The sequence below is a fragment of the Microtus pennsylvanicus genome, chromosome 18, assembly GCF_037038515.1.
Source record: "Microtus pennsylvanicus isolate mMicPen1 chromosome 18, mMicPen1.hap1, whole genome shotgun sequence".
In the NCBI taxonomy this organism is placed as follows: Eukaryota; Metazoa; Chordata; class Mammalia; order Rodentia; family Cricetidae; genus Microtus; species Microtus pennsylvanicus.
The window spans coordinates 33,610,310-33,671,257 of NC_134596.1; the positions used below are offsets into that span (position 1 = coordinate 33,610,310).

Genomic DNA, 60,948 nt, shown 5'->3' on the forward strand with positions numbered 1-60,948 from the left:
CTGTCTTCAATCTGTTAATGTCCTATGTGAGAAGCTAATAATCTGAGATGCTCAGAATGTATTGTAAAGAGAATGACAAAGAGTATACCTGTCAGTGTCACAGGTTCATATTTATAGAAGTTAATGCTCATTGAAATTCTAACCTGTTTTAACTCCTTTATACATAGTCCTGGATCTCAGATAAATAAATATCTATCCTGTATTAGTATAGCATTCATGTTACTAGTTAAATAATGCTCCTCTGTATGCATATAGCTTATTTTATCTTCTCATAATCTTGTTGATTGAGCCTGTGGGTAACTTCACCCTCAAGTTTCATAAAAAATGATGTTACAAACATTACGCAAACATTTCCACATGAACATGTTTTTCTTTCAGTTAAATATATGTATGTAGAAGTGGAGTATCTGATAGCTATGGTAAATATGTTTAATGATAATATTTTAACAAAACTTGCCACTGTGTGTTCTATTCGTCATGATTCCAGTCATGCAAGGTAAATAGTATGGAAATATGTGGCGGTTAAAGTATGACTATATATGAGGAAGATGATAGAGAAAAGATACGCCTGCTTTGGAAGGTAGAAATATTAGCTGTGCAAACAAATTTCATGCACATGGAAAACTACTGAATAGAGATTGTATGAGAAATTTGCATATGTGAATCAGATCTCTATTAAACTATTAAAAGAAATGAGAAAACACATTATCATTGCTTGTAATCTAAAATATATAAAATAAGCAAACCTCAAGGGATCATTTGTCATTTTCACAACCTTTGCTTAGTCCTGTTATTTCTCCAACAGTTTCCTTGATTCTCTGGGCTGTGATTAATAGGGCAGCTCCATGATTGGAGCTTTATTTGCTTCTTTTATGTGCACTGAAATTATAGATTACATGTCTGTCTTCACATTATATTGTTATCCCTTTGGGATCAAATGTAATATAACATTCATAATTATTTTCATAGGGCCAACCTGAGTCTGGAACATAGTAAATAAATAAAATCAATATGTCAAATGGACTAAAATTTGAAAACAATTGCACCAAGACAGTTAAATAATTTTAATGAGGGGACAAGAAGTATATTTAATTTAAAAATATCAGTCCTATGAAATGACACCTTAAGATTGCTTTTGCTTGAAGTAGCACTAGCCTAATTTCCAAACACACATGGTCTCCATTTATCATAAGTATAATTAAAGATGTGGATCACACAAATTGTGCACTATTTTCTCAAGTAGATACTAACATTTTAAAAGAGTCAAAGATACCCACAAACGATATCATACGAGTCACAGATACGTTTAAAATAAGTAGGAGTGAAGAAGTACCTGAGCAGATTTATGATCAAGAACTACTTTTGACCTGAATATCAATGCATACGAAAGTAGTTACAGTGATGACTTCTCTCTTTTCATTCCTCTGGAATTGTCTTTAGAGGTATACCATTTTTTTCAAAACAGGAAATGGACTCTGTGAGTAGCCATATCTTTGTGGCTCTGTTAAAGATTAAAGTTTTCCCTTCCATGATTAAACCTAAATACGAAAGTTTACACAATGATATTGTGATTCTAAGGAAACGTTAAGGGAATTGTCAGTGCTTAGTTATGGGTGTCTTCCAAGTGTAGCTGGGTCAGTGTTTGGACAATCCTTCAGAATGAAAGAATTATATTCAATTTAAAAAGTAGATTATCTCTACTAAATTTAATATTGAGGATAAAACCAAGAGAACATTAAATGAAGGCTTCACAATAGTCCTATTGTGATCAGAATGCTATCATTCACTATTTTTCTTTTTTTTAAAAAAAATTAAGCTTAATTATATAACTTCCCCCGTACTTGTCTTCCTCCAGCTCCTCTCATATACTCTCCTCCCCTGCTGCTCCTTAAAGGAAAAAATAATTAACAAAACAGAAAATAGAGACTGAAGAAATGGCTTAGCTGTTGGGAACACTTGTTACTCCTGCAGAGGGTCCAACATGCACTCCTATCACCCATACTGCAGGTCGTAACTGTCTGCAACTCCAGTTCCTGAGCATCTATTACCTTCCTCTTGCTTCTTCAATTGTTGCACACATATGGCATACACAGAGACAGTCAGGCCAATGCCCACATAAATACAATTTAAAAAGAAACAAAATGTCATTGATATTGTTCATATCTGGAAAACTGAATCATAGTGGCGACAGACCTTTTCTTACAGACTTTATTGGAAGAATGAGCCATCACTACTTCTGCCTGGGCCACTGGATATCCATCAACCAGAGTTCACACTCACCCTCATTTCTTTGCCTTCTCTCCTTCCTATTACAAACTACACCCAATATTCAGTGGTTTTACTCATACTTGAATTTGAATATCTGGAACACTTACTGGGAAACATGGAAAGCAGGAAAGATCTCTAGGAGGCTGTTGCTTCAGTCATGGGAAATCTGAAGGGATTGCTGCATTTTTAACTACACTGATGTTTACTAGGGATGCTCAGATTTCTTGAAGAGGACATTTTGCTTCCTAAAGGGGAAAGAAAGGAAGCAAGGAAGGACGAAGGGAAGAGGGGATGAAGGAAAAAGGCAGGAAGAAAAGAAAGAAGGAAGGAAGGAAGGAAGGAAGGAAGGAGGGAGGGAGGGAGGGAGGGAGGGAGGGAGGGAGGGAGGAAGGAAGGAAGGAAGGAAGGAAGGAAGGAAGGAAGGAAGGAAGGAAGGAAGGAAGGAAAGGTGGGAGAAATAAAGGAACGAAGAAAATCTGCTAGCAAGCCAGAAACAAAGTTTGAGCTGAAGCTTGGGATTTGGGGCTGATCGTGTCATGAGAAGAACTTTCTATAACCTCTCTGAAGAGTTATAATATTCACACCCTCAACTTTGCTTTGTGTCACTCAATGCATGAACTCAAAGAATATGTTCCTGTGCTCTGGAGCCAGAATCTAAAATCAAATTCTATCTTGGTGAGACATTCACTTTTTTTTTCAGTTTTTCTTCCAAACTGACTTTTAGAGCTCTTTCCTTTCAATTCCTTTCCTCATTTCTGAGTTATTAAAATTATCTGTGCATCTGAGTGGTGTCTTCTTGCCTGAGAGTCTATGTGGTCTCCACTGTTGCTGGGACTTCCCATCCCTGTGCCCTCTGCCAGATCCATAGAGTCATCTCTCTTTTTAGTTATGTGCTTGGGTATGTATTGATTTAAAGAGTTCTTTTATTACTCTGTTGAATTTTAGAAAGAAGTTAAGCCACAGTTACTCAAACTAAATTCTAATAATAGATTTTCCAATATTTTTTTCTACTTACTCTGATAAATCTTTTTATCTGTTATTTTTAATTCCTTCAGCTAAAATTTATTGAGACTTTTAATGTTGTACTCACAAGTTTTGTTTTCTATTGCTTTTATATCTTGTACTTGTTTGGTTTCATTCTTAAAAAAGTAAACTGTATGCTTAAATTGTAAACATCTGATATGATACCCATCAACACCCCAGTACTACGCGTGGTTCATTTTGTCCATTTATCTCTTCTCTACCTTCTGAATTCCTGCTCTCTTCCTATTTCTCCCTTTCTTTCCTCCTCCTCTTCCTTCCTTTTCCCTTTCGTTATGGGAAAAAGCATTTTCCTCAACATATAATATTGCAATGAGAACTCGTCTGTGGTTCAGTAGTCCATTTTGGGGTTATATCCGAAGAATATTGAAACCATGCTTTTTTTAAAGAAGAGTTTAATTTTGCTTATACATAAGGACTGAGTCCACTGTAGTGAGAAGGTAGTGGGGTTAAGAGCTTGAGGAGCTAATCCAATCTTATTTGCTGTCAGGAAGGAGAAGGAGGTGAAGGCTGTGTTCATTTCCCTCTTGTTTTCTCTTTTCAGTCCAGGATCCCAGTCTGTAGGATTATGTCAACTGCATTTAGGATGCATCTTTCTTTGTGTAGGCAGATACATCTCCAGAGGTCTGTCTCTATGGTGATTCTCACAACCATTAAATTGGAATAGATGATTAACTATCACAATTCTATAATTGCCCATAATATTTAAAGGCATTACATTAAAACATAATATTCTACCTTTGGTCCCTAACATCTAGTTTTTCTCTAATAATGAAAAATTCAATCAGCCCGTCTCTAAAAGGTCTTAAATTTTTAACAGTCTCAGCACTGTTTAAAGCCAATTTCAAAGTCTCTTCAGAATCCCAAGGCTCATGACTGTGAGCACTTATAAAATCAAAACATGTTTTAAAATCCCATTACATGGTGACAAAAGTAAATATTCCTACCCCAAATTGAGAAATGAGAAATAAGAAGGAATAATACAACCAATGCAAGACAAAACCCCAGCAGAGCCAAGTCCTGCAACTCCATATTTTGCACACTGGACACATGTTCCATCATCTGGGATACTAAGGGCTTGGGTCCTTTGGTCATCTCACCTCTGACACTTGTAGCACCCGCAATCTCTCTTGTGGTCTTGTGGTCTTGTGGTCCACTCTATGCATGCAACACTCCTTTGTGAAATTTCTACAACTCCAGTGTCCCCAGAATCTGATGGGGCTCTTTACAATAAAGCATCACGTTCACACTTTAGTGCAGTGTCCTTTTAGGGACTCTTTGTAGAAATGCTGATATTGCTACACATTCCCTGGCTCTTTCAGTTCTCTACAAACTCAATGCCAAACACAACTTCCATCTTGGATCATTAACTCATGAAAAACCAAATTCCAGATGAATGATGCTGCCAAGATCTGCTGTCATTTGGTCCTTTTGGACCAAAGCTATCAGTCTCTATTTTTCTAGGCATTATTGAAAACACTATTTTGAAGAGAAATCTGTCCTTTCCTGTTTTCAGTGATAACCAAGGATTGAAAACAGACCAAATATTCTTTGGCAGATGAGTCAATAAACACAATGTTACACATATATTTAGGGAATATTCTAAAACCTTTGAAAGAAATCTTTCCATTTGTTACAGAAGAGGTCCCAGAAAACTGTATCATTTTTGTTTTCTTTTATTTCTTTACAATAACCTAGACAGTTTAGCTTTCCTTTCACTGAAAATCTTGAATAGTAAATATCTGCACCTTCTTCACAAAATGTTTTTGTTTAATTTTATTCTTCAAGTGTGAAGCTCTTAATTGTGACAGGATGCTCTCATTGTAATTTGGACACACCCTTATATCACCTATATCTGTGTTTTCTGAGGAGCACCACCCTCTTTTCTATATAGTTCTATTTTAAGGTTAATATTTTCCTTTGAGCTTCTTGTTTATCATAATATGTTTAGAATTCCATTCTATTTATTCTATTTTGAGCTCATGTGTTTCTTAAATTGAGAACATAGGCTATTTCAAATTTTGAAACTTCACTCATTTAGGCAGGACCAACTCTGTAAATTTATGTGCTTGTGAAATTGTTCCTTCTGTCTATAATCTTTCTTTGAAGGGCAACATTAACACATTCAGATTCAGAAGAGGGGTTCCTGTTAGCTTATCATTTTTTACTAAATATAGGACAAATACTCATTGTCCATTATAATGAACTCTCAGTTATTATCGCTGTGTTTATTAATGTGCATCAGATTGAAAAACTACTAAAATAGCTTTATGCTTTCTATTATTTCCTAGAATCCAGAAAAGGGCATGTCTGCCTTTTTCTTTCTTTCTTTCTTTCTTTCCTTCTTTCTTTACTTGATATAAATCTACTAAATGTTTTAAACTGTAGTTTTAGGATCTAAATATACTTTCAATAATGTATTTATCATGTGTTCCTAATTTTAGTCTTTTTCACGGTTAGTGATTTTATTTTATAAACTTCATGTAGAATATCTTATATTTGCATATGTAATTATTAACCTAAAGATCATTTTATGTCTTCTTTTTAGAAATATCTGTCTTGATCCTTTGATTACTTTTTTGAGTAATATACCTTCTGTTGTTCACATGAACTATTCAAGTGTTTTGTTTTTATTATCTCTTCAAACATATTTTATCAATATTTCCTCCCTTTTTGTAGGTAGTCTCATTATTCTTTTCATTATTTCTTTTGTTGTAAAGAAATTAGTTTGACATTTCATTACCTTACTGCTGATATGTATCAAAATGAAATTTATTCAGTATGTTGATGAGACATCTGTACTTCTGTGTTATTATTCACAATACCCAAGATGTAAATGAATCCATTATTCATAAACAAGTAAGTGGTTAGAGGAAAGTTTGATATATATACACACAAGGAAATTCTATTCAGCCATTAAAATAAGGAAATAAATGTTGTTCACTGGAGTGGAATGGTGATATGTTGAGGATATTTTAGTCAAAAAATAAAATATTTTACTTGTACTGGAAAAATAAATTCAAAAGGTGTTATTGCACAACATTCTGATCACTTTCTGTATATTATATTTTTAGAAAAAAGTGCTGAAAGAGTGGACATAAAGTTTGATTGATTTTTGATTTGTGCTTATTTTTGGAAATTTTGTATATGTGTTACCGTGGGATATGATCATATCCACCCATCATTTCCTGTCTTCAACTCCTTTATGTTTCTCCAATACATCAACTTCCCAAACTCATGTCTTTTGGGAGAAAATACCCTACCTTGTCCAGTTAGTGCTATCCATTGTGCATGGATATAGGGCCATTCATTCAAGCACAGAAACTGTATTAATAACAATATTCTCAATAGATAATGATTCTTGCCCTACTCTATGTCCATAAACTATCTATTACCATTAGAGTCTCAGTGAGGGATATAGCCTGGAGATCCTTTCCATAATCTATGCTAATAATTTAGCTGACCTGATCTTGTGTAGATCTTCTGCACATAATCATAGACAGTGTGAATTTATGATTACCATAACCAAGCTGTGTCCAGGAGACAACATCTCATAGCATTTCATCCCGTCCTTCATGTATTAGTTATTTGTTTCTTGCTGTGACAAAAATACCATGAACAGAAGTAATTTAGAAAGTTTTTATTTTAGCTTATAGTGACAGAAAGAGTCGATACTAGTATGGAAACTGTGACGAGAAATGACAGACACAGGAAGCTGGCTCATTACATTGTTATCCATGAACACGAGATGTAGAAAAAGAACAAGAAGGAGAGTGTGTGTTGTTGTTTGTGCTATAACAAATAAAGTTTGCCTGAAGATTAGAGTGTATAGCTAGCCACACTAGTTAGCCATAGAGGCCAAGAAGTGGCGACACACACCTTTAATCCCACCACACTGAAGAAATAGTCAAACAGATCTCTCTGATTGAAGCAGTCTAAAAGGGAAACAGAGCTCACATCTTTGATTCCCGCACTAGGAAGGTGAAAACTGGAGTAATACGGCTGGACAGAGAGAGGAATATAAGGCGGGAGGAGTCAGAAGACGGGAACATTCAGTCTATGGACTTGTAGATAGAGCATACCCCATTAGGTTTAAGGATTTCATAAAAGTGAGAATTTGTGGCTGGCTGCTTTGCTTCTCCGATATTTCACTTTCATCCCTAATATCTGACTCCAGATTTTTATTAGTAAGACAAATTAGACTTTGTGCTACAAGAATGAGATGATAAACTTTCAAAGCACTCTTTACAGTGAGGCGATAAATACTTTAAATGATGCAGATATCTCAGCAAGATTCCACAATCCCAATGGTTGTATTACCTCTCCATCAATACCACTTATTGGGTACCAAGTGTTCAAGTACATAAGCTTATGAATGGCATATCTCATCCACACCCCACACTCTTGGTGTGTCTTTCTCCCTCTTCTTCTGTCATGTTCCCTGAGCCTTGGTGGATATGTGGCATGGGACATACTTTGAGTTGAACAGTCATTATCTTGTTCTCAGCATTTTGACAATTTAGGTATCTTTCCACTGACTGTTATCTACTACAAAATAAAACTCCAACCAATGTTGGGAGTGATGTTCAGTAGCAACAATTAGGATTTAATAATGTGTAATCACATTGTGTGTCTGAATGATCTAAGCATTCCATGTCAGATTGCTCATAAAGCATTCATGTTCATTGGATTACATGAACCATCAAACCTAAAAATCATGAACTATAAAGTATGTGATCTTTAACCGATCTGTAACTGCCCACAGTATTATTTTTCTCATTGCTTTTGTCCTCTGTTTCAAATTTAGTCAGTTACTTTAAATCCTTGGCAGTAGGTTATAATCTATGTACATATTTTTCTGTTCCCTATACTTGGCAACATTTTCCCTTTTTTCACCTTCCTCTATTAATGCTTCTCTTCTTTCATGATGAAGAATGCTTCTACAGACAGTCTTTCCTAACAATCTTGTCTCTTAGGTCCATTAATAGAGGGTGTGAACTATGTGTCCATGAGGCACCAGTATTTCCATTAATATAAATCTCAACCTATAGACCTGGTGATAAACCAGAGGTTTCTTGTTCCACTAGGGTATATTCACTTCAATTACTATTACATACAACTTCACACTTCCTGACCCTCGTTTATTTTTAAAATTCAAGATTGGAAAAAATATTTAATTGAGGTTATTTTTTAAAAATTTAATCACATTATATAACAAGTAGCATTGTGTTCAGTATCATTTCTTAGGTCCCCCTAAGTCTCTCCATCCTCTTCTGAACTGTTTGGATCCCTTGATCTTGGCCATTAATAAAGGCATTAATAGAAACATTCATCCTCTGACTTGAGTTTGACTTTATTAACTACAAGAAGATTAGGGGAACAAGGAGAGTGATGTCAAAGGTCCCCAACTTCCTCTCTGACACATGGGCCGAAAGTTGCTCGCATCCTCCTCTAAGGTCCTGGCTTCTGGCAGCTGACTCCGTGAAGACAGTGTTGCCTGTGTTCCAGCAGTTATTCTCTGACTATTCCTTCCATGCACCACACTATCCTCTGCCTTTTTCCTTAAACTCCACCCCCAGCATTGTCAATAGCTTCTTTCTTAAACTCCGTTCAAAGAATCAGCTTGAGTGTGTCAGCTGCTTCCTTTTAGGGTCCTAGCTGATACCACAATATTAACAATATCTATCTAATAAACTGTCCTGAAATGAGCCCCCACCCTTTTTGGTCTCTAGACTGTGAACAAAGCCAGGATGTGGCTGGTACCCCCACCCCCGTTATCCTCTGCTGTCATGCTCACTGCTCAGTGAAATAAAATTACAAGTCAAGCATTTCTCTAGCCTACTGAAGGAAGAGAGAATGCATATTATTCTGACTCCTTAACATTGGATGATGATTCATATTCGTCTTAAGCCTTGAGCACAATAATTCAGGATGGGTAGTATAAATGAGAGTCTGCAGTAAGGATGTGAATTTGTTCAAAGAAAAATATAATATGATTAAATAGATGGATTCAGGGAAAAATTAAACTTGTGAGAAAGACATCAAGGTAAGTATCATCTAACATAAGCTTAGAATAGACATGGTGAGCTAAGATTCTCAGGAAGTTAAGCAGTTATTACTTGGGGAATGTGTTCATAAACTCATGTTTTGTTTGGGCATCTGTGTACAGTGAGTACTTAGAAAAAAGTGAATCAAGAAAGAAGGACTGTACAGATTTATTCCGGCAAACATTTTATTCCAAAACCTATCCTCATACAACATTTTTGGATTATCTCTTTGAAGAGGAATTGATTGTTTTATTATCACTGAGAGTCATATCTTCTTGTTCACATAAAAGTTTTTTATTATTGCTGTTTTTCATATTATCTGATGTTGGATATTATAATCTCTCCTCCAACCTAGGCATCACTGAGAACCACGAAGCAAGAGGAATTATTAGGAAGAGATGATGTATTTTCAATGGCCCATCAGAAATCATAGATTATGATGAAAGTATAAGTTTGTAAAGAGATAAGAATAATGAGACTAATGCGAACTACAGCTAAAAGTTCTAGCTATCAAACTTGGTGGCTTTAGTTCAGGACCTGATATCCTTATAGGAAAAGAAAAACATTCTGCAAGTTGTCCTCTGACCTCTATACATATACAATGACTTGTGCATTTACATGCATGCAGACACACACATTTTCATGCAAAATAAATAAAAATGCAATGTAATAAAAAAAATTTTCTAAAGCAAAGATGAAAAGAATATGTGGAACCATAGGACTGACTTGGCCTAGCTACCTTGAGAGGCATGCATCTCAAGTTGTTCAGATTAGACCCCACACTCCTATGCTCCTGGGGCATAGTGTGCCTCCCAGGTCCTGAGAGACTAATGCACTCTCTCAGGCACTGAAGCATTCAGGCTGTTTTGCCTCTCTCTGTATAATCCCTTAGGAGTCAAGGAAGCATGAAGGCTTGACAGGACAATTGGTCTTAAATATTCATCTTATGTACCCTACAGGACTTGCAAACTTCACTGAATCCTGGCAACTGCAACTCTATTGATCCTGGCAATTACCATTATAGGTTATGATCTGTTTCTGATAAAGGCATAAAAATGACAGATTGTTCTCAATGAAAATGTCACAGCCTCAATTATTCTGTGAACCTTCCAACCTGCCCTGATTTCTTTCCTCCAGGACATATCAAGTGACTTTGTCAGGTAAGCAAACATAGGCACTTACAGGAGTGAAGTTTATGAAGGTATTTTATTTTCTTTTTGTTTTTTTTGTTTGTTTATTTATTAAAGATTTCTGCCTCCTCCCTGCCACCGCCTTTCAATTCCCCCCTCCCCCGATCAACTCCCCCTCCTTCATCAGCCTGAAGAGCAGTCAGGGTTCCCTGCCCTGTGGGAAGTCCAAGGACCTCCCACCTCCTTCCAGGTCTAGTAAGGTGAGCATCCAAACAGCCTAGGCTCCCACAAAGCCAGTGCATGTAGTAGGATCGAAACCCAGCTATGAAGATACAACATCATTTTTAAAATGGACAAAGCAAGAATAATCACTTCCATTTCACAGATGTGGAAAGTTACAGTTTCACTAGCTATTTTCAGAAAGTCACACACGGCAGAATAGTGCCCAAAACAATTTGAACTAATGTAAGAGCTATCAAGACAACTATTCTGAACGGTGGTGGCACATGCCATCAGCACTCAGGAGGCAGAGTCAGGCTGATCTCTGTGAGTTTCAGGACAGCATGTCTACAGAGTGAGTTCTAGGAGAGCCTGGGCTACAAGGGGAAGCCCTATCTGCAGAACAAACAAACAAACAAACAAAATCTAAATCAGAACAGCCATGTTTTATTATAGGTCCATTTTCTGAAGCCAGCCTGCCTGTTTCTCTCTCTCTCTCTCTCTCTCTCTCTCTCTCTCTCTCTCTCTCTCTCTCTCCTTTCTCTCCTCCCTCCCCTACTCCCTTCCTTCTTTCTTTTTGTTTTTTCTTCCTTCCCTTCCTCCCTTCCTGTCTTTCTTTCTTTCTCCCTTCTTTTCTTTGCCTAGAATTTATTGAGGAAAAATATCTAGCAATATACAACTCTAGAAAAGATCCAAAGGAGAACATTGGTTTTCACTTTAACTGCATGAGCCCACTGCCACCATGTTTTGGGCTCCTGTAGAAGGTTTTCCAGGAGAATATAGTGACTTCAAAACAGAAGAAAAACCCAGGCCTCTCTTACTTTAAAAAAATCATCCATTAATTTTACAATACAATGAATGAAACTCAATTATACTGCTTTTAACATTTCGTTATGCCCTTGTTGGAAATAAAATTTTGATGAACATTCCAATTAAAGTTTTAGATAAAAAAAAGTAGATAAAAAAGTTTCCATGGTCCCCTTTTTTAAGTAGAATAAAGAAACAGAGAAACACGAAAGAGTTAAAGAGGCCCTCCCAGATCCCTTTTCTTCAAATAATAATAAAAATCTGCAAACAATTAGTATGGGTTATCATGCTTTGAGCTCAAACAAGAAGACTGTTATATTGCTAAACAATAATAACACTGAAAATTATGTACCGTCTCTCTTAGGATCTACACAATTTACTGATATTAAGTGGAATCTTTCTTTCTGCTAGCTTTTATGGACTAGAAAATTCAATATAGGCTGCTCTTAGAAAAGGCATTGATGGTGTTACACAGCTGACAACCTGCCAGGCAAAATATGCTCCCTGGTACAACAGGGGCACAACTCATAGAGGGAAAATCAAGTTCTTTCTGCTTGGTTTAAGACTCGTCCAAAAGAAGTAATTTGTGCTTTTTACTGTGAACACAGTTAAAAATCCATAACTAAGGAGGAGTTGACCTTACGGGGAGTCTACTACTCTTGGTCTGTTAAATACAGCACAAAGCTGTCTTTTAAATACTTAGGTTTATGCCCAAAGATGTATGCTAATCTCATTCTCAGAGAACCCTGAAATTGTCAAAAAAAATAATAAAAGATTTTACAAATTTCTTTACACTCCATATATTTTACAGTATAGGTCTGAATGTCTATTTATTATCTAAGTTTCTCTAAAATCCTGAGATGTTTTGGTGACTTATTGCACCCATCCTCCAGTGCTATATCTCTTTACCTTTTCCTAGATAGTTTCTCTATGGTGTGTCTTAAATTACAGCTTTTGTTCTTGTAATGTGATTTTACTTTTTGGTACTGCTATTGGAATATATAATATAGATGTAACTATAATGTTTGCCTTAAGCAGGTAAGACAATTTGTGTTCATGCAGTAGTATCAACTATGCTATCAAGAATTTGATTCACAGAAAATTAATGATCTATGCCTTCTGTATAATGTATAGATAGTTCAACTAAGACATACATAATATAATTCATTTGGAATTGTGCTGAATACATTGTTGTAGTCCTCCAATAGCCTATGAAGGTAAAATTTTAATGAAACTTTAGTGTATAATGCAACTGAGATATTTCATAATAAACTACCTCCAAACTGAAGCAAGGGATGGTGAATATTCATTTTTTTCTAGATATTAACTCAGAACATAATAAAATACTAAAAGATGGCCTTCAAAATCATTATGAAAACATTTTGTACAAGGTCAAGTATAAAACAGAAAAATTAAACAAAATGCAATGAAATACAACTGGCAAATGAAACTATCATCATTGTGAAAGATAATATAATAAAAATGAAATATCTAACTATTTGTAGTTACACAGGAAGATACAGGCTTCCCAACTTCCTATTAAGTTGCTCTTAAACTTTAACATCCAATGTCTTGAAAAGAGTGAGATATAATATGTACCATACACGATTACTTTGAGCATTAAAATTTTAAAATTTTGTTCAGCCTTGACCAAAGAAGTCATCAACCCTCTCAATAGTATTGTATAAAATGATTGCTGATTAAAATTCAGGCAAATACTAGTCCATTTCCTCTCCTGTGTAAGTTTCTATGAAGGAACATCTATAGCTGTTCTCACTCCCTGTCTGTCTCTGCCTCTTTGTCTCTGATGTGGGATTCCATTGGTTAATAAAAGAACTGCTTTGGCCCTATAGCAGAGCTATAGGAGAACAGAGCTAGCTGGAGAAAACTAAACTGAATGCTGGAAGAATCACTGGTTATTAAAAAAGCTGTCTTGGGCCTGCACAGGAAATAGAGGTAGGCAGGGAAAAGTAAACTGAATCCTGGGAGAATGTAAGAATACTAGGAGAAGCCATGGAGCCGCTGCCAGAGACAGACATGCTGAAACTTTGCTGGTAGACCACGACTTCATGGTGATGCACAGATTAATGAAGATGGGTTAAATTAAGATGTAAGAGTTAGCAAATAAGAAGATAGATCTAATGGGTCAAGCAGTAATTTAAATAATATAGTTTCTGTGTGATTATTTCAGGGCTGAGCAGCTGGGAACCAATAAGCGACCTTCTTCAACATGTCTCCGTCTCTCAGCCTTCAGCTCCTCATTACTACACTCTTGCCCCTGCCTCAAGCATGCTTTTCACTCTGTCCTCAATGCCTGTAATAAGTCTTTTTCATGATTCTGTTGTATGTTGTGATTTTTGTGGTAGTCCTTGGATTGATGGCCAAGGTATTCTTTCTGCCTCAAAACCCTAACAAACATTCCACAGCCTGTAGATCAGTACAAGTCCTCCTGCAGCATGCCATCGGATGTGATCAGGTGAATAGAAATCACACAAGTGAATAAGGAAGAATTCATTTTGAGAAGGAAAAAGAAAGTGAGTTAATCCCTGAGCCTTAGAAAGCATGACATGTCCGTGCAATTGCAAAATCTTCTGTCTCAGAAAGCAATATTTTAATTGGAGACAGAGCTATAAAGATTGCTGGGCAGAGAAGGGACTAAATATAGTATTTAAGTATATATAATAAAATACTTATCATCTAGCATTGTGCACAGAAAAGGGCTTTTCAGTAGTTAGAATTCAGTAATGATGAACATCACAAGCACCCAGACTCAGTCATTAATAAAAACACTGAATGTACATGGAATAATTAAATGTATGTCAGAATTTATATTAAGTTTCTGGCATGTATTGGGTCGTTTAAAGTGATGAAGAACCTCATTTCAGAATGGGCATACTCAGGTTGTGATAAATGGAACAGTTTTTTAAAAAATCTTAATTATTACTCTCCTCCCCATTTTTTATCCCTAAAAATTAGTAACTAGGAAATCTTATCCAAAAATTTAGAATGTTTGTCCAAAACATCAAATTCAGGGCCAGTTACTTCACATTTTGCCACCTGAAATCTTTAATGTTTTCGGAATTGTAGAAGTTCAATATGTCGGCACTATTTTGTGTGACCAAAGCCCAACCATAACTGAGAATCACAGAGAATAAATCACTGTTAACTCTCCCCTTTATCTGTAACTATGCATACAAGTACACACAACTGTAGCAATCATCAACACATGGTCCAGGAACTGCTAGATGGCTCAGCAAGCACAGGCCCTTGCTGCCAGTCCTGAAGATTTTAATCCCCAAATCCCCAGGAGCCAAACCATGACTCTCAAAAGTTTTCTTTTGATTACCACTGAGCATTTGGAAGTCATTGGTTCATGAAGAAACACACACACACACACACACACACACACAGAGAGAGACAGAGAGAGAGAGAGAGAGAGAGAGAGAGAGAGAGACTAGTTATAATGAAAAAAATACATATCATACCCAATAAAAATTCACTTCAATGTAAAAAATCACATGGAATCATCAATAAATGTGAGATAGTGATAAAATTAGGAAGGTAGTCATTTTTTAAATCTTTAGCAATATAATGTGTATAAAAAGTAATTCTTGAAACTAACAAAACATAAAATTTTGCTAGAAAATTATATGATAGAATAGTCTGACATTACTTCAAGTCAAAGATCTATTTTAAAAACCAATAAGGAAAACCCAAACCTACAGTACTCGCATTCTGGAAATGAATACTCCCTTACTTTTGTTTCCTGTGACTATAAGAAAATACTGTCACAAAACAACTTATAGAGGGACAGTTTATCCTGGCTCACAGTTCAAGACTACAGCCCATCGTTGTGGCAAATTAAGGCAGGAGGAGATTGAAGCACCTACCCCACCTCAACAATTAGAACATACAGAGGAAGGAAGGAATGCATACTCAGCTTGCTTTCTCTAGTTTCTCTAGAATCCCATGTCTAGGAAATGGTTTCACAATTAAGATGGGATTACATTCAAAATGCCCCAACCCTTTTGCATGTTTATGTGTATGCCTTACATTTCATCTCTATTGTTTTGTGACTGCAAGGCACCTTAACAGTCCATAGAATTCTTGAGAGTGTCATGCCACTTTTACTTGAAGCTTTAATTCAAGAACCCCTTCTATAAAAGTTTATTCTCCTGGTAGTCTGCTCTCACTTCTGTGAATCATCAGGTGCCTTTTGAAATAGGTTTTCTCCCAGAGAAGTCTCCTCAACTCTGTAGTGGTAGATCCACCTATATTTTTCCTTATAGACATTCTTTTGTAGAAATGTCAAAAAGTTATTTAATTCATAAAAATGTTTAAATATACATAGCTATAAATATTAAAATTAAATCACAATTTTTAAAAACAGACAGTCTTGACTGTTATAAAAACTGCCCTATTATACTTGCTATAACATTTCTATTCCCTACTCAGCTAATGCCCAAGAGACGATCAATGAAATTCTTGAAGTGTATTTAATATGTTATTAGTTATAGCTAATGTGATATTGTATTAAGTCTTTCTTAGGATATCCAATATTTAAACCAGGATGGATAGGGCATCATCAAATTCAGTAACTTGAAGATACCTACAGAATGTACATCTAGAGACAAGGCAAAACCTGTGTAAATGGATTCTGACAGAGAGAAACTGGAAATAGTGGTAGGATTATCACATAAGTTAGAGGAAACAGTGGACTATATCGAGGAAGAGCAAAGAGAACTGTTAATTTAAATCTCACACCCTCTGAAGGAAATAAAGACTGCAAACTACAGTTTTAGTTAGTCTTCTAAGCATGCTTCACAAACTTTGCAATTAGACTTGGGAAAGCAATGTAGAATCCCTAGAAAGCATGGTGGGGACTTTCTAAGCAATTTTGTTGAGATGCCTGGTAGGGAAGCAAGTGAAAGAAAGAGTTGTTAATTAAATTAAACAGAAAAAGCTGAATTCCACCTGCAACTAGATGAAAAAAATTAGAAAAGGCCGCATGTGGCTACAAGTTAATACATAACAAAAACTCCCCAAGGTAAAGGAGTCCTGTGTTAATCTCTTTTCAGCTCTATGCGAAGAAAAAAAAAAAAAAAGAACTTAGGCCCCTGAATGGGATCATGTGGAGCTTACAGATCCCAGCCAGAGACAGAGTCTCCATGGAAACTTCCCTTCCCCGCACCCACACTAGCTCCCTGTACCTGCAAAGGCTGCCTTGACTCTTAAGAGAATACTGTGAAGTAGTCAACACTTTTTAAATACCTAGGCAAACCCTAGGGTAGAAGCAAAGATGAAGAGCAGACTGACATTCCAGCATCAGCAGGAAAGTGATGGTTTTCTCCAGATCTCCTCCGTTCCAAGGTTCAGACAAAAGAGTTTCCTTCACTTCTTTCCCCCCTGCTCTCTAAATTCTGATAACCGCCCAGCTTTTAGTGTGAGGCACATCCGGAAAGGGATTCTTAAAGGGACATGTGTTACTTGGCCATTCTCTTTCTTCTTCAGCTCCTGTAACAGTGCCCACTATTTAGTTCAAAACATGCAGCAACTCATTACTAACTTCCAGAGTTTCTGGATGAAAGAATAGAAGAGAGAGAGAGAGAGAGAGAGAGAGAGAGAGAGAGAGAGAGAGAGAGAGAGAGAGAGAGAAGAGAGTTTGTGTGGTCTTTTTGAGCTAGAAAACTTCCCACACTGAAACAATTCATTAAAGTCACAAAGTAAGCTACCTTTGTAATAGTCAGAAAATGAATCAAAATCAATAAGGAAAAGCAAGAGGTAACTATTTTAGTCTGATAATTTTTTATCAAATAATAAACTCAGCAGGAGACAGATATAAGCATTAATTCATGAGTTCTGAAGAGTTCTATGAATGCTACACACTTACAGTCCCTGAAAACAACAGCCTTGTGTTCAGAAGTTTCTTGATTTTTTTATTCACAGGAAATAATCTGGTCTTGGTATAATTGTCATTTGAAAATCTGAATCATTGCTAGTTTCGTATCAATTAACAAAATATCTTCCTTAGACGTCAGTCTACCTCATAGTAGGCTGTGTGCAAACTCCAAGGGAAAGTTAGTCATGTGCTTTCCAGAAGATAAAAGCTTAGAGTAAAGACTGAGAGTATTTGATGTAGGAAGGGGGAGTGGTTATATAGGTCTTAGCCAAGACATGTGATAGTCACCGTAGGGGGTTGCTGTAAAAAGAAGTCTGTGACTCTCCTTAACCCATTTAAGCAGATCCTGTATCATCTAAAGGGAAAAATGTTCCTGGCTGTTTTGTTTTGCCTTTGCTGGAGTTTCCAGATCTCTTCTGGCCACTTCCCTAGAGCTTGTGCCTCCTCAAGAAACTTGATGGCAAAAGAATGCTGTCCGCCATGGACGGGTGATGGGAGTCCCTGCGGTCAGCTTTCAGGCAGAGGTTCCTGCCAGGATGTCGTTCTGTCCAATGCACCCTCTGGACCTCAATTCCCCTTCAAAGGGGTGGATGACCGTGAGTCCTGGCCCTCTGTCTTTTATAATAGGACCTGCCAGTGCTCTGACAACTTCATGGGATTCAACTGCGGAAACTGTAAGTTTGGGTTTGGGGGCCCAAATTGCACAGAGAAGCGACTCTTAATCAGAAGAAACATCTATGATCTGAGTGTCCCAGAAAAGAATAAGTTCCTTGCTTACTTAACTTTAGCAAAGCATACTATCAGCCCAGCCTATGTCATCCCCACAGGCACGTATGAGCAAATGAACAATGGCTCAACACCCATGTTTAGTGATATCAACATCTATGACCTCTTTGTATGGATGCATTACTATGTGTCAAGAGACACCCTGCTAGGAGGCTCTGAAGTCTGGAGGGACATTGATTTTGCCCACGAAGCACCAGGTTTTCTGCCTTGGCACAGACTTTTCTTGCTACGGTGGGAACGAGAAATACAGGAGCTAACAGGGGATGAGAACTTCACCATTCCATACTGGGACTGGCGCGATGCAGAAAACTGTAACATTTGCACTGATGAGTTCTTGGGAGGTCGCCACCCTGAAAACCCTAATCTACTCAGCCCAGCATCGTTCTTCTCCTCCTGGCAGGTAAGATGCTCTTTACATGCAGAGGGAGAGAGGAGTGGTACTTCAGCAGCCACATCTGCATGCAAGTCTCTGTGCACATCTCTGCGGATCTCTCAGTGGAGAAAAGCCTAACTAGGAGATTCTTATGCTTCTTGACTTTTTCTTGAGAACACTTCGAAATCATAACTAATGCTTATTCACCTAATATCTAATAGCTTAATTGGGTTTCTAATCTGTCATAAACAAAGACTTTTTGGCTTACCACTGTTTTCCTAGTACCTAGGGTGGTATCTGGCATAAACAGTAGCTCAGAGTTATTTAGGAATAGATGGAGTAAGCAGATTATCTTAGTCCATGCTTCTGAATAACAAAATTAACATTACCAATAAAATTTATAGGCTATAGTACTTAAAAATAAAATTCCTGTCCCTAACCCAGACCAATTAAGTAGAATCTTCAAGGGACAGTGCTGGAATACTTCACTAAGTATCAATGATGAACTTTATTACATGAATGCTTAATAAACACTGATTGGACACAAAATCTTCAGTTGTTTTAGCTTAAAATAACCTAAAATCTGTTGAATGAATATTTAGAATATGTGAATCACTGTTGAAAGTATTTATATACATTAACTGATTCAATGTACATTTAATATCAACATATCCCTATTTTAAAGCCTTAAGATATATATAATTTGTTAAAATTACATGACAGCCCTTTTGGTAAATAGCAAAGATGGTATTTGTTAACAGCTAAAATGATTGTCTGACTAACCCCTTTAGGGACAAGACTGGCCTTTTGAAAGGATCTGCATCTGAAAAATTTTTTTATTAGGATGAAGAAAACAAATTAGCCTTTTTCCTAATTTACAAATGATAGAAACAAGATTAAGTAATTTCTATTTTGAGATTAGAGTTTCATTTCTCTTATTATTTTTCTTTATTCTGCATTAGAGGCAAAAAATAAAAAAGAAGTGTTAAAATGTTTTTCCTTTAAATAAACACACATCTGAGAGATTTTTTTTTTCTGTCTTACCTTCTAAAATTCCCTAATGCTCCTATTCTGAAGACCAAGTCAAACACAACGAAAAGAACAACGCACAGGCTGCCCCACTCTTGAGAGTTCTGAAATTCAAATTCACTTTATTCCTCATGCTCATACACTTTCAAAATGGGGCCTCTTAAAACGCCACTGTAAAATACAGCTGCTATTTCCTGGTGTCAATGGTGTCAACTGTTTACTAAACTTAGTAATTATTGTATATAGAGGAGTTTTGCTGGAAAATTATTTTGCTGTACGTTTTCAGTTATTCTACCTTAATTGACAAACTTCAATCCCCTCACCTATCTCTCTCCTCCTCTGGCTATTGCTCTAAATTATGTCAGCCTTGGATGTGGGATTCTCCTTGCTATACAATACTTTGATTTGCTTCATAGCTTCACTTGATGCAGTAAGGTTGAAGGATCATCTAAATTATCAAAGGTTAAAATATATATACTGAGTTCAGTAAGAAGGTATAAATTAATATTTAATTACATGGCGTTTACTTCCATATGATACCCATATTTAACGTTTCTAGTCATGTTTTGAGTGCTGAATTCATCTTATGATTATGGTCAACTGTATAACTTTAAAAAAAAAGCAAATGAAATAAAATAAAATTTAAAACCACAATAGATTTATCTGGCTTAGTAAACCATGAACTATAATTGCTATAACCGTAGGCTAAAATTGCCTGCAAACTTGTACTGCAATTACAGTGCCATGGAGGAGGTTTTTTTGTTTTTGTTTTTGTTTTTTTTTACACAACATTAGCAAAGTGAAAGAAATAAAAGCACTGAGGAAAAACAAGCAAAATTTTAAAAAAAATAGAATTAGCAAAACAAAACAACAAAAACCTTTGCAAGCAAACAACATTTTCAAAAATAAGGTTGTGTGGTGGTGCACACTTTTAATCCCAGCAATCTGAGTTCGAGGACAGCCTGGTCTACAAAGTGAGTGTCAGGACGCCTAATCTGTGCCCTGTCCAGGGATAAATGGTTGCAAACAAGACAGATAAACTAATTGACATTGTCTATTTTCTTTATTCATACAATCATCTATTTTGTTAAAGCACTTCAAAAATGGATATTTTTCTCTCACTGCCCGTTCCCATTAGGAGAGGGTTAGAAGGCTTGGGAAGAGGGATATGGTCAAAACATATTCGCCTCCATGGAAATGTCCTTTTGAAATCCCTCTTCAGTTAATATGCTCCGAAGAAAAATGAAAATTACTTCAAAAGTAAACCAAAGGTTTAGACAGAAGGAAAAGAATTAGGGTTTTTTTTTAATCAAAGCAAATTAGGATTGTTTGAGTCTGAAAAAATGAAAAAAAAAATAATGTTGGTTATTCTCTTAGACAACTGAGTTCAATTCCCAGCACCAGGATGGCATGTTACAACCATCTGTAACTCTATTTATAGGTCTCTGACATCCTTTTCTGATTTCCCTGGGCACCACGCCCATACAGGATGCACAAACATACATGCAGACAAGACACCTACTGACTTAAATTATAAAAATTTAAGTGTTTGTATTGTTTAATCCTATAACTGTCTGTATTACAACCATCTCAGTTTGTGATTGCTCTGCAGTTGCTTAAATATCAGTGATCTATCTACTTGCTGGAAACACAGAATCCATTGGTCTATTATAAAGTTCCAGTGTGCATTTTTTTGTGTATATGGGGAAAAGGTCCTACACTGTAGCCTTAGGCTGCCCTGGGACTCACTTTACAGCTCAGCCGGCCTCTAAAGCATAGCAATCCTCCTGCCTCAGCCTCCCAGGGGTACTTGTACTCTTAAACCTCTTTGTGTGGCTCCAATTTGCAGCCAGCACTAAGATTCACGGGTTTAATTAATATGGAGATTGTTTGGTTATCTCTTTGCTTTCCTTTATGAAAACACAGCTTCTGTAATGAACACACCATTAATTTGAATGCTTTTGTCTAAATTAAACATTCAAATTAAAAACTACGCTGTTTTGTGTTAGATGAGATCAAATAGCTTCCAAGTTAAAATGAGCTCATTAATACCTTCCAAATTAACTAGGCCGATAGCCCATTTCATATGGGCTTCTGCTCATTGCTTGACTTAAGATACGCTTTTACTTTACAAAAGGAAATGTTAGAGATTTGATAGTATTTATCCATCCCAAAATCAGAGGTCTTTTGTGGTACTTCATGGGGTGCTCACATTGTAATGATAGGCCTGAAACAGTAGAAGGATTTGCATACAGAAAACTCCATAGAACAGAACCCCAAAGACTATGTATCCCATTTCTATGAAAGTAAACTGTTTTGACTTACGCTTAAAGCGGGTTTAAAAACAAACTAATTTATGGATGTATAATTTGAGAGGTGGGTGCACCCCTCGCGGTCCTGAGTTCCTTGCTCGTGCTGTTCTATCGGGAACTCACCAAGGCCAGCTGGCCTGGGTCTGAAAAAGCATGGGATAAATCCGGACTAGCTGAACATAGAGGACAATGAGGAATACTGAGAACTCAAGAACAATCGCAGTGGGTTTTTGATCCTACTGCACGTACTGGCTTTGGGGGAGCCTAGGCAGTTTGGATGCTCACCTTAGGAGACCTGGATAGAGGTGGGCGGTCCTTGGGCTTCCCACAGGTCAGGGAACCCTGATTGCTCTTTGAGCAGATGAGGGAGGGTGACTTGATCGGGGGAGGGGGAGGGAAATGGGAGGCGGTTGCGGGGAGGAGGCAGAAATCCTTAATAAATAAATAAATTAAAAAAAAAAGAAAAAAAATAATTTGAGAAGTGGCTACTTTTTCTATCTTAAGTTCTCTTCCAGTTGACGCAGCCTTGATTCCTAGCACCCATAAGATGGCTTGCAACTATCTGTAGCTCCAATCCCCACCCCAAGGGATCTGACATCTATTTCTGGCTGCTATGGGCACCAAGAACACACATGATCCATGGACATGCATTAAGGAAAACACCCATACACATAAAATGTTAAAAAAAAATGAATTCACGTACATCAAACACTGAGGAAGACAGATGCATTGATTTATGTCTGATAGAACTGATTTCCTTCCCTTTGTTCCACACTTTGTGCAGATTTATCGTACCACTTCTGTAATATTTCAGAACATGTGAATGGTTTTTTTTTTGTTTTTTTCGACTGTCAGATTCCCCAAGGTAGGAACTATTCATAAATAAACTTATATCCATATATATATAGGGGCCATGGCATACAGACAGAATGTGCTCCATAAGTACATGCTGAATTGAACAAAAATGAAAATCAGAGAAATTTAAATCTTGTCCTAGATGAATTTCTGAGATGTCAGCCCATATTTTCAGAGCCCAGAATTCTCAACGTGAAAGACACAAAGATGCCAACAGACAGCACTTAGTTAACAACTAGGTTGGAGGCAATTTGTACAGTGTTTATTGGTCTACATGAGTGTGAATGCGTGTGTGTGTGTGTGTGTGTGTGTGTGTGTAAATGTGTACATGAAAATATATGGTATAGGTCATAATACATCTAAGCATTATTTGAAATGAAATGATTTTCTGACAAGCTTTCTCTGACAGGAGATACTACATAAAGTCAAATAATTAAGGTTAATTTTCTTAGAAGAAATAGGGTTTAATGGACATTCTGTCTTTTCCTAGCTTGTTATTTACTTTTTGTTTGATTATTCTCAAAAATATTTTCAGGTAGAAGCATAAATGTTTCCCTGAAAATAGTCCATAATTTTTAGTAAAAAAGAAGGTACTCAGTGACATTTATGTACAAAATATCTGTGCTAAACACAATTAGATATAATGTTATGTAAACAAGAGAAGCCAAGCTTAGCAGAAAAGGTGTGTCGAACAGAGCTGTCTCGGCGGATCACAATGGAGAGAAACACAGTTCCTATGATGGACGGGAGCGAACAGCAGCCAGAGAATTCACTCATCAGGTGGAAAGCATATCACATGGAAGCCACAGGGGGATGAAAAACAAAGTCACTTTTCAGCAGAAAGTCATGGGTTTAGGTAACCATGACAACAGCTCCGGGAAATCACAGCTTCTCTTTTTTCTTTATGAAAGATTTCATGGAATGTCATATGGTTTAGTCTTTTACTTTCTTTCTTTTTTTTTTCAGGAAAAACTTAAATACCGTAATAAAAATCTTTGTTCCTGAAGGCTTTTAAGAGCTGGTAGTTTATTGCTACTTCCTATAATTTAAGAGAACACTATCATGTTTCCCCTTCCATTCGATTACACCTGTTCCTTTGGTTTCTCTTTCTTTACTTCTTTAGACTTGGATATTTGAATATGCTCCCCCTTGCATATGCACACCTCATATGTGCTTGGAAGGAGAAAGAACCAAATTTTCACCAGAAGACCTAGGCTCAGTCCAAGTTCTGCCATTTGCCAAACTCTACTAAACAAGCCATTTAGAATTCACTACTTTAATGTTTCCCAACAAGAAAAAGAAGTGCTATCTCATATATGCTTATTCTCTATGCTAATGAAACAACTGAATGAATGAGAAACCAATGGACTACACTGTGAAAGCCACTGTCCTTTTATACACATAAACATAAATTTGTAGACTTCTCTAACTTACCTATGCGACTCCCCAGGAAATTACTTAGTTACTTTGGTGACAATTTTGTTACTAAAAAAATAGACTAGCTGAATATGTTACTATAAAACAATTTAAAGTAATGAGTTCGTGTAAAATTACTTGTTAAGTCTTTGCCATATTGTTTTCATTTGAATGTGTGGGAAATACTGTATTTTAAGTGATGCAACAGGATCAGTTATCATAATAATGAACATTCAACACTCATATACCTAGTGATAAACACAACTTAGATATTGAAGTAATGGCTTTATGTTAAAAGTAATTATAATTTTTGGCACTATTAGGGGTGAAACATTTTGAGGGTAGAACCTAGGGACTTATAAATGCTAGGCAAGTTGACTAGAACTGAGCTACAAGCCAGCCATAATTGTTGGATCCTTTACACATGTGCCAAAGGATGCGGCAACATGAACTTTAAGTATATTGGACGACTTGATCCTGAATAAAGAATCTTTACGCTCTCCATTTAAAAATGAAAAGCCTTGACAGAGAGTCTGGGTGAGCAGCCTGAGGGCCTGGGGTTAATAGAATTAATATTAGACACTATATTTCAGAATACAGCTTCCAAGACAGGTAATGCCAATGCCCTGCCTCTGAATCAAACATAAATAATCTGGAGCCAAGTTTTCTACCCCATTTCTGTAACCAGGGTTTCTTTTCTCTGCATTACTAATGCCTCCATCACCTAAGCACTTAGTCACATGGAAGTTGGCATTTCAGCAAGAATAGTTCCATCCAACCTCTCTAATTTAACCGAGTCTGCTGCAAAAGTCTTTTCTGCAATAAGACCTTCTGGAAGTATCTTGAGGATTATTAGTCAAAGAGAACTGAAAATGACTTCCTCTCTGTGCCTGCAATAGTGTCTAGTCAATCAACTTCTAAACTGTTACATTCAGGTCAGAAATTGAACTACTTTTCTGAAACTATTCATGACTCATTAATGTGAAAAAATAAATGAAGTAGATAAAGCTTTAGGATCAGCAATGCTGTATTTACAGATTTTCAAATATTTCATTAGTAAAGAAATGGATACTTTAAAGATGAGACTTAAGTCTAAATAGAAAATTCATTTATGTTTCTTATATTCCTTACACTTACAGCTCAAAGGTAATTTTATGCAGTGTTAGCACACTTAACACTATCCCTGCTTCTGTCATATAGAGTTTCAACATTCTGGATTTTGAATTTTTTGGGGTTGGGATTTCTAGGCTGCATAAGCAACCTGATTTGAATGGATATCTACAACCATTTCCCTTCTTTGTCAGATCCTTTTGAGACAGTCATTGGTAATCATTTTTACTAAGTCTTTTTCTTGGTCCTGAAGAACAGGTAGGATCTTGGACCCATGTGAAGATATCTCTGTTTAGTCATGGGTAAAAATGTGGAGTGCAAAAAAAAACACGAGCAGAGTCCAAAGCAGGGGAGGCACTGTGGTCTCAGTAGCAGGATCACATAGGATAGAAAGACCTGGGTTTTTTTTGTTGTTGTTATTGTTGGGTTTTGTGTGGGTTTTTTTTTGGTTTTTTTTTTTTGATTTTTCGAGACGGGGTTTCTCTGTGGCCTTGGAGCCTGTCCTGGAACTAGCCCCGTAGACAAGGCTGGCCTTGAACTCACAGAGATCTGCCAGCCTCTGCCTCCAGAGATTAAAGGCAAGCGCCACCACCGCGTGGATAAAGATCTGTTTTCATGGGGAAGCTCAGCCAATCACATTCTGTTTTGGGGGTGTGTCCCCCTAAGGCCAAGAAATACAGATAAATCTTGCAGGTATGGCTCCTTCTTCCTCTTTGTTTTTCCTGTGCTCCTGATCGCTAGAACCCAGGTTTTGTAAATTGCCCTTCTTCCCTTTATTAAAGCTGAATGTTTTATATTAGAGCTAGTCTGGTTAATTCTAACTGCCGATCGATCAGTCCCCATTACTGTTTTGGAGGGAGAATTGAAAATAATGTTTGACAGAGTCAATATGAACGAAAATGGAGAGCAACATACAAAGTGAAATACATTGCTTCCTGGCTTTAACTGCAGGCTTGTTGGTGTAAAAAAAGTACAGAGAAATAAATTTGATGTAAATAAAATACTTGCAATTTATGAAAACTATGTTTAAATTTGAAGTCATAAACAGATGTATATGCTCAGAATATGAGAATTTTCATTAATGTAATTGGTAGGTAAGTCATGAAACTCACCATACATAGAGGTCAGGCAATGATGTTACCTGCCTTTAACCCCAGCACATGGGAGGCTGCAGGAGGCAGATCTCTGTGAGTTCGAGGCCAGCCTGGTCTACAGAGTTCCAGGACATCTGGGAATGTTAAACAGAGAGACCCTATCTCAAAAGTCCAAAATATAAATAAATAAAAATAAAAAAGATTATAAATAGAAAGAATACATGGAACTGAGTTCTACATCAAGAACAGGTTTATGGGTGAAATGACTATTTTTGTCAATGCTACACCAATTCGACCTACCTGGGAAGAGGGGTCTCATTTAAGAATTTACTTCCAACAGATTAACATGTTGGCTTCCTAATGGACTTTCTTGACTGCTGATTGATGTGGGAAGAGTCAGACTACCCTGGGTAGTCCCATTTTTGGGTGAATGGGCCTGGACTGTAGAGGAAGCATAACTGAGCAGTTCACACCCAGTCAAGGGAAGCAAGCCAGGAAGCAGCACTCCTCCGTTGTCTCTGCTACATTCCCTGCCTTCAGGTTTCTACTACGGCCTTTCCCTAGGACAGACTTTATCCTATGATTCAAGTAAAACCTTTTCTGTCTAAGATTGTTCTGGTCAGTCTTTGATCACAGCGAAAAATGCACACTAGAACAGTGAGCAGTGTACAATGCTCAAAATCCACTGTAGTGCACCATGCTCAGAAGTAGACCTAAGCTTTGAGGTTTAATCATCTTGCAATTCTTATCTTGAAATTCTGAATAATTTTTGCTGTGAATTTGTGTTTCACGGTGAAGCCATAGTGTCAGAAAGCATACCATAGGTGCTCAATGTGATTTTACTCCTGTGCTATCCCATTCTCTTTGGGGAAACACCCTTACCTATCTGGAATGTTGGAAGTCTCTCCCTATGTTGTAGCACTACCCTCAGCTAGTCTCCAGTCTTTGGGAACCACTGACAGGAATGGCAAGAACCAACTACCATTGTCTTTCAGGATCAGGAGAGTTTCAGAAGATGAAGCTCCCTACATGTGTTGGTATAAGTTGGAACAGATGTGTTTCATCAGCCCTGGCTGATGGAGTGAAAGCTAAATGGGTAGATTAGTTAACACAGATTAATTCTCACCAACATCACTCCATGAACTCAATGTGTGTCCTTCAAATTGACTTGCTGAAACTTGAATTCCCAATGTAACTGACTGTATTTTCAGATAGGGCTTTCAAGAAAGTCTTTAGAGTTAAGTGAAGGAAGAACTTAGACCACCATTTTAAACATTGATCTTTGTTGTGACTGGCATTTGATAGTCTAATTTGTGTCTGGAAAGTTCCCAACTATTCCTTGAGCTATCAACAGTTGGAATTCATAAAATGGAGCCAAATTTCTTTCTTTGACCTTGGGTAGCTTGTTGGTACTGTGTCTGGCTCCCTGAAGTATTCCAAAGAAATCTGCTAGTCCAGTCTTCATTCTTTTTTCTTCATTTCTTCCCTCTGAGTACAATAATTAATCTTTTTAAAATAATTTATTTTGTGTGTATCGGTATGAAGGTGTCAGATCCCCTGGAACTGGAGTTACAGACAATTATGAGCTGCGATGTGGGTGCTGGGAATTGAACCTGGATTTTCTGGAAAAGCAGACAGTGCTCTTAGCCACTGAAATATCTCTCCAGTCCACAATTATTAATCTGATAAGGGTTCCTGTGCTCAAATAAACAAGTTCCATCTGACAGTGCTGCATCCTGCTTGCCAAAATCATATGCAAGCTATATGAAGACCCGGAGCTCTGGGGTTTATTTTGACATAAATGTGCTATAAAAATCTTTGGCTGTTGAACTCCTCTGCGTGAGTTACAAATGTATAAAGAGGGAAGGTGCAATGGCTTGGTGAGTTAAGGACTCACTTGAGATCATAGAACCAGGACCTCTTAAATCCTAAGTAGAAGTAATAGCTTCCTGTTAGCATTGATTGCTTGAAAAAATGGAAATGGGAAATTTCCAGAGAAATCTTCCTAGCCAAACTAGACAAATGAATGAGTGCTGTTCCAGGGAGAGACCTTGTCTTAATGTACATCATAGTGAATGACTGAGAAAGATACTCAGCATCATCCTCTGGCCTCCACAGGCGTACACAAACATGTTTGTGCATGCACACCAGCACACACACACACATGCATACCTACACATGTGCAAGCACACACACATGTGCGTGCCACATACGCATATGCACACAAAAATGCAAGTAAATGAACAAATAGCAGCTCTGAACACATTAAAGACTGAGCTGAAGCACTTGGTTTGTGATGGAAACACTATTCATTTTGAATTTGTCCTCTCGTCTGTCCTCAGTTTCTTTATTAATATGGGAAGCATTGCCACATGACTTAAATAAAATAGTTTATGCAGCATGGAACCCTAACACTTCTCCTATAAAACTGTGAAGAATTATGATTGTTTTAATAATCATTGGCTGCTAGGGAGGAACCTAGGAACTTGGAGAAAGGCTAAGCATCGAAAGTTCCTGTGAGTAAGACTATGTTATATATCAAGCCAGACATTAAAAATGGATGTTATGAGTAAAACAAAAACCGGGAATAGAATGTTTACCAGTACTTGGTATTACTAATTATTTTTGATAAATATTTCTGTTGGGTATTTGTTATTGGTCATGTGATGGGATTTTGACTTTACACGGAGCATAGCTGCCTTTCCTGTCATAACGAGACTTAGAACCTCACATGGTGATTAATATATGATAGAGGTTTTGCAAATTAATTGTATCTCAAATATTTATAGAAGGTACTCAATTTGACCACAATTTAGTGCATAAGACTTAGGAAACCAAAGCCACTGTGTTACTTGCTGGAAGTAGTTACTACTAGACGTAGGACGACAACTCTTCCCTGGCTGTGACATTCCTTTGCTTGTCCTGCCAGCTCTACTGCATCCATTGACATTGTCACTTAATTGTCAGGAAGCTGAATGAAGATAGTGGTGAGTAATATCAACATTTCTCCCTGCTCTACTTGACTCAGACATAAGTCATTTAACATAAAGTGCTTTTCCCAGATCATCTGTAGCAGACCAGAAGAGTATAATAGCCAACAGGCTTTATGTGACGGGACACCTGAGGGACCACTGCTACGCAACCCTGGAAACCATGACCAAGCCAAAACCCCGAGACTTCCGTCTTCAGCAGATGTGGAATTTTGTCTGAGTTTGACCCAGTATGAAACTGGCTCCATGGATAAAACTGCCAATTTCAGCTTTAGAAACACACTGGAAGGTAATATCCTTGTTTTTACTAACTGTGATTTTTTTTTCTCCTTGTTTACCATCTCTTTCCAGAGAATGGGCTCATATATATTTAGAATTTATAATTCTATCAGTTGTATAATGCTATGCTTTGCCCTTACTCATAATGACAGTAAACCTAGCCAGCTCAGAACATCGTACCATATTCCAGCAGTTTAGTGATACAAAAGCAAGTTGTATATTCTACTCACCATGTGAAAAAGTGGGCCTAACAGGCAGTTTTCCATAAAACAAACAGCTCTTATTTCAAATTAACAAAAGACAAAAAAGATAGGTTCTCTGAAGCCAGAAGTTAGTGACCATGACGTGAGAACATGGAATCAGGTTTCACCAATACTCTTTTCTAACATGGTAAGAGTTCTATGAAGCTTTATAGCAATGGAACAAAGAGAATCATTGGACAAGACAGTTTGCAGATACATCAGGGGAAATATCAATTAAGTGATATACAGAAGAGCAGAGATATCCAACCTAGAGACACCAGATGGTGTCTGACCCTATTCTTAGCCTTTTTTTTTTTTGGTCAAAAGTGGGAGTCTGCATTTCACAAACCTTTTACCCAATGATCATAAAGATGTTAGGTTACATACAGAAGAAAGCAATGATGGTTGTTAGTTATTAAAAATATCCCAAGAGAGTTCGATTCTAAATTTGCGATATTTCAACTTGTTCTGTTAACTAGACTTTGCAGTCCCATAGTCTATCTAGGAAATTTCTTTCACAGAGCCAATAGTGAATAGAGGGAAGGTGTTTTAACAAAGGTAATGTTAGAACAAAGTAAAACAGGATGGAAATTTTGTAAATAATAGTAGTCACATGAAATTCTCAAAAAACTAAATTTAAATTAGAAATGTTTCTTATTAATGACTGTACTATAGAGATGCCATTCGGAGTTCTCAGGATTTAAAGCAGTGAATAGCAGCAGCAAAGGGGTGGCTCTCGAAATGCTCTACCTACTGATCTCAAACACAGGGCTACCAAGCTCCAGTGCTATTTACTTGGTGAATGAAATTAGCTTCTAGCCACTCAGGCTGGGGTTATTCAGTTCACTGCCTGATCTGAGCTTCCTGCAGACTGAAGTTTCAGCATCTCATTAACATCTAATGTTTCTGTGCCCTGCAACTGCCTTCCAAGGCGCTACCTCACTCTGATCTTGTCGTAGGTTAAATCCAGCTCTCCGATTTGTGTTTGCTCCCTGTTCTAAGGTCTCTAGACAACTTGGTTTAAAACATTATATTCCCTCTTGGGATAATAGCTGGTCACTGTTATTTAAGCCATATAGAGGGATAAAATGAGATTCCTCTCTGTAATTGACTTGTCCACCAGATGAATCATCACGTCATCAAAACTGGATCTCCTGTTACATACTCAAGGCTTATGAAGGTCCTGGGCTTTTCCCGAGGCTGAGACTGTCTCTTTTGAGCAGACACTAAGAAGCTCATGAGCCATCTGCCTAACACACCCAGCAACAAACAATATATCCTGTCTCAAACAAGTTGTAGAGTGGAACCCAACACACCAGGGTCCTCTTGCTGGACCCTGAAGTCCAGTCACCAAGAAGGAGTCACCCTAAGAGACCACTCTCACATTGCAGTTGATGTAAAAGCATGAGGAGTTTAATTAATTTTAATTAATTAACAACAGGGTCTTTTGGCTAGGATCTTTCGGCATTCGAGAAGCCAAAAGACCCGGAAAAGCTGGTACAGGCTACTTTTGAAGTGAAAAGACACAGAAACAAGGGAGGAGTCTGGGGGTTGTTTTTCCAACAATTGGGATTGGCTGATTCAAAGGGCTACTAGACTGGCCAGGGCGGGAGAGTGGTTGCCAGATCAGGCAGAGTAAGGGGGAACATCTGTGAGTCATTCTAACCGTGTCTGAGTAACTGAGTCAATATCCCCTGACCAAGGCGGAGGAACTGAGTTAACATCGAAGGGTTGTCTTGCCCCAATTTCAATAGCTGAGTTTTATTTGGAGAACATCCACAAGGACACAGGGAGATGTAAAGTTGTTAGGTCCTTGGTTCACAGGGGAGGAGGGAGCACTGCAGCTGAGAGGTCTCAGAAATGGCCTCAGAGTCGTCAGAAATGGCTTCAGAGTTATCCCAGAGTTTTACACTCTGACCTCTACTGGGGCACCCATACTCACACAACACACATACACAAATATAATAATTTATAAAAGGAAATTCTAATAAAAAGTGTGATAACTAATTCCATTTATGGTGTATGATCATATCTTCTTTGAGAAAAATTGAAGTTAGATTACGTTAAAATATCTAAACACTTACTTAAAATTTTTCTCTCTTTATTTTATTTTATATATCTGATATGAATTGTATTAGTTATGACTCCTTTAGAAGTACCTAGCCATGCTGGGTGGTAGTGGCACACATCTTTAATCCCAGTACAGAGGCAGGTAGATCTCAGTGAGTACAAGGACAGCCTGGTATACAAAGCGAGTTCCAGGACAGGGTCCAAAGCTACTCATAAAAACCCTGTCTCAAAAACAAAACAAAATAAACAAAACAAAACAAAAATACCTATCCATTAAATACAATCTTGCAAAATCATTGTGTCATTTTGAAATTACGATGCTCATAATCTTCTGCTAAGTCTCTTTTTAGGAGAGTAAGTTAAGAAGAAAGTCTGTCAAAGGGTTTAAGAATGATTTATCTCACCGGGCGGTGTTGGCGCATGCCTTTAATCCCAGCACTCGGGAGGCAGAGGCAGGTGGATCTCTGTGAGTTCGAGACCAACCTGATCTATAAGAGCTAGTTCCAGGACAGGCTCCAAAACCACAGAGAAACCCTGTCTCGAAAAACAAGAAAAACAAAAAAAAAAAAAAAAAAGAAGAAGAAGAAGAAGAATTTATCTCCTCACGTGCACTAAGATAAATTTGCTGTTTTGTTTTCTTTCTTCATTTTTATTTTCAAATGACATTGAAAATATTAATATAATTCAAATATTAATTTCAGGTTAAATTAAACCAATTAAGTTAAATATGCTTTGCTCTAGTGAAAATCTAGTCACCTGTATTTTCACACATCAAAACTCAGAGGTATAAGAAAGTACATTCAATGTCACCTATGACCGCACATCTCGGAAAGAAAGGTGTCTGGTTAAACAAGAAAATAAATATGAAAATGCCTTTACATCCCCTACCATATAGTAGCTAACTCATTCTCAAGAAAATATGGACTGGCTACTTCTATGAAAATACTTTACAGCCTGAGTTGGAACATTGAAATTTTAAAGGTAAAATTATTGTTGGTTCTTTTTGTTAATGTCAAAATATAAAAGATAAGAAGCTCATGTGAAGAAAATAATGTGATCAGAGGTAAATATTTTAAAGCATAGTTTAGGTTTGGAGAACAAAGAACCATTTAGTCAAAATCAGTAAATTTCAACCCCGATTGCACATTAGAATCACTTAGGGGCTTTTAAGACTCTAAGTGACTGAATTCAATTCTAAAACAATTAAATCCAAATCTCCAGGTATCAGAGATAAACATCGAAATCTAAAACAAACAAATAAGCCAAACCTCTCCAGAGGAGAATTGGGGGAGAAATAAAAGAGGGAAGGAGACGGATTGGCAAATTGAAGCTGCCTGATGTCATTCATCTAAAACAATTCCTAAATTTCCCATAGGAACAACGCAAATAAACTTAAAGATGTAACTCGCAATATATTGAGCTATTGTTGCTGCCCTTTGTAAAGAATTTGGAGCCATTTTTGGCATATAGGGTTGCTACCATATTCCCTACCGGGTTGTGGGATGTTCCCTGTCCAAGGGGAATCTGACAATGAGCAAATGCAATAGCTTTCTAACATCCTGTGCGTTCCTTAATACAGTTGACTTCGAAAGTGACGAGGGTACAAACTCATTTGAAGAACGCTGCACAAAGAGATTTCTGAGTTGAGCCAGCAAGTTCACACATAGCCTCACAGGTTTTAGGAGATTATCCTTTTATTCTCAGTCTCTGTTGTACATTTATCTTTTAAATACAGAAGCATCTGAGACTCTGATTTTTATTATAGAAGTCACAATAAATTATTTGATCTCACTTCCCAGGCTTTCACTTCTGATCTATTTGAAAAACCTGCTATTTGGAAAAGATCACAGGTTCGGAAGTCAATCACGGTCGTGTTTCATTTGTTTGTTATTCAAATACTAGTTTGACTTTAGTTGTGTTACATAAACTACAAACTGCTGTTTTCTCATCAGTAAAATGGTGACACCAACAATATTGTCCAGTTGCAAGTAATCTCTTTGCTCAAATGAGAATATGTACAAGAATAATATTTGAATTTGGCTTTATGGAAGTAATGTAATTTTTCTTTTAGAAAAGAGCAAAACGCAGGAAGTAAAATTGACAGAGGAAACATTTTTCTTTTATAAAGACAATGTCAGTAGCTCTAATCTACATAGCTTACATCTCCATTTGAACTGTGAAGTAAAAGAGAAAATAATATATTTTCATGTTAGTATCATTTCAATCTCTAAATGTTTGTCCCACATTAAAATCATTAAAGTCCCCTTGTAGGTAACTATCTTATTGCCAACCTCTGTCAGCCACACACAGAAAAGGCATGCTTTTGTTAGCAGATTCAGCAACGAGCACACATTTATCAAGTAAACCAGAAGCAGAGAGGGAAGTTATTACTCAGGATGCTTCTGCTGCTATCAGATCGATGCTAGGTGCTTTCACACCAGCCATCAGAATTAATTTTTACATACTAAGAAATGTGTTTAGCTTTCCTCCATTATATCAATGACAAAAGTGAGGCAAAAAAGTTACCTAAATTGATGAACGCTGTATTTCTTTCTAGTAAATATCCTACCGCATCAGTGTTTTCAAACGAGGTTACGCAGTGCGTCAGGCTCTCAGAAGAATACAAAGCATAGGGAGTTTGGGGAGACCTTATTTTTCCATCCTTATCCTACTATAGTTTTCTAAACCACACATAACGGAAGGTGATGAAGGACTCCTGACACTACTTCACCCCCAAAAGCATCTTGTATAATTATTTTTAGAAAAAAAAAATCATCTTGTTTCTACTTTTCATACACCATTTTTCAGAGATGGTAAAATTATCTATGATGTCAAAAACAAATATATTACAAATTTTACTGCCAATGTTGTCAAAGTATGTAATGTTAATGATCAAGCTATAGAAAAGTGTATTAGGTTAATTTGTTTTTATCTTATTTTTAATTGAGAGATAAAATTGTTTTTATTTATGGTACATGATATTATGATGCTGGTATACACTTTACAGAATGACTAAATCAAGCTAAGCATCACATATCATACTTTATATACTTACTTTTCTTTTGTGTAAATGTTCGCTATCTATTTTCTTACCAGTTTCTAAGTGTACCATGACTGTGATGAACTGTTACATAAATTTTATTTGATTAGTATATCCCTAAACTTCACCAACCTGAAAAATGAAGTGGAGGGTTTTGTATGTTCTTACCTTACAAAGACATGAGGATTTGATTTTGGTTTTGAAAATGAGTTCTAATTAGCTGTGAAATGAATGTTCTACAAAAACAAAAACATTATGACCTGATGTCCCTAGGATAATTACAGATGAATGACAATAAGGTTAATGACAAATGTCATGCTTCTTCTGGTACCAGGATCCAAAACTAAAGTATGTGTTAGAACCAGAGAAAAAGAAGTTACAAAGATACTGTAAGGACTCCTCTAGGGGTTGTTATGCATCTAAATGAGAGTGAATGCTGACTATTACAAAGGTTTCCTAGCACATTGTAGTAGTAGTTAAAGGACTTAACGGACAAGCATCATGAGAGAGTCCATAATGACACAGCCTATCTCACCAATTAATCCAGCTGACACCTTTCAGTTCTGCAAAGATCTCAATGGATATTCTGAATGAAACATCAAATGAGTTTACTTACTGTTTTTGTTTTTGTAGAATTAGGCTTTCCTCTATAGTTATAAATGAGGTGAAATGATTACTTAGATTTTCAGTCATTTAGGTATACTAATTTTAAAAATTATCTTTTTTGTCAACAGGCTTTGCCAGTCCACTCACAGGGATAGCAGACTCTTCTCAGAGCAGCATGCACAATGCTTTGCATATCTATATGAACGGAACAATGTCCCAAGTCCAGGGATCAGCCAATGATCCCATTTTTCTTCTTCATCATGCTTTTGTGGACAGGTTGGTTGACATTTCTTCATAAATTGTGTGTTCATTGGACTTAAATGGACTATCAGTGTAACAATCATATAAATTTTAGTTATCATACAAAACTTTATAAATTATGGTGGTCTGGTCTGTTACCTTGAGAGACCCTAAGCAAAGGTTAAAGTGCAAATCTTTATAGAAGTAATACTTAGTGAAGAGAAATCAGGAAGTGGGAGAGCATGATAAGGAAGGAGAAAAATTCAAGTTAAGCTACAGTATCAGTTCAGGTGTCAATTCAGACATATCTGGAACAGTGTAGGCTGCTTTTTATTTAATATTATATTAGGACAGGGGAATAGATTCAGAATCTAATATTAAAGTGTCAATAACTACAGGTTGACTTGAGATAGGGAATGTCAAACTCCCAACAGCTATCATGATTCCTTAGGCTATGTGCTGAGGATTTGAAAGCTTGCAAATGTTTGGGGTTAAGAGTAAAATCATGAATGTAGGGAATGAACTATGTACAGAAGGGAAAAATAATGACAGTTTTCTGGATTAAAGGGAAAGGCCCTTTCAGACACCCTCTCCACTATTGCTAAGAGTCTTAGCTGGGGTCATCCTTGTGGATCCCTGGGAATTTCTCTAATGCCAGGTTTCTCCCTAGGGATGGGGAACTGGAGTTGGTAAATAAAATAAAAAGTGATTTTTTAAATAAAAAAAGAAAAAAAAGAATGACAGTTTTAATGGAAGAGATAAAGACATATAATTGTTTCACAGGAATTTGCATGGTTTAGAACTCATTTGGTTCATTACTATTTTTAAAACAAGCAGATACGTGGGTGTGAGAAGATTTGTTTAAAAGTGTTAGTCATTCGGACCTTAGAGAAGCAGCTGTCATCTCTCCTGACATTTAACATTTCAGGATTTTAACAGAAATAGCAATGTGTTGGGAGTGGTTGCTACCAGCAAAGATCACTGGATTTAAAACTTTTAATAGTTAGAATTCCTCAACGAATACCATTGAGAGCTTAGACAAATCATGGAGGTATTCTGTTTTCCTTTTCTTATCTTTAAATGTGTCGTTAGTAGAAGCCACAAAGAAGTAGAGGTTATAATAAGCACATAAGCCATGAAACTAACTAAACAGATATGTAGGAATAGTAGGCAGTACAGACAAGACATGGCTGACTTGCTGACAACCATAGAGCTTTTAGGGTGTATACATAATAGAAATAATATAATAATATCATTTTGGTTATATTGCTAGATGGAACTTCATAAAATAATAGATGTATGTCTTTGTAGACAAAGAAAGGATACTCTTCCTCCAATGACAATGCTAGAACTAATCGCAATGGTTGTTTTTAACAGAAGTCAAGGAATGTGGTTGCTACAGAGTGACACCTTCCAAGTAGAAAGAATTACAAACTGGCAGTCTAAAACCAGACTGACAAAGATGGGGTCTGTTGCCAGTTAGAGTTACAAGTTCACACAAGACATTTTAACTGCTTATTACACTCTGGACTGATGTTATTGGACATGGCAGTGAGACTGTGTGAATAGACTTACAGAACAACTGAGTGAGGCAGAGGATGAAAGAGCAGGATAAGATGCTCACCTTCAGTGGTTCCTATTTAAGGTTCAAGATCCTAAAGATAAAGAGAAATGATGCGACAGAAAATCTATTAGCTCTGGAGTCAAAGTCTGCGAAAAACTTCTGGTGCTGCTCCGTGATCTTAAGTGGATTGAAAAAGCTGGTAGTGATACTACCTTCTTCTAAATAATGGGTCTCAACTTTGTAAATTGCAACACAGTATACAGAGACTACCTCTCATATGGAGTAAGAAGGATCTTTATAAGTCGCTACATATTCTCCATTTGCTGTTTTCTTAGTGCTCTCCAGCATTGATACTACTACTTCTGCAGTTCTCTGAAGCCTGCCTTCTGAGTGTAGGACAATACATTTTAGGAATAGCGAACCTGCCTCCATCTCAACTACAGATTAATGATCTCTTCCGCAGTGATTTCTTGGCTCTATTTGCCAGGGAGGCCTTCTTTCTACTCTACTCATCAAGTGTCCCCTGGGCTAGCTTGCTGGCTACACCAAACCATATGCCCTCAAATCAGATGGGGAACGAAATTGGCAGCATAGTAAACCAGGCAGACTGGTGGCAGCAAGACAGGTCCCTGGGACTTCAGGAATGAACAACAGATTGCTTCCCAACTGGTGACTGGAGGCTGAAGCTTGCTCAGAAAGGCATAAATATCAGGGTTATGGAAGGAGGTAATCTCAGAAATCAGAGAAATATCTTCAACTCTGCTCTTGCCATCAGATGGGATGTCAGAGGGGAACTTGTCTCTGACAGATTTGTTTCTTTTCTTATTATAGGACCATAATCAGGTTTAAAATGCTTCCTTGTTTTCTCCTCTGAATTAGAATTAATTTCCTATTATAAATTGCCATTGTGCCATTATAGTAATATTTGACCATATTCCCACAGTTCCTTATCCTGTTAGATCTAGCTCCTAAAACTGTTTGTCTTTGTTAGATTGATTCATGTGTGTCTCTCCCACTGTATCTAGAGCTCTCTGCTGACAGAGTCTATATATTGATCACCTCTGGAATCTAACAACATCCATTACACATAGAAACCATCCACTAGGACTTCCTAAAGTGCCGTGTAATTGATAATCTTGAGTCAGGCATCCACTGCGGGTTATCAATAACATTTGTTGTGGGATAAAATATATCATCCAGGGACACTGAATTGTACTCTATCTTGTGATACATAAATCAGTTGCTCTGACTAGTAACCTAAAACATGTCCTATAATGAAAAAAAAATCTCTCCACGCTTTGTAGAATCAATGTGCTTTGAAGGAGGGAAATTATAATATTGTTAACCTAAATATTTCATTGACAGCAGTGGATAGAAAATTAGGTCTTTGTCATTATCACTGAACTGTTAAATCTAAAGAGATTCTTAAGATCATGATCCAAATTTTTCAGGGCATAGTCAAAATAACCCCCACACAGACAGGTTGGTATTAAGTGGGGAGGAATGCAAACTATTAGTTCCCAGAGACAGTAAAGAATATCTAACATGACAACAGGATATTTATCTAAGACAAGCAAAAGCAGTAGGATTGTGGGAAAATCTTATCTCCCCTACTTAGAGACCAAAGATCAGAAGTTCTATAGTAGCACCAAATATTAGATCCAAGATAGCTATGCAATGAATCAAAAGGCCAGGAAACAGGATACCTGCAGACCTTATATCAGATGATTAAGATCACAGGTTTTAGTAATAAGCAGTTCTGATTTTTAAATCTTGATCTCCAAGCAACAAGGTTGTAGGAGATAGAGACAGAGACCCACATTGGAGCACCAGACTGAGCTCCCAAGGTCCAAATGAGGAGCAGAAGGAGGGAGAACATGAGCAAGGAAGTCAGGACCACAAGGGGTGCACCCACTCACTGTGACAGTGGGGCTGATCTATTGGGAGCTCACCAAGGCCAGCTGGACTGTGACAGAAAAAGCATGGGATAAAACGGGACTCTCTGAACATGGTGGACAATGAAGGCTGATGAAAAGCCAAGGACAATGGCACTAGGTTTCGATCCTACTTCATGAACTGGCTTTGTGGGAGCCTAGCCTGTTTGGATGCTCACCTTCCTGGACCTGGATGGAGGGGGGAGGACCTTGGACTTTCCACAGGGGAGGGAATCCAGACTGATTTTCAGACCTTTTTTTTAAAATTTATTTATTTATTAAGGATTTCTACCTCCTCCCCGCCACCGCCTCCCATTTTCCTCCCCCTCCCCCGATCAAGTCACCCTCCCTCATCTGCTCAAAGAGCAATCAGGGTTCCCTGACCTGTGGGAAGCCCAAGGACCGCCCACCTCTATCCAGGTCTCATAAGGTGAGCATCCAAACTGCCTAGGCTCCCCCAAAGCCAGTAAGTGCAGTCGGATCAAAAACTCACTGCGATTGTTCTTGAGTTCCCATTCTTCCTCATTGTCCGCTATGTTCAGCTAGTCCAAATTTATCCCATGCTTATTCAGACCCAGGCCAGCTGGCCTTGGTGAGTTCCCGATAGAACATCCCCATTGTCTCACTGTGTGGGTGCACCCCTTGAGAGGGAGGGGGAATGGAGTTGGGGGAGGGGTAAAGGAGTGGAGGGAAGGGGAGAGGAGTGGGGGAGGGGGAGAGGAGTGGGGGGAAGGGAGGAGGCGGAAATTTTTTCAACAAAAAAAATTAATAAATAAAAAAGGTGTAAGCCACCACCACCTGGAGAATTCAATTTTTTAATGTCACAACATAGTACCAAGCTTGGTGTTTTAAGAGCAGACATTTATACTAATATAGTTCAAAGAATAAATGTTTGCAACCAATGACAAGAGAGCTGAATTCTCCCGAGGTTTTCTGTCCTTGGCTTGCACGTGGCCATCCTTCCTGTATCCTCATGTCCTCTCTGTGTGCATCTGTGTCCTGTATCTGTTTCTTCTATAGATATTGGTCATATCTGATTGCAGATCCACTAATAACTTACTTAACTCAATAGCCAATTTCTGAGTCTGTCTTTATATCAAGTCACAGCATGAGGTTCTGCAGAGAAGTGTTTCAATATATTGATTTGGGTTTGGGAGCTCATTTACCCTTTTAAAATGTAAACACAAAAATTGAACTCTAGCTGATGGTAGATCGAATAAAAATAGAAAATGCTGAATTGGAGAGAATATTTTAATAATGTGGTAGCAAGAGAAAGGAGAAAAATAATATTTAGAATAGATTTTTATTTTAATAATAAATAGCAGGTCAATGAGGTAAAGATTTATAGGAATTTTGCCAAAGGAATGGTAGAAAAATATTAGAAGTGAAGAACGATGGTCTGCTTTATAAATTGAGTTATGAAAAATTATATGGTTTCAATTTGAAAGCTATATTTAAAGTGAAAAATATCCATATTGTTCTTAAATGATAAATTAAGCAAATAACAACTAGTAAAGTACAAAATATTCATAGGAAATGTTAATATCCACTTTATTTCTGATTTCATGAATTTATATTACTAATATAATTATGTTTCCTTGAGTGTTTCTGTTAGTAACAAAGCATAATTTCTTTATGTACTTTGCACAAAACAGAGGATGTTATTCCCAACCCTAGCATCAAGACAAGATACATTTGTGGAGTACAAACTGTCACATAATCTAGAATAATAAGGAGCATACAGAGCTGTGGGATGTGGGAAGAGACAGATTGCTGTGCCCAGTAAGTCAGAGTGGTATGCCATTCAAAGAGCTTTCTTTAGCCACATCTTTATTCATCAGAGAAAGATGTATATATTGATCAAAAGAACAAGGTTTGTTTAGATGTCATTTTTTTCACAAGAACAAGAAGCAGTAAAACTCCCTTCATCTTTAAGAGAAGAGAGGCAAGAAATAGAACAAAATTCAAGATTGACATTATTCACATTTACCTTAACAAACCAGGAGTAAAATGTTTTGGGGAAGGGAAATCACACAGAATCTTTTATTCACAGTAATCCCTCCTCTGTGAGATCTCCAGAAAGTAGGGTATCAAAGCCCTTGCTCACATCACTGAACTGAAAACGACAACACTTTGTTAATCCGAGAACAGTGCACTCCATAAAGTTCACCTGCTGACCCTCAGTGTGACCTCCTTTCTCTGCTCTTTTTCTGATTCCCAGTGCTGTCTCATTCTCTCTTGTGCTAAAGGAAGGGAAGACATTTCATTTCTTTTAAGAAAATGTTCATTACATTTCTAAATTTATTGTCTGTGTAATTACAAAGCAGATAAGTCCCTCTGTTCTAGATACTAAATTATCAGATGTTCTCCCTTGAGTAGAAGATATTGAGAACTGATAGCTGGGCCAAGGAGAGTCAGCTTTTATTAAGGATGTAGCCCCCTGGTAAGTTGACCACGTTCTAGTGGATGGGTACAAATCCGAGAGTCTATGGGTACCAGAAATTGGAATTGATGAGTTTTTCAAATACGATAGGGTTGCCCCAAAATTGGGTGTGTAGGGAAGGGCGAGAGGAGCTTGGCAGAGCTATGGAAGGAAGGGTAACACAAATTACTAAAAGAAAATTAATACAAAACTAAAAAAATAGAAAAGAAGAGAAAGAAGTTCAAAATGATACCAAACTGAGAGAATGTGAGATTTTCTTTAGATAAACAGATAAAGTCTTTGCGAATGTATTACTAAAGATTATTTTACATTTTCCACACATATATGGCTGTGTCATTAAACACTAAACTCAAACACATTCTGAGATAAGAGAGAAATTGAGAAGACCATTAATTACCTTTAAAAGCAGGCTTGTTCTTATCCTTACTGACTGTTAGTCTCCGTAACTTAATAGTTAAAATTTTGACAGAAATGAAGGACTCAGACTCATGGTTAGGACTGAAATTCCGTCATAAGTCTGAGGTTCCTGGAAATCTACACCATAAATGAATGAATATACTGTTATAACAAAATCCAATAAAGTGATGAAGCTGTGTGTTTCCAAGACGTGGTAGATAACTCATACAGTGAAGAGCCTGAAACCGTGGACTCGCACCTCATGTGATTTTGTGGTTAGTCATTAAACATAGAACTCAAAACTAAGTAAAAACAAACCTCTGATACTGAAACAAAGAAAGTTCATGGAACAGATATGCTAGCATTTGTGGGACATGACACGCTAAGGAAATGCTAAAAGAAAAGTAGAAGAGTATCAGGTATAAGAACAATACAAGGAATTCAAAACACATTCAGGAGGGCAGCGCTTTAGACCTCTCCCTTTGTTTCTTATTTATTAATAGTGCCAAAATTGTATAATTAATTTTAGGTAATAAAATAGTGAGACTAATGAATGAATATGTAGTTTCAAAATCCACACATAATTAAGTGATTAGGAGGACAATTTAATCAGAATCATCTTCCACCAATCCAGGGTTCTTTCTTCAGTCTAGTATGGCTATTCTGCTCCTCATGTGGCAAAGGAATCAAAGATATTAACTCCAATGTAAACAGAGTTTTATTTCAGTAGTCCATGTTAGAATTTCAATGAAATAAAATTGAAATGGTAAAAGAATATTTATTGGCAATAGAGCTAAGCTAGAAATTAATAGCATCACTACAACCAAGACTAAAAGTCTAAGAGAGACATACATGGATCTAATCTACATAAGAAATAGAAAAAGACAAGATCTCCTAAGTAAATTGGGGACATGGGGACCATAGGAGAGGGTTGAAGGGAGGGGAGAGGAAGAGAGGGGAGCAGAAAAAAATGTATAGCTCAATAAAATTAATAAAATATAATAAAATAAAAGTCCTTAAACATATCTATCTCTATGTACTTGCCAGTGACAGACCCTTTCTTTTGTTCTTCAGTCCTTCCTCCCTCCATTACTCCCTCCATTCTTCTCTCCTACCATCCATCCCTTCCTTCACAGTCACGGGTTTTCCCTTTGCTCAATATGTCAGTTTACCTTTTTAAAACTCCTGATTAGGTATCACACAGATCAACAACCTTTCTAAGGAATGACTTTATTTTTAAATTACTCCAATTAGAAGAGATTAACTGAGCAGGAAAAGGAAGAGACTTGGATATATACAGCTGCAGATCCTAACTACAGGAATAATAGTGACAGGTGGAGCGAAACAAAGAGAAGAATCTGTTTCCCAGCCTTTCATCTGCGCCTTCTTGAGTTCCGTTTTCCAGTAGTGAGGACCATTTGTTGTGATCCAAATGTTAGGCTGTCGGCCCCGGATAAATTCACTTTTTGAAGGATGCTTTACATTATCTTCACCCATTACGCTAGACTAAACACACTCTTCTTGTCATTTAAATTCCAATGATACCAGTAATATTACTGTGTAAATTATTTGTGGATTTGTGTTCCATATGCTTCTCCAATTATAAACTATAAATATGCTGAAGTGTGCATAGAACATTTGCTGTTAGTCGGAAAGAAACATTTCAGTTCACAGTCAATTTTCTCTTTACAAATGTCATTCCTGGTGCTGAAACATCTGTGACCTTCTTTGCTTTTTTTTTATCATGTCTTCTAACATTACTTCTTCTAGCTTCTATTATATTTAGTGTAGGCCCTTGGTACTTATCCACATCATACGTATTGGTCCCCTACCTCAAATCTTAAAAGTAAAAGAGAATTAAAAAGTCTTCCTGTACAACACTTTCAAATAAATCTTCCATGCAGTGTTTTGTTTCATACCATCCTCTTGATAAAATGGTAACTACATCTTCCACTGGATGCAAAATTAATGCGAAGTCCTCTGGCAAAAATACAAAGATTTTTGCTATTTAACTTATGCCATGTATTTTCCAGTCTTAATATACCTATATTTATATCTATATATCTCACATACTAATCCCATTCCTTCCTTTATCCCCTCTTCCTGCTTCCCAACCTTCCCCTCATTCCACTCCCCATCTGTTGCTCAGGGAGGGTAAGGCCTCCCATGGGGAGTCAATGAGTTCTGTTCCATCACTATGTTGAAGCAAGTCCAAGCCCTGCCACTCTCTGACACGTCTAGGCTAAGCATAGGAAATGGACTCCAAAAAGCCAGATCATTTGTTAGAGATAGCTCCTGGTCCCATTGCCAATGACCCCACTAACTGCCCAAGCCACCCACTGTCACCTGCATTCAGGTGGCCTAGATCAGTCCTATGTAGGTTCCTCAGGTGTCATTCTGGATTCAGTGAGCTCCCACTATTTGGGGCCGGTTTTTTCTGTGTGTTTCCCCATCATGATCTTGACCCTTTTGTTCATATTATCTCTCCTGTCTCTCTTTGACTGGACTCTGGGAGCTCTGCCCAGTGGTTATTTGTCTACAACACCAGAGAAGCTATGTAACAAAGACAACCCTAAGAGAGACATATATGGATTCACCTAGGAAGGGGAAGTAGACATGATCTCCTGAGAACTTCATCTAGAAACTGATGGAAATAGATGCAGAAATCCACTCTTAATTTTTAATCCAAATAAACCAAATCAAAGTGTTCGTTTTATTTTATTTTATTTTTCAACAATTATATGGAAATTAGGGATTCACAGACCAGGTAAGAATGTGGATAAAGTGGCAATCTAAGATGATAAATGAGACTCTGGTAGATTTCATTAAAATGAAATCTAGAACCATAAGGAAAATAAAGAACATATGCTGATAATGGATGCATCAGGAGGACCAAAGACTATGAAACTGCATTATTTGTGCATCTGTGACTACAATAATCTTCTGTCTCTTAGTAGGTTATTAGGTGGAGAAATGATTGCCTAATTTATTTGGGTTTCCACAAGGTCATAACCTTTATTTATGAAACTATAAAGGTTAAAATTTACATATGAAATGTCATATGTGCGCTTGTCTGCAGTGAATAGTTTCAAGCACAAATAAGGATCTCATCTTCATGATGAACTTCTCCATTGTAGTCCTGGGTTGGGGAGGGGGCTCAGTACAATCTGCCATAACTGGGAAAGAAGTACAGAAGTTAATGATGTATACAATATTGGTATAGTACTGTGAACCTCTATTTGAGGATAAAGAGGCTATTGTCTAGCACTTTTGGTTGAAATATTGTGTTGGAAGTGTGCCAATACCAAATCTATCATGAAGTTATTTAACTGTTATTACCATTAATGATCAAGTTTAGTTGATAGAACTTAAAGATGTCATTCCACCTCAGAATCAAGACCACTTGCTAAGATATAATGATAATATAATATAAATAAATGAAGATATCAGGATAAAAGTGATTTTCCCTTAAAACTTCCTTTGGGGGAAGAATCTGCCTTTTGAAGCTTTTTGTTTCCAACTTTGCAATATATTGCCTTTGCCTGCCTAAGTTAGTACTGAATATTATTTAAAGAATAAATATTTTAAGAAAATGCATTGTATATACTTTCCATTCCAGGCAGTTTTAGCTGGACTGTTGCATAGACAAACTCTGGTCTATACTCTATGGACACAGACAAGAATACGTAAGAAATGTTCATTTCTTTGTAAAATGTCAGATTTTTTCACTCAATAAGTCTTTCTCAAAGTCCTCTCTCTCTCCTTTCTTAATTGCAAGCTATCCTAGTCACACAATTTACGCTGCATGCATCTGTGTTTGCAAAAATAACATGCTTAAAAGTACTGGATGGAATGGGAAACTGAGATCTGCAGAAATGGTTTTAACCCCAGTGGCTCCACATGTTAACTGAATAAATTAATGAAGTTATCCAAGCTCTCAGTTTTTGTTTGCTGGCTTACTTGCATGTGGGGGCTTTAATGAAACCACATTTTAAAGACAGAACCTCATTAAGGCCAAAGACATCTACAACTTCTAGACTACTTGGCTTTGAATCCTTCTTCAATTACCTAATTTTATTAGTCATTTAAATGATAGGTAAGCTTATCCTCTTTGCCACTCAGTTTTCTTGCCTGTAAAATATGGATGTTACTAAAATATAATGTAAAAGAAATATTTAGGATTGAGATGACTTAGAATAGCCCTTGGCAAGTAGTGTATCTAATTTAACTCTCACTACTGAGAATTTTACTAATAACCCTTTTTGCATTGTTATTGGATAAATAAATCATGCAACAATACATTTCAAAACACTTAGCATTCTACTGGATAAAAGAGAACCACCCAACAAGTCAGAAGTATTTATTTCTCATTATAGTAAGGCAATTGAAGTTATAACTCAAATTATTTAAAAAAGAACATGCATTTAAGGAAGTATAATTTTGGTTTTAAGGAAGTGGATCTAGGAAATAAATACTGTTCATATTCATGGTTAAAACTAGGTCAAACATTTCATCATCATAGAACGCAACAAACAAAATGAAACAAAGATTCTCATACCAGCAGCATTTAACATATGGGTATAATCTATAAAGGAAAAAAACCTAGATACATTTTCCTACCAGCTACAACAAAAGCCCTGCACTGTCGCATCAAGTGAGGCAAGCCTGGGAAAGGTGTTCTGTGCATTATCACCTACAAGTGGAATCTAAAACATTGATCTAGAAGGTGAAGGTAGAATGCTAATTATTAACATCTGTTAAGAAGTGGAAATGAAGCTTGATTGATGGATACTGTTACAGTTAGAGAGGAGTAAGAAGGGCCAATGTTTTATAGCACAGTGAATGACTACAGAAATTAATGGAGACCTTAATGAGGGGGATAAGATAAACTTCATCATTATGATTTCACACATTAGAGTGCTGCGGCTCTAAAAACAAATTAGTATTTTCTATCAAGAGATAAATGTAGAATCAGTCCCCTACCTATATTCCGAACAGTCTGGAGAGGCCAGCTTTTTACAACACCATCTCATTGAGTCCCACTGTCTAACTGTGCTTCATGAGTAAAAGCAGATTCATTTGACTTGAAATTAGTTTCTGCCAACTACAAAGTTTTTCAGTTTAGTTGCATATCACAATCCTCTTTCCTTCCTAATAGTCCATTGTGCAGGGTTTACCCCCTAAAGATAAGCTTGTCTTTGGGTAAGGAAAATTAGAACTTCACTGCTTTTATTTCTTTTTTCTTTTTTAAATTGAGTGTATTGAGCTATATATTTTTCTCTTCTCCCTTACCTTCCTCTCCTCTCCCCTTTTATCCTCTCCCATGTTCCCCATGCCTCCAATTTACTCAGGAGATCTTGTCTTTTTTTTACTTCCCATGTAGATTAGATCCATGTATGTCTCTCTTAGGGTCCTCATTGCTGTCTAGGTTCTCTGGGATCGTGAATTTTAGGCTATTTTTTCTTTGCTTTATGTCTAAAGGCCACTTAAGAGTGGATACATATGATATTTATCTTTCTGGGTCTGGGTTACCTCACTCAAGATGTCATTACTTTCTTTTTCTGCTGTGTAGTACTCCATTGTGTAAATGTACTACATTTTCTTTATCCATTCTTTGGTCAAGGGGCATTTAAGTTGTTTCCAGGTTCTGTATATGACAAACAATGCTGCTATGAACATAATTGAGCACATGTCCTTGTGGTACATTGAGCAGCCTTGGAGTATATGCCCCAAAGTGGTATTGCTGGGTCTTGAGGAAGGTTGTTTCCAAATTTTCTGAGAAATCTCCACACTGACTTCCAAAGTGGCTGTAACAGTTTTCACTCCTATCAGCAATGGAGGATTGTTCCCTTTACCCCACATCTTCTCCAGCATAAGTTGTCATCCAAGCCAGGGATATATGTGGGAATAGGCCTGAGCTAGCGACATCCACCTGAGCAGGCCCAAGGCAGTGACCTCCACAGGAGCAGATACAAGAGAGGGACTTCTGAGGGTGCAGGCTCAAGCCAGAGACCTCTGCTGGACCAGGCATGAGTCAGAGACCTCTGAGGGAGCAGGCCTGAGCCAGCAACCTCCACCAGAGCAGGCCTGAGCCAGCGACTTCTGTCAGAGTAGACCCAAGGCAGCAACCTCAGTGGCAGCAGTCCTAAGCAAAAGGGGCAGTCCTGAAAGGCCTCTGAGATTGCTGAGCGACACCCAGTAGAGCAACACCCAGTAGCACCAAGCAACCCCTGGGATCACCGAGTGACCTCCAGGGTGACTGGAACTGTGCTTCTGACTGCCTTTATTACTTGATTTTCTTTCTTATGTCTCCTTTCGATTCTTATGTTCAGTCTCTCCAAACTTATTCATTAGTTTAAGCGATTTTAATCTCATCTTAATTCTTTCCTGTTCCTTAAGGATTACTTTTCACTTTCATTGCCTAAGTTAAACAGTTTTAAAGTATGCAGTTAAAATGGTGGTCAGTTGATGTTGAGATCATTTGAATTTCATGTGTCCTTTATTCATGTTTCATTTAAAGTTAGTCATTCCTGGCACTCTATCCTTTTCAAATGTGACTTCCTTTCAAAAGAGTTGTTTTCAGTAATACTTTCTAAATACCCCCCCTCCAGTGGATTCTGTCATTAGCAAGAGACATTAAAAAATAGAACCAATGAGATGCTGTTATTTCCCACACAGACAGAGGCTCCACCTTCTCCCAGTAGTCTCCATTCAAATAGATGGCATATTCAGTACATGTTCAGTCCCTTTAGACCCCCAAACTTGACTCTTCATCTACTTCTGTATTAGTTAAATATGACTGTCACTAAACACCTAAACCCCTCCACTGACCACTCCTGGCTTCACAGTACTATTTAGACTGACTTGCTTACTTGCAAGACCCACCGTTATCTGTTATTTGTACATGCACTAGAATATACATTTCCTTTTAGTTCTGAGCGAATACAAAGCCCTGGGCTCAACTATGCCAGAGTGACAGTCTCCTTGGGATATCTTTTCTTTTTTCTATTACATTGCAAGATTTCTAAAAGTCATTTCTCAAATCCACAGCCAAGAACTGGACCGTACTCTGGGAGTCCAGTTGAAGAGAGGGAGGAGAGATCAATGAACAGGGGCATCAAGATCATGATGGGTAAACCCACAGAAACAGCTGCCCTGAGCTTGTGGTAGCTTACAGACTCCTGATAGACAGTTAGGGACCTGCAGGGAACCTAGGCCCTCTACATGTTGCTGACAGTTTTAAAGCTTGGTCTGTTTGTGGGGACCCTAACAGTGGGACCAGGACCTGTCTCTGGTGCATGAGATAGGTTTTTGGAACCCAATCCCTATGGTGGGATGCCTTATTCAGCCTTGATGCAGTAGGGAGGAGTTTGTTCCTGCCTCAACTTGATATGCCAGGCAAGGCTTTTTTTTAAACTCCCCATTGGTCCCCTTACCTGATACATCCCTACCCAGGCAGAATCTATCTATCCTTACACTGTTCTCCTAAGGTATAAAGGTTTTGAATATGGTATGGTGTCATAATACACTGTGTTGAGTTATGTACCCAACTTGAGCTTTTGGGAAGACAAGGGCAGGTCTTCTCTTGGCTTTTATCTCCAGAACCAGACATCTTCTTGATGATAGAGCAAGTTGTGTCCTAGCTGGTGAGGATCAGTGAGTGGATGAGTAGAGCCAGGTTCAAATCACCAGCGACTCTTTCAATCCTCCTTTTTCCAATTCTGATCAATTCCTAAAATAGTCAATTTGTACTCAACTTTAATAATTTGGTAAAATTGTGGTTTTCCAATTAGATGGATAGTTCCTTTAAATTGCCTGTAAAATGTATGGGTCAGTATGAATGATTCTACTCACAGTGTCTGGTTTGTGAGTAAGCACTATGGTAAGTATACGATATATATAATAATGAGTGAGGTGACAAGATTGCTTTTAGTGAATTCTGCACACTTGATAATAGACAAAGAACTGAGAAAAAAGTGAAGAAATTCTTTCTATCAAACACACACTCAAAAACTGTAACAATATGATAATCAAAGGACAAAAAAATTAATTCTTGTTGAAGTTCTCATAGAAGTGGTATTTGGCCTAAGCCTTGAAGGAATAAAAGATATTGTAGAATATATTAGAGAGCCCTAGAGAAGAATAGCTCAAAATCAAATTATAATGCTAATGCCAATATCAATATCAGTAATCGTTTATATTATGAATTATTCTCCTTCCTTCTTAGAATCCTGGAGGCTATAAGTCTGAGATCATAGTGATAACAGAGCTTGTTTCTTCTAAGGCCTTTTTTGTGTGGCCAAAAGATCTTCCTGTGTCTTCATAGAGTTTTCCTTGACCCTATCTCCCTCTAAGTCTGCCATTCTCCGGGGGTCTTCCATCAGACTGTGCTAGTCTCATAACTTCATTTTAAGTCAATCATCTCCTTAAAGATCTCATTTCCAAATATACTCACCAAGGTATTAGGATTTGCTTCACCATATGAGTTTTCTGGGTGAAATGATTTATCTCATACTGTTACAATATTTCTATTTTACTAAAATTAAAACTGACATTGGCACAGGTTAAGTAGCTTTCCTAAGTTCCTACAGTTCTTAATTATTAAAGATTCTGAGCCTAATCTTGCATCTTCAGGATCCTTCAAAGTTCCTTCACAACCCTCTAAAAATTGATCACACTACAAATTTTTACTTTCTCACTCTATCACCCCCCCGTGTGTGTGTGTGTATGTGTGTGTGTGTGTGTGTGTGTGTGTTTATGCTGTGCTTGTGCATAGGAGATCAAAAGTTAACACTGGACCTATCTCATTTCTGAAAGAAGGTTTCAAATTAAACATGGATTGATATTGTTAATTGACAATTGATATTGTCAATAAGCAAGTCTTAAAACAGGGTCTTAGAAAACATGAGATAAATATACTTGAGTCTGAGACAAGGGGCTCACCTTATTCTCAGATTCTTTTTAATATGCATAGATGACTCTCCTTTTGTGTAGATGCTGGGAATCTCTATTCAGGTCATCATATTTGCATAGCAAGTACTATACAGACTGAATCATTTCCCAGACCTCTCTACACAGTTTTTCAAATGCACTACAAAGTATTTCTTAGCTTACTTAATGGTTAATTTTCTGGGGATCTACAAGTGTACTGACAGTCCAGTAGGTGACTCCACACCCATGCACATATAAGCAGTACTAAATGAATCCAGTAGGTATTAAGAGGTGAGACAGAGGGAGGAACAGTAGGAGAGAAAACAGGAAATTGGGAGAGAAATGATGGAAAAATTAGGAAGAATTGGAAAACTGAGAATGGAAGGTAGACTTGATATAAACGCATTATATGTACATAGGAGTATTAAACTGTTTTTAAAGTTTCTTATCATTAGTGAAGGCAAAAAGTAAAATGTTTGCAAAGCCATTTCTTAGAATATTCCTTATCTTGTCAATGATATATAAAATATAGCACCAGATCCAAAATGTAGAATATCTATTTCAAAAATATTAATATTGACTCATGTGTTAAATGAAGCAAGAATGTTTCTGCTATGTAAAAAAATATCTATGACTAATCAGTTTGAGTACCTAGTAGACTGTGTAGGGTGCATTGCATATATAGTTAATTGATATCTCACAAACCTTTAAATTTCTTATTAGCCACACTTTACAGCTAAGGAAAATGAAGGTAGGAAAATAATTTCTTGTTTTTCACAGTAAAAATAATGTGGGGAATCTGAAACCAGATTTTCATATTTCCTGCTTCTTTCCTTGCTCACAAGCTATAGTACAAATATTTTCTCTCATCTCCTCATCCCATAGGGTACTCCTTCTTTCAACAGAAGGTAATGTAATTTTTTTCCTTAACTCCTTCTACCTACAACTACCTGCTGTGAATGTGAATTTTCTAGAACACTCTCAGCATTTTGGGAGTCACCTCACAGATACACACAAGTCACCCTATGGAAAGAATATTAAGCTACTCATCAGAAAATCCCATATCAGTGTTCATCTCTGCAACCCACTTCTTTGTTCTGGACTCAGGGTCCACATGGTATAGGAGAAAAGTTAAATTCCAATTATGAACACAGACACACACAACTTTAGACTTCTAAGGTCCGTGTTTCACTGCCATGAATTCATCTCTTCTGAGCAATCTGGAAGACATTATATAATTCAAAGTTGCTTCTCATTCATGATCAAAAGTTATTTCTTGCATACTAACAAGAAAAGAATTAAACATGGAATAGAAAACTTGGGTATAGTTGCACATCGCAAAAATCTGATATGAAACCTCAGATAGCTTTAGCAAATTACAGTTGAGTACATAATAGCCCACTAAACACCCAGCTACAGAGAGGTCTCTTAGAGTTTAAATAGAAATGTTGTAAATTAACAACTGCAATCCATCCCCCACTCTTCCAGGGTTCCATTGCTTCTGTGTAGAAAATATTTTCCCCACAAGTATGAACTCTCACAATACCTATAGCCCTATGCAGCATCTCACTATCCAGTGGTGAGTTCTTGCTTCCATACCTCTTCAGTTTTCCTCTGTTATTATTTTTATTCCTTTGCCGTACAAGTCTATCAGTTTTTTTCTTTGTTTCAGTCCACTGTTCCTATCACAATGCTTGAAACTGGGTGATTAAATAACACATTTGTTTCTTAGAGTTCTTAAGGATGTGGATTTAGGGACTCATTTTGCTTTGACATCCAATGGGAAAAGCTGGAGTACTCAGTTATCACAAGGGAACATGAAAGCAAGGTAGGGACAAAATTGTTTTCATAATAAGCCCTGTCATAGAGAAATTATTCAGCTCCAAAGAACATTAATCCGTTCATGAAGGCAGAACTCTCTTGCCTGGTCTCCATTTATTGGGCTCTGTCATCCAATATTTTCAGATTTAGGGTCAATTTTTTTTCTTTCAATTCATCACCCACAAGGTAATCTGTAATCTTTCAGAACACTTGTCTGTCAAAGCCCTCGTTCACCACTTTAAATTCAAACAGCAACTTCTTACTGCTCCTAGGAAGAAAGCATGCAAAATCTGTAAAAAGACTTCCTCTGCTCTTCATGACTGAAGCCATGACAATAAATTGGTATAATATCGATTCTTAAGAAATCTTGAAAAAACACTGCATCAGGTCAGGCAGTGGTGGCGGATAACTTTAACCCCAGCAGCCATACTAGCTAGCCATAGAGGAAGGGCAGTGGTGGTGCAGGCCTTTAATAGCAGCACTAGAGAGAAATATGAGGTGGGACGAGACAGGAACTCGCTCTCTTTTCAGTCTGAAGATTTCATAGGGGTGAGAGCTCTCCAGTGGCTTGACTGCTCTGCTTCTCTGATCTTTCAGCCTGAACCCCAAAATCCGCCTCTGAATTTTTATTATTTGCACTACAGTTAGGTTTATCTATAAAGCAGATCATTCCATATTGTTATGATTAGTTTTTTTTTCCTAATTTGGCAGTGCCTATCTGACTGTCTCCCAGACTTTCATAAATCTATCCAGATTCATTTAAAATGAATTTTCAACAAGATTTTTCCCCAAACTGTCAGTGTGGTTATCCAATTTACTATTAGTATTTCAATGGGAGACATTCTAGACACAGTCTGATGAAATTTACTGTAGATGAGAACTACCACTAGAGATTTTAATCAAGACGAATATCTTCATTTCCAAAGGTTGATAAGGTAATAAGGAAATTAATGGTCTCATTCATTAAATCTGGTGCTAAGGATTGATGTTCTTGTCCTATTTAGGTAAAAGCTTTGTTTTCATTTCCTGGTATAAATAAAATTATTTATAAATTAAACTATAATAGTACTTTTTCTCAATTGACATCAGGTACAGATTTTACCTCCAGCCTCAGCCTAGTGACTCACTGCATACTGTCTTGTTCCTATACCAAAGTGTAGAGGGGTTGGGACATGATTAATTGTCAAAGATTCTCCTTGTGACTGAAAATATATTTAGTAGTCAAAAACATATGGATTTAAGCAAATAACTTACTTATATGTCAAAATTAATAGTTAATTATATATCAATATTAACAATTAATTAATATTAATTTATGGTCAAGTGTATATGGAACATTATATGTACACACCTCAATAACCAGATATAAAGCAATTACATGTGAAACTTTTTTTTGGTTCGTTGGTATTTTCTAAATTGCATGTCATTAACAAATAAGACTCTTTGGAAGGTAATAGTACAAGTTAATATTGAAAGTATTTATAACCGTAGAATTTTGTGCTTCTTTTTAAGTCAGTTATATTTTTTTTAAGTTGAGAAATCTGAGAGCCAAAGAAAATCAGTCTTTTAGAAAGCAAAATAGTCAAGCCAATGGAGATTTCTTACTTCTGCCAAGGCTGGGAGACTGCAGACTGGACTATGAACCTCTGCCTCCTCCTGTTTTATATTCCCCTTTAGTGCTGGGATTAAAGGTGTGCGACTCCCTAGTACTGAGGTTAAAGGTGTGAGTGACCACCACCTGGATCTATTTCTGCATTGATCTTGTGTAGCCCAGGGCGGCCTTGAACTCAAAGAGATCCATCTGCCTCTGTCTCCCAAATCCTAGGATTAAAGGTGTGTGCCACCACTGCCTTGCATCTATTGATTTAGTTTGGTTTAGTTTGCCCTCCTATTTTCAGGCAAGTTTTATTTATTAAAACATAAACCAAATATCACCATACTATTGCTCAAGGAAAGTTCGTGAACTCCAGATCTCGTTTGTCCATCTTATACAGTCTAGTAACATAAATTATGTTTTTGCTATTCTTTAAAAGACTTTCTATAAATTCTTTTAAATGGTGAATTTTAATTCATTTTTATTCAATCTTTTGATGCAATTATTTTTTTAACATTAATGCCAGTTTTAATTGTGCTGAACAGAAACTAATATTGCCTCATTTTAATAGCAAAGTTAATAGCTGAAAGGATTTAAGCTAGCTCACAGAACTGTTGTGAAACAAAGTCAGAGGCAAATAAAAGCAAAGGGGGCAACATCCACAAACACACGAGCAACCATGCCAGAGAACAGAGCAGTGCAGAACAGATTTCTTGCATGGTACAGCTAGTTTTGCTGCCCATGGAAATCGATGATGTTTCAAAGATTCCCACTGCTCACTACTAAGATGGATTCCCATTGTCCTTGTTTTTTTGTGTCACTGTTTCCCATTTCCAGGATAATTTTATTCTATTTTAATGCCTGTATAGCAATCATATGATCACATAAGAGCTTTAGGGAAAGCTGGAAATGGGCTGCTTCACCTTGTATCATTGAAGGAAGGCTCTGCCTCAGGAAAAAAAAAATGGCTTTTTTCCAAGGTTGAAACAACCATCACAAACAAAAAGTGAATAAATTCTAGTTTTTTGTCAACTTAGTTTTATATGTTTTTTCCCCTTGACTCTCCTTGCATTTGTAAAAACTTGTATTTAACTTATGACTGACTAAATTTCATGCAACCCAAAGTTGCATTCTGAAGGCTCTAAACTATCTATAAAAGTTTAATTATTTTCATAAAGAAAAACTTAAAGTTATTCTCACAATTATTTCTGATGAGTGACCTTCATCAGGATATGATAGTAACTTGCTAGAGTTTGAAAATAGTAAGCATTTGTTCAAGTCTTTGGAATATTAATAATTGCCTTTTGAGAATTTAAAATTTTATTGAGTATGAATAACACTTCCCTCTACAGTATTTTTGAACAATGGCTCCGAAGACACCGTCCTCTGCTAGAAGTTTACCCAGAAGCCAATGCACCCATAGGCCACAACAGAGAATCCTACATGGTTCCTTTCATACCACTGTACAGAAATGGTGATTTCTTCGTTTCATCCAAGGATCTGGGATATGACTACAGCTACCTTCAGGAGCCAGGTAAGGCTCAGCTCTCTTCAGATGAACTGTGCATTCCTATATGACCGACCTCTTTTTGATAGTATAAAACATCCTATGTGTATACAGTGTTTATTTCAAAACTCCTTAAGAATTGATATTATACCAATGTATTGTCATTTATAAATAAGAATCAATATTATACCAACTTTTTGTCATTTATAAATGAAATTCTGAGTATTCCAAACTTTATAACTTTTCCATCTACTCTAAGACATTTTGTACAAGTAAGTTATTGAAGAGTGTAGGATTAGGATGCCTTTTAGCCATAATTCTACCAGCTAGCTCTTTTATAAGAAAAGAAATATTATTTCAATTCCCTGAATTACAGTTCATGCACATTATATATTTAGATCAGAATAACTCAGTGACTTTTCTGAACTATGTTAAAGAATTCTGTGCAAGCAGTATGATACAAGTGAGCACTTTATGATGTACCACTGGGAGATCTATACTAAGCACCGGGAGACTCTTGGTAGAATTACCAATACAATAATGAAAACTTTCAATACCAACTAATCATGAGAGTCATAATGCTTTTAATCGCCAATTACTATGCCTTTGGTTAAAATCCTTAGGACTAGAATTAGTTCTGAGCTTTGATATTCCTATGTAGAAATATGATACCTTTTTGACAAACAAGGAATAGGTAGTAAGGAAAGCCTAATCCATGCAGAAACTACATATTATTCTAATCTATGTGATTGTTACAATAAAAAATGATTGAGAAAGACAGCCTAAAGAAATTTTTTTCATGGATTAATAGGTTTCAGATCATTATTGACATGTTCCATTGGTTTTGGCCTGAGGCAAGATAGAAGTATCAGGTTAGACATATGTAGTAGAGAGAAAGAGGGACTCGTGTCTAAGATGTAGTCTTCCTTCAAAGGCCAACTTCCAATGACTTAACTCCTTCAATCAAGCCTCACCCCCTACTTTCAAGTACCTACTAATTATGTCCCATTATATTGTAAATCCATTATCGATTAATTGACTGATGTAGCCAGAATTCTCATGATACAATTGCCAAACCTATTAGCCGGCAGTTAAGTTCTCTGAACATCAGTCTTTTGGTGGTGGAGCAAACACTTTATGTTTAAACCGTAACTCCATGTATTATTTGTGTATTTAATTTATTATTAGATAAGTATCATTTTCTATAAAAGAAAGTGAGAATATCAGTCTTACAAAGTTTAAGTGAGTTCTTAAATGTTAAATAGCAATATATGGAAAAGCTGATTTTGTCACTGCACGTATACTCAGCTTTACGTAGTATATGAAGGTTTGAAGAAAACAATGTAAAGCTATAAATGGTTTAAGGGTAAGAGATATTCAAGAGGCACTATTATTTTGGCACATTGATGGACAATTAATAAAACATAAATAGACATGAATAAAACATGACTAGAAAAGGAAATGACCAAATATGTAAGCTTTACTAACTCCTAGTTCCTATGACCAACTCTAGTTCCACTCTGACTAGTGTAGACTGGATATCAATAAGCATCAAATCCAGTGTGGAAGTCCAGCTGATTATGGAAGGAAATATGAGGACTCACTTGAGAACAAATTTTTAGAAGTGTTTTGCATGGAATTATTCTTCATTATATTTTGAGGACAACATTAATAGAGATTAGCAAATCAGCTATATACTGTGTGAATAAAAAGGAGATTATAGGACTCTTGAAACTTTTGACCTGTAAAACAAATAAATTAGAGTACAATTCACTATTAACTATTATATTGGAGAATAAAAGGAGAAGGCCCAGGCACAAGGGGAAGACTCTAATGTTGTTATGTAGTAGAAAGATGAGCTAGGGTTAAGTATTTCTCAAAGCATCTGACTTCAAAGTGCCAAAACGCTACTGATGGTAATGGTCATGTTGCTAAAAACTGCACTATCTCTATTTCAGACCCAGGATTTTACAGAAGTTATATTGAGCCCTACTTGGAGCAAGCTACTAGGATCTGGCAATGGCTCCTCGGGGCAGCACTAGTAGGAGCTGCTGTTGCCGCAGCTCTGACTGGGCTCAGCCGTCGCCTGTGCTGTCGTCCTTACAAGAGGAAGCAGTTCCAGGAAGAAAGGCAACCACTTCTCATGGAAAAAGATGACTACCACAGCTTGCTGTATCAGAGCCATCTATGAACAGCCTAGGAAACAGCGGGACCAAAAGGTCTTGCCGCAATCTACCTATATGTTGGTGAGGATTGTTCCCACAATTTTAATCTATAACAAAACATAGACCACAGCTATTTGTCTTACTACTTTTGCTCTGCCTCTTGATTTACCCCAACGTCTAGTTTCCAAGGAAAGACTGGTACTTGTTAAAAAGTCACTCTTACTTGTATCTGAATAAAATTTCTCTTACAATTAACTGGATGGATTTTGATAAATGTCTTGATTATTTAAAATATAATTATAATGAAATTATAACAATTGATGCCTATGAACTTGAGACACATTTTTGTTTTCGTTCCACTTTTTTTTTTTGGTTTTTTTTGAGACAGCGTTTCTCTGTGGTTTTTGGAGCCTGTCCTGGAACTAGCTCTTGTAGACCAGGCTGGTCTCGAACTCACAAAGATCCGCCTGCCTCTGCTTCCACTTTTAATTTCAAAGAAAATAAAAATCTTTTCTTTCTCCCATCTCCCTTCTTCACCCCCCATTTGTGTGTGTGATTGTGTGTGTGTGTGTGTGTGTGTGTGTGTGTGTGTATTTTGATTTTGGTTGATTCAAAAAATTTTAAAAGTCTGGGATAGATAAGCTGTTTATTTATTTCTGAATTTATTTCATTAATGATTAAGAATAACTATGAAATAAATAGTATGGGAGAATCCTCTGTTCGTCTTATTATTTGTTATATTTAAACTATCTTTTCCAAAATCTGTGCCTGCTGGAAGGAAATCAGAAAAGAGATGGGAATGTATTCTCTAATACAATGGTGACCCGTGGGAGGAGGAGAGATTATTACCTGTACTTAATCCAGGTTAAAAAAAATAAAGAAAAAGAAAAAGAATCAAAACATCAAAATGGGCAATTATAGTGGCATTTGAAACTCGAAGTTGGTGTGACCGGAATCTGAAAGCATTAAGACCAAAGACAAAAGTAATGAGAACAGAAATGAAAACAGTCTGCATTGGTTTCTGGACTGACAGTCTAGGGTAACATCCAGTCTCAGGGCACAGTGGTGTGGGTCAATCTCAGGGCACATTGGTATGGGTCAATCTCAGGGCACATTGGTGTGAGTCAGTCTCAGCACGGATTGGTGTGAGTCAATCTCAGGGCACATCAGTGTGGGTTAATCTCAGGGCACATTGGTGTGGGTCAATCTCAGGGCACATTGGTGTGGGTCAATCTCAGGGCACAGTGGTGTGGGTCAATCTCAGAGCACATTGGTGTGGGTCAATCTCAGGGCACAGTGGTGTGGGTCTGTTTCAGCATGGATTGGTGTGGGTCAGCTTCGACATGGTTGGACTTAACATGACTCACCAAAGACTGCTGTGGAAGTAAATTCTTAGTTCTGAATGACTGTCTAATGACATGTAAAATTTTATGTGTGTTTACTTGTAGTACTGGCAATCAATCCATGGCTTTGCAGAGGCCGTGCTAACATTCACTTACACTTTTCTACAAAACATTTACGTAAAAATTCAGCCAAGTAATTTTTGCTACAACTGACAGGTATCTTTATAAACTCAGTTTTCCCCTTTATCACAATGTAATTCCCTCTTATGCCATGGCATGTCATTATAGAATACTGTTTTCTTTCTCTATAAGTTCAAGGTCTCTATTCGTGTATCAGCCACGTCTCTGATAAAGAGATACCACCTCTTTGATTCCATATTGATTCTAATCATAACAACAAAATTATATTACTGAGATTTCAAACTCTCTAAAAATTTCATTAAATTCCCTTTAACCTTGTGCCCTTTAACCTTGTTAATTGTATGGCTTTTATAGACTGCTTCATTTTCTATCATGAAATTGGTCTCTTGTTACACATTAACCCATATTTTGTTATGAAGAAATAAATGGTATTATTTTTATTTTTATTCATTTCCCCACTCCCATGGGCTTTATGTTTTACAAGTGTAATTTTAGTATTTATATTTTTCAACAACTCAAACATATAATTCTCTGTCTGTAGAAATGAATCTGTGATGGATACACATCACTTCAGCCTGTGTCTCTAGATAACAATGGCCATAGAGCATTATTGTTGAATTGCCATTCCATGGTAGCAAAAGCTTTGATTTATGAGAACAATTTCTTTGACAACGGGGGAGGGGGGATAGAAGTCTCTGGGCCATCTACTTATCTACAGAGAATCTGTGTTATTTTGAGGGTTTGTCAATAGAATGAAGTTCTACTCCCCTTTAGTTAGACTCCTAGAAGGTATGAGATACAATTATGCAAAAGGCAGTTTTTAAGCTTATATTACTTATTTTTTTAAAGCATTTGACAGTTTATATAATATAAAGTAAATTAAAATGGGTTATGAGAACCACCAAGGTTTTCAAATTGTTTAGCTGTGGAAAACCATATGCCGATAACTTATATAGTTTTTAATGTGCTTTTTAAATTCTATATGCTTCAGATTTATTACTTTAGGCATTTTTGTAATAGCAACCATAATGTAGTAGGCAGGAAGTCCTCAATCCAAGCCCCTAACTGATGAGCTTCTGAGAGAGGGACAGTCATTATTCTTCACAAGCCTATCTCCTGGTAAATCCATTATACTCCAGTACCATACGCACAACATAAGAGAGAGTCAATGAGTTATTAAATAAAAAGAAAGGAGAAAATGCAGAAGAGGAGGCAGTAAGATAGGGGTGGAGCTATAGAGAGTTAAAGGAAGTTGA

At 37.0% G+C, this 60,948-nt stretch overlaps 1 protein-coding gene across 2 annotated transcripts; it reads left to right on the forward strand.

The window, feature by feature from the left end:
- Window positions 1-17,778: 17,778 nt before the first annotated feature.
- On the forward strand, window positions 17,779-58,234 carry Tyr (tyrosinase). Of its 2 annotated transcripts, XM_075952954.1 has the most exons (5): window positions 17,779-18,597; window positions 29,449-29,665; window positions 35,742-35,889; window positions 55,889-56,070; window positions 58,002-58,234. In XM_075952954.1, the coding sequence occupies exons 1-5, from the start codon at window positions 17,779-17,781 to the stop codon at window positions 58,232-58,234; spliced, it is 1,599 nt and encodes a 532-aa protein (XP_075809069.1). The 2 variants fall into 2 exon arrangements, with proteins under 2 accessions (XP_075809069.1, XP_075809070.1); XM_075952955.1 differs by lacking the exons at window positions 35,742-35,889; window positions 58,002-58,234 and having other exon boundaries at window positions 55,889-55,929.
- The last annotated feature ends 2,714 nt before the right edge of the window (window positions 58,235-60,948 follow it).

What these genes read in the sequence shown, in the direction of transcription:
- Tyr (XM_075952954.1), top strand. Translation starts at nt 17,779, where the DNA reads ATGTTCCTGGCTGTTTTGTTTTGCCTTTGCTGGAGTTTCCAGATCTCT. An exon ending in CGTTCTTCTCCTCCTGGCAG is followed by an intron (nt 18,598 to 29,448) that starts GTAAGATGCTCT and finishes TGCTTTTCCCAG; the next exon opens with ATCATCTGTAGCAGACCAGA. An exon ending in CTTTAGAAACACACTGGAAG is followed by an intron (nt 29,666 to 35,741) that starts GTAATATCCTTG and finishes TTTTGTCAACAG; the next exon opens with GCTTTGCCAGTCCACTCACA.